Below are 72,089 nucleotides of genomic sequence, written 5' to 3'. Positions count from 1 at the left end.
TGTACCTACCATAAATGTAGATGTTCGAGTTTCTTCACTGTTGCAGTCATTACAATTGGGTTATCCTGCTGGCAGGCTACTCGCAGTCGGCCCGAGTTCCAAAATCTAGGTCCAATGCCATTTTCTTCAGGTTTTTTCTTGCCCCAGATGTCAGGTGCCCCTAAAATGGTAGGCTAAATTATGCCAATAAGCATGCATGCACAAAAAACAACTTTTCCTTCATCTACAAGCAAATACACCACATGGGTTGTATAGAATAGAGAAGTACAGATAAGTCCCAGCAAAGGAAAAGGGGGATGGTGGGAGGGTAACCTGGACTGCAACAGTGAATACACTCGAACATCTACATTTATGGTAGGTACACAACTGTATTATGTTCATCGTGTTTCACTGTTGCAGTCATTACAATTGGGTTGAATCCCAAAGCTAAGGTTGGGAGGCTGGTGCTAAATAGGATTAGGAGAGGCTATCAGGCCCTGCAGAACTGCAGTGGCAAAGCCTGCCCTGGATTTAGAGTAGAGCAGTAAGTGATAGTGCTTTGTAAAAGTATGCACTGAACTCCAAGTTGCAGCCTCTAAGATGTCTTTGGTTGGCACTCCTCTGAGGAAGGCTGCTGAAGTGGCTGCTGCTCTGGTTGAATGTGGCCTAATGCCCTTAGGCACTGATTTGCCATGCTGTGAATAGTAGAAACGAATGCAGTGGCCTATCCACTTTGAAATAGTCTGCTTTGAGATAGGCTTTCCTTGTGATCCTGCAGCATATGCCACTAGAAGTTCTTTAGTCTTTCTGAAAGCTTTGGTTCTGTCCAAGTAGAAGCGTAGCTGCCTGTGAATGTTCAAAGAATGCAGAAGTCTCTCACCCTTATTCTGTGGGTTTGGATAAAAGGTAGGCAAATGAATTGTTTGGTTAAGGGCCACACTGGACACTACCTTAGGCATAAATGTAGGGTTTGTACTCAGAGAAACCCTGTCAGGATGGAAAATGATAAAAGATTCCACAGCCATGAGTGCCTGTAACTCTGAGACTCGTCTAGCAGATGTTATTGCTAGGAGCAGAGCTGTTTTCCAGGATAAGAATTTTATATCAGCTGCAGAGGCTGGCTCAAACGGAGGCAGTGTGAGTTTTTCCAAGACATAGTTGAGGTCCCATGCAGGTATTGGTGCTCTCCTTGGAGGTCTTATGTTTTTGGCCCCTCTGAGGTACTGCCTTAGTAATGGATGAGAAAAAAATAGGTGGTTCTGTATTGTAATGAGCTGAAATGGTAGAGGCATGAATTTTAATTGATGAAAAGGAAAGGCCTTTATCCAGCATCTCAATTAAGTATTGCAAAATCTGAGGAATATTTGGAACAATCGTGTCAATGCCTTGTGCCTGGTTCCAAGCACAGAATCTCTTCCATTTTTCTGCATATGATTTTCTGGTGCTAGGCCTCCTGGCCTCCAAAATAACATCCATCACTGCTTTAGAGAGAGGAGTGTCTTGAATGGCTACATTATCCGCCATGCTGCCAGGTTTAAGGTCCTGAGTTGGCTGTGCAGTATCTGACTGTCTTGTTGCATCAATAAGTGAGGAATCTGAGGTAATGTCCAAGCTGGGCATTGAGACAAGCTCTTTAGGATTGGGTACCAGTGCTGGTGGGGCCAGTCTGGGGCAATCAGTATCATTTTTGATTTCTCTTGTCTGACCTTGAGGAGTACCTTGGGGAGGAGAGGCAGAGGAGGTAAGGCATATACTGTTATTTTTTTCCAGCTGAAAGATAGAGCATCCAGTTCCCATGCTTGCTTGTGATAAGTCCTTGTGCAGAATCTCTGTAGTTGGCAGTTGTGAGGGGAGGCAAATAGGTCTATGGCCGGGCATCCCCAATTCCTTGTTATCATGCTGAAGGCTTGTGGATCCAATTTCCAGTCGTGGGGATCCATTAGGTTTCTGCTTAGTTCATCTGTCAGAGTATTTGACCTTCCTGACAGGAACTGTGCTTGCAGATGTACTTGGTAAGACAATGCTGTATCCCACAAGTTCATGGCTAGTCTGCAGAGGGGGTAGGAATGTGTGCCTCCATGCTTGTTTATGTACCACATGACTGTAGTATTGTCCATCTTTATCAGTAGTTGTCCTGGATGAAGTAGATCCTTAAAGGCTGTCAGGGCATTCTGAACAGCTAGCATCTCTTTTTGATTGATATGTAGATGCATTTGACTTGCGGACCATGTGCCCTGAATACATCTTCCTGCCATATGGGCCCCCCCAGGCATAATCTGATGCATCTGTTGTCAATGTCTGCCTGGCTGTGGGTAAGGTAAATGGCTGTCCTGTGTTGTGGTGACAGGCTTTTGCCCACCATCGAAACTCCTGTTGCAGGCAGGGAATGTGGGTAATTATTGTTTCCAGGCTGTGGCAATGTTGAGTCCAAACACTTTTTAGATACCATTGAAGTTTCCTCATATGCAGTCTTGCATATGGAATTAGCAGAATGCAGGATGCCATGAAGCCCAAAGCCTGCAGAATTTTTCTTGCAGATAACTGGGTCTTTGTTGCCAACATTTTGAAATAAGTAGTCAGTTGTCTGTGTTTGTCTGGCATGAGATAAGCCATCTGGGCAGTTGTATTTAAGCTTGCACCCAGGAATATTATCTCTTGAGAGGGTATGAGTTTTGATTTCTTTTCGTTTACTGTGTACCCTAGACCTGTTAGTAATCTTTTTACAAATGCCAGATGCTGTAGTAGAATGTCCTTGTTCTCTTCTTGAATAAGGCAGTCATCCAAGGATATATTTGTATTCCTCTTTGTCTCCAAAATGCAATTACTGGTGCCAGGCATTTTGTGAAAACCCTGGGAGCAGTAGATAAGCCAAAGGGCAGTGCAGAGAATTGGTAGTGCATTGAGCCAGATATAAATCTGAGTTATCTTCTGCATGATTGTCTGATTGGGACATGCAAGTATGCCTCTTTTAGGTCTAAAGTCACAAGCCAAGCCTTCTTGCCCAAAATGGGCAGAAGCTGCTGCAGAGTTAACATTTTGAATTTTGGAATATCCAGGAATGTGTTTAGGATAGACAGGTCCAGTACTGGTCTCCAGGCTTTGTCCTTTCTAAGCACCAAGAATAGCCTTGAGTAAAATCCTAGTCCCTGCTCTTGCTGTGGTACTTGCTGAATGGCTCTCATGTCCATGAGGGATGAAACTTGTTTTTGTGCCTCTGCCCATTGATTGCGTGGCAGGTCTGGCATACCGTTTGGCCTTGGCAGGGTGTGAAAGTGGAACCTGTAGCCTTGTGATACGATATTTAAGACCCATTTGTCCTGGGTGATCATGTGCCAATTTTGTGAAAAAAGTGCTAGTTTTCCCCCCAAAGGAGCTGCCAGGAGATAAGTGCTTGGTGCTGGCAGGGGAAAGTCATTGAGACTGTTTCCTGTATGGCTGTGATTTTTCCTCTCCGCTTTTGGAGGTAGAAGCACCCCATTGCTTAGGCCTGTATGAGCCTTGTGGCTGCGATCTGCCTCTGGGGCATCTGTATCTGCCTCTTTGTGGCTTGTCTGACACTGGATAGGACCAATTCTTTGTAGGTCAGTTCCTGCTAAATCTGGGAGGCTGTACCTGTAAGAAATCCTTGACTGTTTGCATAGATTTAGCTTTGTCCTCCATTTTCTTCAACACCTCTTCTGCTTTAACACCAAATAAGGTATCATGCTGTAATGGATCATCTAATAGTTTTGCTTTAACATGATTGGGCAGATTCTGTTCTTTTAACCAAGCATGCCTCCTAATGACAGAACCTGTAACAGCGGCCCTGCAGGAGGCCTCTAGAGAATCAAAACCACATTGCAAAGTATGCTTTCCCACTTGTTCAGCTGCATGCAATAAATCCTGCAATTCTTTGTTTTCTGCACATTCTGAATTTATCAACATTTTCTGTTTAAGCAGTGACATAAGATATTGCTGATATTTAAGCATATGAAACTGGAAGTTTAAAGCTCTTACAGCCAAGGTAGCAGAAGTATAAATCTTTTTCCCCCATCTGTCAAGGGCCCTTGAATCCCTATCAGAGGGGATAGGGTTTTTTTGCAGTGGAAGCCTTGACCTCTTTGGGACCCTGAGAGATAGTTTCTGGGTCAGCAGCAGTTTTTTTATAAAGAAATGTATGTGAATATGGAACCCTGTAGTATCTGTCTGGCTTAACAGGAGCTGGTGGTAAAGAGTCAGGAGACAGTCCGGACTCTGAAAATACATCTACAATGTCTAAAATAGGAGGAATAGCAAGGGGCCTGTGCTGAGATAATAAAAGGAAGTCTCTGAGCCTTTTCTTGGATTCTGAGTAATCTTGGCTCTCTCAGTGGAAATGCTCCCTCATAGTATGCAGGGTCTCCCCAAAAGAATAATCCTCAGGAGGATAGGCTGAAGGGATAGATTCTTCAGCATCAGAATCCTCATAGGGAGGAAGAGAATATTCCTGTTCAGAAGAAGAATCAGAGGAAATGAAAACCTGATCTGAAGATTCATATTCTATCTCTTGCCTAGGCCTCTTATCAGGAGGGGGATGGGAACCCCTGATCAAAGTAATTAAGTCTTCAGCCATTTTAAGCATCTGTTTTTTAGGCATAGTGGCCTGTGCAGGAGAATGCTGTACTTGTTTCTTTGTCTTTAGAGCTGCTTTAGTCTTTGCCTTTGAAGCTGAAGTTGGTTTCACATATAACTGAGTAGGTCTACAAACACCCTCAGAAGCCGATGTCTGCTCAGCGGCTCCGGACCCATCTGAGGGAATTGTTTTCAAGTGTCCAATACCTTGAGTTTCCAGCAGGCTAGTCAGCTCCACATGGGAGTCAGAAGTGGTCTGTGGCTCTGAGGTAGCGGGCGTCAGCGGCTGTGAAAGCACCTCACTGAGAACTGGCGAACCAGCGACAGGCCTAGCGGAAGCCTCGTCGTCGGTTTTGGACCTCGGATGCTTGCCCTTTTCTTTTTTTTTGCACTTTTTATAAACTCCGGTAGTCAGCTGTTCCAACGGCATTATTTAATTGAATCTTCTGCCAAAGTAATGAAATGCAAAATCGTACCGATGCTTAATAGTGTGTTGGTTAAATCTAGCACAAAACTGACAACTAGCAACATCGTGGTCAGGGCCTAGGCAAGGAATACAGTAAGAATGAAAATCCTTATGAGGTATTTGCTTCCCACAAGAAATGCAATTATTAACTTTTTCTGACATCGGTCTGGAGCAAGAAAAAAGTTTCTCCAATGGGATACTTAGCTTTAATGAAGACTTCGGATCTGAAATTCGAATTTGAAAATCTCAGGAGTCGGCCGACCGGCACTTGCGAACTGCTTTTGCTTCGGGCACTGCACGGCAAGAAAGACTGAAGAAAATGGCGTCGACTGCATCTTTTATACCCCTGGCGCACTGACGTCAGGGAGGAGGCGACAGCAACCGACGCCGGACCTAGACTTTGGAACTCGGGCTGACTGTGGGTAGCCTGCCAGCAGGATAACCCAATTGTAATGACTGCAACAGTGAAACATGATGAACATCCACAATTCAAGTTAAAGCAATCATATGACTTGTTATACACATTTACTTATATGAGAAAATCATTATGCTTCCCCTTGACGTTCAGTATAGTGTGTGTCATCTATGACAAGTTAAAACAGTTGTGTTATTATACACAAGCCCATGTTATTAAATCCTGTCTTTAATATCTAAATTCAGCAGACTGCTTCACCTTATATGACAATTATATATTTTATGTCTAGATTTACTAAAATCATACTTTACATAACTATTGTGTGTGTGTGGTTTTTTTTGGCTGTTGCTTAGTTATTTGAGAGACCACAAGCTGTAATGCTTATTCTTATTATTAGCTCCTTCCAAGCATGTTTATACAGTCCATAGAATTTAAATTATGAGACCCTTCTAGTTTCTTATTTGTTATAAGTATATTTCCATCCTTACATACACACATATCAGTACTTCAAGCACAGTCAACAATGCCCATCCAGTTTTCCCAGAATACCATTCACTAGTTCATGTGGCGTGTTTCCAGGCTGTTCTTAAACTATCCAAACCAATATTTGTCCTGTTCAATTTTACCAACCTATTCCATGCAGTGGCCACTCTGCCAGTGAACCAATCAACACACCTTCATTCCCACAGATATTTCCATGAAGGAAATCTGATGAGACTCTAGCACTTCCCAGCAACCCCAAACACCCCTAGAATCAGCTATCCCCATATGCCCGACACCTCCGAGCAAGGTCACCTCCCAGACCACTGCAAAGGGTACTGCACAAGACCAAGTGCTCTTAGTCTTTCACAGTAACTCAGACTTCCACCCTTATGCAAGTCCTTAATGTGTTTGGACCAAAATACATTTTAAATATAAAATTGCACTTATTATTTTATTTAATCTTTTTTTTTATCAAGAATCAACTTAATGAGCTAAATGAAATGTTTGGAGACTATCAATATGTGTACATGAGGTTTCAAGCACTACTTTTATTATTATTTATTTTTTTAAACCAAAAACTTCATTGCCGAGAATCATCTCGGAGGCTCCTCAGAGCCATTAAGCATTATCGCCACTCTGTCTCCGTTACCATAACAACCTGGGAGCGATTGTTTCTGTTAGTGTGTCTGTGTACTGCATACCAGAGGCTCACGATGCACCTGAAGCAAAGTTTCACTTCACTGCAACTTCAAGCCTAAATTCCTTCCCTTTCAGCGAGGCAGCAGCCAGGAAAAGAATGGACAGCAAACAGTTAAAAAAAAAAACATCCCAACAAGCCACCACAACAAGAGATAACACATTCTTCCAGCCTTCCCACCTCTCCCTCAGCAGATGTATAAACAAACTATTCTCTGCCAAAATATCCCAAATCACAGTTTTATCCACCCCATTCCCCTGGATCCAGGCTAAAACACCAAATGCCTCTTCCTACTACACAAGCATCGGTAAACCTCGATCACAAACCGCAACCCACAGCTTCCCGGAGATGAAAATGGCAACATACAGCAGCTGCCAGAGACACCTGCATCCACACACACCATGTCAGTCTTAATCAAATAGCACTCAAAGCTATGATACCTGCCATAATTGATATTAACTATGTTTAGACAGAATAATAATGACATTTGTACTAGCTGTCAGACATGGCTGCATCCACACACACCATATCAGGATTGATCAAACAGCACTCGAAGCTATGATACTTGCCATAATTGATATTAACTATGTTTAGACAGAATAATTATGGCATTTGTACTAAGAGCATGCTACTATTATTTAGCCAGGATATACATGACATTTCTAAATCATACTTTAACTTAAGAAGGCATTAGTCTCCATGACAGCATTTTTTTTCAAAACACTCTACTGTTATTGCTATTATATATGATGCTAATTTGTTCCATTTGAGTCTGAACTCTGATGAATGGTACCTTGTTGAATGAGTTAATTAATTATTTAAATTATTATAAGTAAAATCAATGAAAAATGAACAAGATAAGTATTCATTGAGTTCAAGTAGGGGAATAGAAACTTCTATATTTGTATTATATGTTGCTTTGCTTGGCTTATATATAATGTAAATAGTAACCCATCTTGACCTACCATTGCTGGTGAATAATTATTGGACTCTGAACATTCTTAATAAATCCTTACTGTTTCTCAGTTGTTTAAGAAACCCTCCTTTTTTCAAATAAAAACAGATGGCAAGTGATGTACCATATCAGGTGATACTTTGACAGATGTTAACTGTAAGAGTTATTTTTTTTGGGGGGGACAGCTATCTTGGAATCAGTTTTTTTTTTTTTTTTTCTAGCATCAGTCCAAGGATTTGTTTCTTTTATTCTTTTAAGATTAGGGGCCATTCATTCAATTTCTTCTGGGATAGACACTATGTTGTTTTTGATGAATATAGTAGCTTCTTTTAAGTCATTAAAGGTTCTCATCTCATTGGCAAAAAGTATTTTTATCTTGGCTGGAAAGGCCAGCTGTGTTTTAATGTTGTTTTGTTTCAACAGTTTTATTATTGGCCAGACTTTTTTCCTTTGTTCTTGTATTCTGGAAGAATAATCATTGTCAACCTCATCAGGCTTTGATTGTATTTTAAGAATGATTTTCTGCATGCGGATTTTAATATTAGTTCCTTGTCCAGAAATGAATGAAATGTTACAACTATGGATCTAGGTGGAGTATTTGTTGAGTTAGAAGCAGGTTTCCTCAGTGCTCTATTCCAAATGAAAGTCCCTCTTTCAAGTCTAAAAATTCAGGAATCCAGGTTAAGAATGAAATCATGTCTTCTCCTTCAGTGTTTTTAGGCAGACCAAAGATTCTTATGTTGTTTCTCCTTTCAGTTTTCTAAGTCATCTATTTTGTTAAGCAGCCACGTATTCTGTTTAAGCAGAAATTCTTTTTGGAATTCTTCCTCTTTGAGTCTCCCTTCAATGTCATTTAGAGAAGTCTCTATATTTGTTATTTTTGTATGGTGTTGCTGTAATAGTTCCTTAAGAGTATCACTCTGTTTTTGAGAATTTAATTTGAGGTTTTCTAAGTCATTTTTTTAAAGCCATCCATCTTCAAAGATGGTTCCTGTAATGTAGATGTCATCAATTGCAGTTATTTTTTTCAAAGCAGCATCTGGATGAGAATTCCTTGAGTTGTTCATATTTAGTGACTCGATATATCTCCAAGTTACTTGACAAGACCATTTTTGTAAATCTCCACCAAAATTGATATTTATGTAGTTTAGGAGTATATCTATAGATTTCTGATGTTTTAAACTTGAAAATAATAAAAAAAATTCCTATATTATTATACTAGTTTATCGAGCTGTCAAAATTCATTGTCCTCAGTTGGCAATCTAGGGTCCACCCCCTGAAGAGCTAGTTTTAACTCATCAGGGTTAGAGAGTTGTTCTCATTTTGTTTTATTTGTTGGTTTATTCAAATCTTGCTGTTTCCAAGTTTTGGGTCTTTTAGATATAGTATCTTTTTCAGGTGAAGATACTGCAGAAAATTTCGTTTTAGGAGTTGGGGTACCCATACTGTCAGTTTTATTTGATATCTTTGGCCTTTATTTTCCTTTGGTTCAAAATATTAGAAGTTATGGCCTCGTGGTTGTAGCTAGGCAAGGATGTTTAGTCAAATCCAAGATAATCTTCCCCCTCTTTACGTATTAAAATCTACTTCTTTTAGATTTATTTCAAGCAGAATATAGGTTTTATTAGTAGATTGGTTAGATTTTGTGAGCTTAAGTGAGCTCGGTACCAAAACTGGTTAAAATAATTTAGAATCCCAGTCAGAGCTAAGTAATAGCAGTGTTCATAGGCAGGCAGCCATCTTGTTCTCCCACACTGACCCTTCTTTTCTGCCTAATGCGGTTAATAAGCTATCACTTAACCAGTCTATTAATATGCCTACTTTTTTCCCCTCTCTGTAAGCTGATAGTGAGAGGGTGCTGCATACTTTGGATGTGCACAGGCAACTCAGAGTTCATTTGAATAACACTAAGGTTAATAGAAAATCTGATCAGTTAATTTTTGATTTTCATCCAAGATCTTTGGAACTTGCTATATCCAAGTAAACTATTTGTTCTTGGATTTCTAAGGCTGTTTCCATTTGTTACACGTTTCATGTCAAGATCCTCTCTTCTTCACATAATGCTCATTCTACTAGAGCTGTGGTTTCTTCTGGTGCTTTTTCCAAGGGCTTAGTTACTAATTCGATTCTTGAGGCAGCTACCTGGACTTGTGTGCATACCTTTACCAAGCACTACAATTTGGATTTTATCTATAGACCTAAGGCTGGTTTTGCTAGTGCCAATTTTCAGGGCTTTTTAGGGAACTCTTCTGCTCCTTCCCCTCCCAAGTTTCCTCGAGCTTTGGCACTCTCCCATATGTTAGAATACTACAGCAGTGAATGTAAGGAAATAGTATAGTTGTGTATAAATCTTACCATAACAGTAGATGTCTTTGCCTTCACTGCTACATTATTTGCTCCCTCCCTCCATCCTTCTAGTCCTTTGCCTTCCTGGATGTACAAATTACCTCCTGAGTTCCTTGGACTGGTGTTCCTACTGGGGCAATCAGTTCTGTTTTTGGTAGGCCTGAACATCACCTTCATGCCCAATGAAATGCAAAGAGCATTTGGGTGATGTTCGCAGTACTTTTAAAGAAACAGGAGTCTTGGGTACACTGGCCAGATGTCGGCCTTTCATGGCATGGAATCCCATAAATTAGAATACAACAGCAGTGAAGGCAAGGACATCTACCATTATGGTAAGATTTAACACAACTGCAGTTTGTTGTTGAGAGACTTGAGTGCATATGTGACTTTGTGGATCCTGGTTCCTGATAGGCAGCAGACCTTTACTTTCACCTTGTATAACTTGTTGAGGGTTAATCTGTGAGTCTCACTATAGATTTGCCTATGATTAAGACATTGGTTTTGAGGTATTTTGCCTTAAGGGCTTAATGGGTGAGGCACTAATATGTTTGTTTTTTATGTGTAGTGGGTTCTGTTGAGACTGTAATGTGTGCAGAAGATTTGCATTTGTCAGGTCTCTGCTCTTTTGTTAAGATTCTAATGTGTACCTCTGCATATGTGGGTTTATGTGTTGTGCATTTTGTTTGTTGAGGAAGTGTAGTGTGCGTGCTGACAACCTGTTTGATATCTAGTTCATTGTTACCTAACAGGCAGACCATTTATTCTAGATTCACTGTATACTTGCATCTCTCACATATTGTTTTGGTAAGGTGTAGGACTACATAGTTATCAAATACTTTAGGCCATAGACACCTAACTGTGTAAAAACACAAGTACCCTTGTTAAGCATATGTAAATGGTTGTTGTTAGCAGAGAAATTCTGTGGGCAGCACTAATTGGGCCTGTCTGTGAGGGACATAGATGCCACCCCAGAGGCTGAAATAGGTTCCCACTGCATTTGAAGAAGTACTCCTCAATGACCCTGTTCAATGGCTACTGTGACTACTGGTTGGGTGATTGTACAGTCGCTTCTGAGCTGGCAGCTTTGTCCCTTATGGACAGGTTCCACCTGTTGCTGTCCACAAACACGCTCTGCTAAAATCAGCCATCAAACTATGCTTAGTAAGAGTACTTGTGTTTTTTATACATTTAGACTTCTACAGACCCTAGTGCTAATAGGATATTAGCCTTATATGAACCTATGAAGCTATGTGCCTATGCAGGCCTCACAACCTGTTGTTTCCCACATGGCCTGCTGATGTCATCTACTATAAGTTCACCTGCAGTCACCTATAAATCAGACTTGTAGTGTGCCATGTGTGTTAATTCCTATGTTCTGTAGTCACTGTACCTGGTTAGGTAGGGGTTCTTTTCTCACTGCAGCTAGCTTGGTGTGTGCGTGTCTCTTGACAGCACAGTGCAATTGTATGCTGATGGCCACTATTTTGATATTTACACATGCATACACATCCATTTCATGTAGGCCTCCCAACTTCTGGTCTCCCACATGGCCTGCTGATGTCCTCTACTATAAGTTCAGCTGCAGTTATACATAAATCAGGCTTGAGTAGTGGCATGTGTATTAAGTCCTGTGGTCTATAGTCTGTGCACTTATAGAGGTAGGGGTTTTACTCTCACTGCAGACAACTTTGGGGGGGCTGTGTGCAACATTACAGAGTATCTTTTTGTTATTACCATAGTCTCCTCCCAGACACTGCTGATGTCATCAGCTATAAAGTGTTGTTTCACACACTCCCAGTCAGACTTGTCTGTGGTGCATGTGTTAAGTCCTGTGGTCAGTAGTCTGTGCATTTAAATAGGTAAAGGTTCTTTTCCAACTGCAGTCAGTGTTGAGGTGGGGGGGGGGGATAAGCTGGTGTCTGATGTTACAGAGTGCCTTTTTGTTATTACAATATTTTTCTCCCCATACACTGCTGATGTCATCAGCTATAAAGTGTTGTTTCACACACTTCAAACTAGGCTTATCCATAGTGCATGTGTTAAGCCCTGTGGTCTGTAGATGACATAATTAGCTAGCTAGGAGCAATTTTCTCACTGCAAGTAACTTGGAGGAGTGTGTGTGTGTGTGTGTGTGTGTGTGTGTGTGTGTGTGTGTGTGTGTGTGTGTGTGTGTGTGTGTGTGTGTGTGTGTCTGTGTGTGTGTGTGTGTGTGTGTGTGAGTGTGAGAGAGCTGTTGCTTGACATTAGATACAGTATTTTACACCAGCATGTGGGACACTGCTATCTTCTCCTCAACAGACTCTGCTGATGTCATCAGCTATATTACATTTTTAGATATGCAGTACTCCTAATAGGGCAGGGTCAGAGACTGGCCTGGGGGCAAGGCAGAAGTCATGTCATCTTATACAATAAACATTACAGTGACATGGCTTTTAATGTATCCACATACATCATGGCATAGTGTGTAGGCCCTGGGTTATCTTGCTGAGAAAGCCTAGTGGTCTCTCCAGCTGCTACATGTGTCTGGTGAGGTACATGTATTAAAGAGCATTATAGTCTATTAGTGCTGTAAGGATAAAACAAAACAAAATTCACAGCAGCTTCCAAATAAAACTTGTAATCCACAAAATGAAGCAGCTTTTCAGGCAAAACAATAAAGCCCCGAGCAGGGCAAGCTTAGAAAATTGTGAAAAAACCCTCAGATGGCTCAGCGCACTTCAGTTCACTTTTTTCCACAGAAACACAGCACATTAACACTCCACCATAAGTTTTCGTTTTAAAAATCACTTCCTTAGATGTGGGCTGTTCAAACTACTAGTGCTTTTATACCATTCTCTTAATTACATTGATTAGGTTAATGAATTAATTGAAAGGTTAATTTAGTTTAAAACCAAAAACGTTTCTTGTTGCATCTCCCTGTTGCCACAATTAAAACACATTTAATGTTACAATGTTTGATGAATAAATATGTAGAAATAAAAATATGTTTTAAATAAAAATCCTTAAAACACTTGACTACAAAGGATACATTATAAAGTTAAAATACTATTAAAAACACATTTAGTAGGACTCAATGGTTAAAATTACCAACTTGAATATTTGCTTTAAATGAACTTGATCCTCCATCTAGTGGATGATTCATGAAATTGCAGGTATTATAAAAATTGCATTGTAAACCAAAGGCAAATTGTATAGCCTCACTCAGTTAAAAGAATGTTAAAAACAGGAAAATATAAGGGAAAAATAAGTTCAATACCTTTGATAAATGAGTATAACACTTGTGTTCATAACATATTACAAACCCATTTTAATAAAACTACAAATACAAAAAAGCTTAAAGACCTACTGTAACTATTGGAACACATGGGTAAAAACGTGATAAAATTCACATAAAGCGCAAATGCATATCACAGTTTTGCTGCTCTCAATTTTAATAACGGGGCTATGGAGATATGTTCATTGAGACCCGGTGGCTTATTGGCCTCCAAACTTACCTGACGCCATAATTCTCTGTACTCCAAACATTCCTCCCATAAACCCCCTCTGCCGCTCTTTTCCACCCTTTCTATCACAAAAAATGTACAGTGTGCATTTTTACAGCTTTGTTTGTGTTTGTAAAATGCATTAGTCGGTTTGTTTGTTTCTAGGTCATACATATGTTCGTATACCTTTCTCCTGAGCTTGCGTTCTGTCTTCCCTATATAGAATGCTTCACAGGTTTGACATTTTGCTAAATATACAAGCCCAGAGGAGTCACAATTATTAAAATCCTTGCCTTCCAGGGTGATTCCCCTGCTTTCCAAATACACACTTCCTGCATTGCTCATGTATGCACACTGTTGCCAATGTCCACATTTAAACGTTCCGTTCCTTTTTCTCCATCTCTGAACTTCTTGGTTTGTGCCATTTTCCAATAAAAGTTTTAAGTTACTTGAATTCTTATAAACTACTCTTAGCTTTTCATTCTTTAGTTTCTCTAAGTCAGTAAATGCTAAAAATTTACTCCATTCCTTATCTATAGTTTGTCGTACCATTTTTGCACAAGCATTATACTCCAAGATGAGTGCACTGACAAAATTGTCATTTGTCTTTTTTACTGGGCCTACCGTATCAAATACTGGTAATCCTAATATTGGCTTAAAGTCATTTGGTCTCCTTTCTGTCAATTCTGTCTCAGTTTTGTCTATCAAATCATCTGGGTATTTCCTCGTCCTAAACATTTTCCTTAGTAACCTTTTTTCTATTTCAAAGTCTTCGTCTCTGGACGTCATCCTGCAGGCCTAATATATTGTCCTTTAGCTATATTTTTCTTGGAGTACAAAGGGTGAGCACTTTCAAAGTGCAAATAAGAGTTAGAATAGATACTCTTTCTATACACCCTAGAATTAAAACGTGAGTTTTCCTTGTATATTTTTATATCCAAGTACTCCAACTTCTCATCATTTATTCTGTAAGAAAATTCAAGAAAATTAGTACTGTTGTTAATATATTCAATAAATTTTTCTATCTCTTCTTTTGGCCCTTCCCATAGGATACATATGTCATCCAGGAATCTTCTATAAAGTGACCAGTTGTTACTGTATATTGATTCAGTTACCATCTTCTCTTCCCATTTGGCTAAGACCAAATTGGCATAGGTGGGTGCACAAGCGGCACCCATCGCTACTCCTTTCTTCTGGTGAAAAAGTTCACCTTAGAAGTAAATGAAGTTGAACTTTAGAACCAAATCTGTAAGTTCCATCACCACAGTACACTCATCGTGGGTTAACGTTTCATCCTCAAAAATTAGTTCTTCCAGGTATCTTAGTCCATCACTGTGGGGAATACTTGATAACAAATCTACAACGTCAATTGTTAGGAAACATAAATTCTCATTGTATTGATCATGATTCAATGTCCTTAGAAGATCCCAAGAATCTCTCAAAATGTTGGTTCTCTTAAGCCACAGTTTCGTAAGCTTAACATCCACGAATTTGGCTAGCGGTAAAGTTTTGGAACCCTCAGCCGAAACTATTGGCCTCTAAGGGGGATCCATTCCATTCTTATGTATTTTGGGGATTCCAAAAATAGTAGGAATTTTAGGTTTGTCCACTTTTAAATATTCATATGCCTTCCTATCTAAAAATCCATCTAAAAATAAACTTTCTAAGTCCATATCTATCCTTCTGTAACTAATATCTATTTCATTTTTTGAAACTGTGGAGTATTTGTTAGGGTCTCCTAAGATTTCATTCATTTTCCCCTCATAGTCAAAGCTGTTCATCAATACTATTCCCCCACCTTTGTCCGGTTTCATAATTCTTAAGCCTGAATCCCCTCTTAATTCATCAAGGACGCTGCTTTCAGCCTGGCTTAAGTTCCTTGTATAGTGTACTTTCCCATACTTCTTTCTTATTTCATTCTCGAGTATATTCTCTAGATTTTTTATCTGGGGGTGCAGTGGAGGATTGTATGTACTTTTTTTTACCAGATCTCCTCGTTCATAATTTTTATTCTGATCAAATATAACCTGGAAGTTAATTTTCCTAGTAAAGGTTTTAATATCCATAATTGTTTTGGTTAAATCTCCCCTTCTACTAGGAATGAACTTGGTTCACTTTGATAAGAGACTAAAATGTTCTTTGGTTAAAGAAATATGACTGAAACTGTATATACTAAAATCTTCTAAAGTATATCTATAGGGGTTCATTTCGTCTTGCAGAATGGAATTGTTTTCCAAGTCAGAGAGGTTGGTACTGAGTTGTCCTAGTACCTCCCCTCCCCCTTCTTGCTCCCCCCTGAAAATTTGTGTACCTATATTGTTGTTCATAACCCTCCCGATTCCTTAGTCTGTCGGACCTACGCAAGGGGGGGTATTCGGAGACATCATCTAAGTCTGTAACCCACTCACTAACTACTGCATTATCCTGGTTATCATCATCTGTTGTTCCTTCCGTACTGTTGTTACCCCATGTCCTTCCCTTCTTCTTTGGGTTCGGGTAACTTACCTTATTTTTATACTCATTAAGGTCCCTTTCTAGCTTTTTTATTTTTCTCTTAACTAAGTTATCGCAATCATTACTTGTGTCAATAAAAATATTGTCATATTTCATTCTTTCTTCAGGAATTGTAAAAATCAATTCATTTTTAATGCATTCATTTAAAATATCAATCTCTTTAAACAGTTCAGCTTTAATCCTAACATTTTCTTCAATCATACATCTTAGTATATCTAGCCCACATCTGTTAAAAACTTCTAAAAGGTCTTTGTGAAACATACTTCCCTCAATCACATTGTTACGGTATTTAAATACCCTTAGCCCCTTTGGGACTATTCCTTCACTTATACAGTCATTTAAATAACTATTTTCAATATCCAAACTTTTGTATTTGTATAACAATTTTTGCAGTCTATAAAGTTTGGTTTTGCAAGAGTCAGTAACCGGTGCAGGTTTAACTACTTTTTCACAAAAATTCATTGAAAAACTGACCTGTAACCATTCCTTTAGGTCTGTCCATTTAGGTGTATTTCCCTGAAAAGCCCCTGAACCTTGTCCTGGGATTATACCAGTTGAATTATTGTTATCGGACTCACAAGCCTGGTTAGAGTTCCGTAACAGCTTCGGTGTGCTTGAAAAACTTGCATCTGGGCTTTTATTTACATTTATATTGCGTGTACTATGTCCGTTCTGTATCACATTGACATTGACATTGTTTTCTTTCTGCCGCCCTCTCGCTCCACTGCATGCAGCAGCTTCCTGGTTCAGCTGCCCTTGCATCTGTGATGCTGCTGACATCATCAATTGATTGAGGGGCACTAACAGATCTATCAGTTGTGTAAGTTGACCAATCATCTTCCTGATCTGCCCCTTTTCCTCCTTTTCATGCCGCCCTTTACTGCTCAAGCTCGTTTCACCTTCCATGAATAACAGAAACCAAGAAAAAACAAAACAAAATTCACAGCAGCTTCCAAATAAAACTTGTAATCCACAAAATGAAGCAGCTTTTCAGGCAAAACAATAAAGCCCTGAGCAGGGCAAGCTTAGAAAATTGTGAAAGAAACCCACAGATGGCTCAGCGCACTTCAGTTCACTTTATTCCACAGAAACACAGCACCTTAACGCTCCACCATACGTTTTTGTTTTAAAAATCACTTCCTCAGATGTGGGCTGTTCAAACTACTAGTGCTTTTATACCATTCACTTAATTACATTGATTAGGTTAATGAATTAATTGAAAGGTTAATTTAGTTTAAAACCAAAAACTTTTCTTGTTGCTTCTCTCTGTTGACACAATTAAAACATATTTAATGTTACAATGTTTGATGAATAAATTAGTAGAAATAAAAATGTTTTAAATAAAAATCCTTAAAATACTTGACTACAAAGAATAAATTATAAAGTTAAAATACTATTAGAAACACATTCAGTAGGACTCAATGGTTAAAATTACCAACTTGAATATTTGCTTTAAATGAACTTGATCCTCCATCTAGTGGATGATTCATGGAATTGCAGGTATTATAAAAATTGCATTGTAAACCAAAGGCAAATTGTATAGCCTCACTCAGTTACAAGAATGTTAAAAACAGGAAAATATAAGGGAAAAATAAGTTCAATACCTTTGATAAATGAGTGTAACACTTGTGTTCATAACATATTACAAACCTGACGTTTTAATAAAGATACAAATACAAAAAAGCTTAAAGACCTACTGTAACTATTGGAACACATGGGTAAAAACGTGATAAAATTCAAATAAAGCGCAAATGCATATCACAGTTTTGCTGCTCTCAATTTTAATAATGGGGCTATGGAGATATGTTCATTGAGACCCGGTGGCTTATTGGCCTCCAAACTTACCTGCTGCCATAATTCTCTGTACTCCAAACATTCCTCCCATAAACCCCCTCTGCCGCTCTTTTCCACCCTTTCTATCACAAAAAATGTACAGTGTGCATTTTTACAGCTTTGTTTGTGTTTGTACAATGCATTAGTCTGTTTGTTTGTTTCTAGGTCATACATATGTTCATACACCCTTCTCCTGACCTTGCGTTCTGTCTTCCCTATATAGAATGCTTCACAGGTTTGACATTTTGCTAAATATACAAGCCCAGAGGAGTCACAATTATTAAAATCCTTGCTTTCCAGGGTGATTCCCCTGCTTTCCAAATACACACTTTCTGCATTGCTCATGTATGCACACTGTTGACAATGTCCACATTTAAACGGTCCCTTCCTTTTTCTCCGTCTCTGAACTTCTTGGTTTGTGCCATTTTCCAATAAAAGTTTTAAGTAACATCATGGACCTTTTCTACATGTATACTAGTAATATTCCAGGTGTATGCAACAGACCTGTGTGAGCTGTTATTGCTTCGTCAGGTCCCTTACATTTGAGAGATGTCCTCAAAGAGGTCATCAAGGGCATGCATGGTGACAACAGTGTCATCTTGTGGAGCTTGAACAGGTAAAGGCATTTGATAGAAAGTCACACTGTTGTATTCATCAACATAAATGGCTATATCAGCAAATGGTTAGAGCAGTGTATAACATATGTGGCATCACACTATGTTGAAATGTGTATGTGACATATATCTCAGGTCCAGTGATCAGGTCAGTACATCAGGGATGTTTGCTAGGCCCTTACATGCCCCTTAGTTAAGCAATGGACATCACAGATGACATACACATGTTGTGTCCAAACAGCTGCCTGAATGACTGCAGCTTTTGGACAATCACTGACTACAAATGTGATATTAGTATAATATACACAGTATCAACACATACCAGAGACTGCTGCCACAGCCATGACAACACCTGCATTGATGAGACACATGGAGGGATGTGTTGTATTAGGAAACAGACACAACACCCAAGTATAATGGGTGCTTGTCAGATGAATGAAGATGCATTATGTCAAATGCGTCTTCGTTGAACTGTAAATGTCGAAAACACAACATGACGAAGTGGCTTTTAAGCAAATTCTTTCCCTGGGAAAGAAGTCGCTTGGCCTCTTCCATCACTTTGCTGTTTCCGGCACTGTAGTGCAATCTTGGAGTTGGTATATTTAAATAGGAGGATGTGGGGGGTGAAGCCCTCCACTTAAAATAGTGTTTAGTGTTTTTTTTTTTTTGGGAACAACAAATTTTTTCCTTGGCTGTTCGCTCTTTTTTGTTTTCATTCTTTTGTGGTCGATATAACAGCGCTCAATCCTTTGATTGTTCACTGTTATAACATAGACCCAGTATAATGTAGACGTCACACCCTATAATCACACCAATAGGTATGTGACCTGTTTCCTGGGGTGGAGGGTAAGTGCTACATCCATCAGCATCATACCTCTCAACTGTCCAGATTTTTTTACAGAATTACCATATTTTTGCTTTATATTTTTGGTCTGTCCCAATTAAAATTTGTGATTTTGTAGTAAATCACTGAGGACTGAAGTGACTAAATAGTGACATAAATTATAGTTTCAGACTTCATAGCCTTTGTCCACATGTCTCACTCTAAGAGGTTGAGAGTGTTACATTAAAACACATTCCCATGTGACATCTCTGTCAAATATGTGCCTGCTACTGGCTATTTGTACTCTCATTAAGTAGGCCTCTGTGCAGATATGTTGCACTGACAGAATGACAGCCCTTTTTATAGCCATACCTCTCCACTCTACAGATGTCTTCAGAATTTCCAGATGATGCCTCATATCTTGCTCTATTTCTCATACAATTGTGTTTTTGTCTGACAAATTATTAAAGCATTGAGTGTTGAAGTCAGAAAATAATGATCAGATGTCATACCCTTCTGGCAAATCATGGAAATGCACAACCTGTCATTCTATCAACTTTCTAGGTTTGTAAGAGTAATATTTAATAAGTGTGTCCTAACATACCTCTCAAATGTCCAGATTTTCACAGAATGTTCAGCTTTTTGCCCCTCTTTTTTGGCCTGTTCTCATAAACTATATGGTTTTCTGACAAATCACTACTATGATTTGAGGATTAAAGTGAGTAAATAATGACATGCCTTTGAGTTTCAGACCTCATGTCGTTCAGACAATGCATGCTAACACAAATTCTTTTATCAGCTTTATACGTTTATAACAGCAATATTTAACATGTGCCCCTATATTTGACCCTTTGTCCCCACATTACGTCATGCTTTGTACAGATGTCTTGGCCTAAGATGTTGATGACAGTTCTGCCTGACTTATGATCTGAACTTTGCCTTGGGGGTGTGGCATCTGAGCTTCTCTCTGCAAAGCCCTTGGTGCATCCACTGTGCAAGTTAGTAAGAGCAATATTTAAAAAGTATCCCTATGCTTGTCCCTTTCCCCAACCCCTGATTGATGCCTTTGTCCAGATGTCTTGCCCTGACAGGTTGAGAGGACTGCCTGACTTATGGTCTGTACTGTGCCTTGTGGGGCATGGCATCTGAACTGCTTTCTGCAAAGCCGGTGTGCTTTGCAATTTTAAAGTTTGTAATAGCTATATTTAAATAGTGTCTCTATTTCTGCCTTTTCTCCATCCAGTTTTTTATGGCTTTGTCCACGTGTTTTCTCTAAGATGTTGAGATGAATGGTGTGCATAACATGATGTGTACTGTTCATTTGGGGGTGGGGCAGACTGTCTGCTCTCTCCTTTACATGGACTGGATATCCATGTTGGGCTTCAAGATTTTGTGGCTGGCAACAGTGGCATGAGCCACAAAACCTTATTTAGGTGTGCTGCGCTTCATTAATATGTATTGTACACTGCTGAGCACTAATTGTCGTTATCAATACAGATACACTCCATGTAGGCTCTACACAGAGCCTATATGGAGTTAAATGAATCCAGCAGATTATGTTTTATGTAACTTTATGGCAACTACATGTCTATTGACGGAAACAAAATTATAGAAGCAATCAGTATGAAATTTTCAAGACTCAGTAATCAATAAACAAAGCCAGCAATTTATGCCTTGTTAAGGGAAAGCAGAATTGTTGTATATGTCCTTTGGACATTAAGAATAGTAAAAAATGACTGCAACCCATTGAAAGGCATGCCATAGTGGTTCTGCAACAAACACTGTTGTATAGTAGCATAGCCGTGGTGGGACAAGTGCAGCAGCAGCGGTATTCATTTAAACAGCTGTGGTTGATGTCGAGGCTGGTATTGCTCCTGCCCCAAAGGAATGTGCTTAAATGTAAATAACAGCAAGAAGGAACTAGTAGAACCTCCCTTATACAATTCTGTAGTTCTCTTTCTTTTCCCCCTTTTTGGCCCTCTCAGCTAGTGGGAGGACCTTTTTCCTCCTTTTTTCTCCAGTCTGAGAAATGCTCAAAGTGCCAATTGACCAAGTCTTAGCTATGATTTTGTAATGTATCCCACAACCTTTGTATGTAGTCTTACATGTCCTTCATGTCTGTAAAACACATTGTAAACAGGAATAGTAAACTTCTAAGGCCCCCATCAACATATTTACAGTGACAAAGAGTTGGTCTACTGTTCCATGGCCAGGATAAATCCACAATGTTCCTGCTGTGTCAGATTGTCATCTGTCATGTTGTTTTATTATAGATGCATTATTCCTAAATATGTATAAATAATACTTGAGGGTCTGAGCTTCTGCAGTTACTACCCTACTGAATTAAGCATAAAATAATGAAATGATGTTTGTACTGCATATATGATATCTGCAATGTCTAGTTATAAACAGAGCAAATATAGTGCACTCCAATTAAAAAAAATAAGAGTAACAGCTTTTCATGATCCCTTATCAGTAACATAATAAGCGTTTTGTGGCAAAAACATACATGTAACAGATTTAGATAAATTTGTTTCAAAGTACACAAAATACTTCAGTGATTTAATTGTTTTCAAAATGGAAAGCCATGTCTAATTTTTAGCACTGGCACTTCACTTATTACTGGACCATCTAGAAAGTAAAAACAGTTATGTGAGGTTACTATTCATTGACATCTTTACACAGCTGGTGAGGAAGCTGCTTCAACTAGGCATCAGCACACCACTTTGTAACTGGATTATCGACATTTTCATGGACAGACCTCAGAGAGTATGCATAGGAAATAACTCTTTAGATAGCATCACTCCGAATACTGGAGTTTCTCAAGGCTGTGTACCAAGTCCCTTGCTGTTCACACTGCTAACAGATGACTTCACAGTAAGGTACAACACTAACCACATCATCGAGTTTGCTGATGATACAACAGTGGTGGGCCTCATCAGCAACGATGAAGAGGCAGTGTACAGGGCTGAGGTAGAACAACTGTTTACTAGGTGTGACAGCAAAAAATAGCACTAAATATAAACAAAACAAAGAAATGATTGTGGGCTACAGGAAAAACCACAAGGAACATTCTCCTCTAACCATCAATGGAGAAACAGTAGAGCAAGTGTGTAGCACAAAGTTTCTGGGTGTGCATATTGATGAGGGCTTGTCCTGGTCTACCAATACAAAGGCCATGGTCAGGAAGGCACATCAGAAGCTACACTTTTTGAGAAGATTGAAGAGAGCAAACATAACATCAACAGTTCTCACAACCTTCTATAGGGGTACAATAGAAATGCATAAGGACAAACAACCTCACAATGAGGTACAGAAGCTGCTGTATCTCTGAGTGCAAGGCAGTCAAGGGCGTGGTGAAGACAGCTGAGAGGATCATCAAGAACACCCCAAAAACCATTCATGAGCTGCACATCTTCAAATGTCCATGCAAGGTCAAAGAAATAATTAAGGACTGCACCCACCCTGCTCACAGACTCTTCATGTACTTATCATCTGGCAAGCATGTCGTAGCATAAGATGTAGAACTACGAGATTCAGAAACATCTTCTTCCCACAGGCCATCAGACTGTTGAACTCTGGCAACAGTCACACTCCATGCAGACTATCTGGGCCATCAGTTCAATGGAAGACCGTCTCAAATTGTGCAATAACTTGACTGCCTGTCTCAATCTAATATTAGTGCAATACTCAGTAAGTCGAGCCAATTCACTGCTCATCAGGGGTAGTAGCAAGGCCAGAGAAATATCTTATTATAGTACAATATCTAATGCTAGTTTGTAACTCAGTCACAGTGCAATACTCAGGAATATCTCATTCTGGGCAATAATCAGTGTACGTCTTAATGTATGTACAATATTAGGATTATCTATTTAGAACACTGTGGTATATAATTAGTTATGTATGTATTAATGTCCTGTTCCATTAAGTGTATGTGATATCTGCAGATTTGAGTCTGGAGATACCGAATTTCATTCAGTTTTTGCACTTGTGTGATTCTGAATGACAATAAAGTTTACTTTGACTTTGACTTTTAGTCAGTAGAAGTTTTACAGAACTGGTAAAAGAACAGAAAGTAAGCATATACAAAGTTGTAGTACCAGACAGCTATCAAAAGGTGACACTGTTAGAATACTCTATCCAGGACAATTGGTTGCTAATAATTTCTTTCTCTGTATTTATTCTTACAGAGTAGCCACTTACAGAAGCTTTCAATCTCTATAACATTATTAAAGAGCACAGTTTGTGGGTTGGCACTACAGTCTGTGAACAGAAAAGTATGCAGTTATTTTCTGTAGCTTAAAACATAATGTGTAGGACATATCGCAGGGACTCAGGGAGTAAAGTATGTTACAGTAGAGAAACTATGTATGTACCTGTGTGTTACCACATGTAATGTGCTATAAAAGAGTGAATATGGTATAGAACTTGTCACAGTCTGGGGAGGAAAATCAGGAGCTACGATTAAAAAAAATATATTGTGAGGAGTGATAGATGCCATCCATCAGGTGATGGTGAAGGAAGAATTTAATAGTGTATTCGGAAAGACAAAAGTTATGGGTAACACACTTCAAAATAAGGAGTTAGAAATAACTAGGTATCTTTTATGTGAGATTAGATTATGCCATCATTGAGTATGGTATAGCAAAAATGTCAAGGCATCAGTAGTGAATCTGTCCAGTAGTATTCACAATAGTGCACTTGGATTGTGTGTTGCTTGCACAGAGAGAGAAAATGAGAGGTTAGTGCACATGACCAGAAATTTGATGTACAAAGGATGGTGTAGGATCACCTAAATGTACAGCAAGATTATGATAGCAACCAGAAAACAGCATTAGACTAAAAGTTTGGTGCATTTTCAGAAATGTGTCATTTGCATAACAGCCATGGACATAAACTGTATTCAGATTATGAATTATTAAATTAGCTGTCAAAGATGCCATTCGATGGCTTAGTAAGCCAAGGCAGGGCATGAATGTACTAATACAATATCATAGGAAAGCAACATGAATGACTACAATATATAAGCATTTGTTAAAATTACTTGTAGAAAATAAGATGTTAGAACAAAAGTGTTTTGCAAGTCATAAAGCATTAAAGCATAATAACACTGGAGGGGCTGCATGAGAAACACCTACAAATAAGAAATAATACACTGCATTTAGGGAGGATTCGGAAAAATACCAGGCAAATAGCAAGTTGGTGCCCTGCCACCACCCCAGCCACTCAGCCATTTTGTATACAATCAATTCAGTTGACTTATGGCTAGCCCCTGCTGTGCGGAAGAGAGAAAGCAATAGGGAGGATGTTTGAAGTAGAAAGCTCTCTGCAGAGGACTGCAAGGGGTAAATAGGCTCATATAGAGTGCCTAAACATTGATTAACCAGGTTACAGCAAAGGGTAAGATTATGGTGAAACAAGTGCTATGAAGCAGAGCACATCAACAGGAGATAATGGTGTTAAACAGCTGGAAAAGATTTTAAAGCAAATGTGATAACAGATGAAATGTTATGAATAGGATATATTACAGCACAAGAGATGGGACAAGTATAGTGAAGCTAGAACAAAAGTTATGCATAACGGCACACCAGGTACTCACTCTTGAAATACTGGCTTCAGCATGCAATAGATGTTGCAGCCCAGTATCTTTCCCAATTACAGTGATTTCACCCATCAGTAATGCAACTAATCCGGAGAAGTCCAGCAGCTCAAACTTAATTAGGTTTACTAAGTAGCATTATATAAGCTACTCTCTACCAAGCGACCTGTAGCTACAGTTTTATTGCAGTTTTCAGAAAACAGTTTTTGATCTGGGGTCATTTTATTCCAGTTTGCACGACAAATTATATCAGCAATTCCTTAACCTATATCTAAGTTACTCATTTTTATAATACACACAGGAAAGCATAACAAATAGTGCAAAATTAGCTACCCATGACTTAAACAAATACTAAGGCCTACTGAACTATGCAAAAACATATTTATTGTTCATGCTTTGTGTCCTGAGACTTCCATTTTTAGAGATGTATGCTCCTGACAGTCAGCCTTGACATACTCGCCTAAAGATGAACAACCTTGCAAAAGCAATCCAAAAAATTCAGGCTTCATGATAGTTTAGTTAAAGAATCTGGTAATATCACACATAATAGAGCACTGAGACATAAACTTGTAGCTAAGCATGGAAACACTACCCACTTGGTGAAAGCCTGATAGGTAGATGGATGACTAACATAGCCTAACACCAGGCTCAAATCCTCGAAAGTTGATTAGAACTACTGTGTGGACTCTTTAACCACAATCTGGATTAGGCAATAGGTCGAAAGAATAAGATGAGACCATAATCTTAGGTTAAGTGTAAGGATAAACTCACTTGCAAGATGTTGGTATCTTGGGGAATCCATAATAGCTCCCAATTTATAGTCATCTATGTTCTTGGTGAGCCCGAGGCATTGAACATTAGTCTTGACATTAAAAAAGTAATTACGGACAGGAGCTGGCCCAAAACTTGAGCACTCTGCTGGAGACCAGTTTTTTAGGTTCATAGGTTAGTACTAGGCTAACTGCCCTTGTGAGCCATTTTAAGCCTAGCCAGTTATCCCTTGTGAGACTCAAACCCTGTACCTTGTGTTTGTAAGGCAATCACCTTAACCATTAGGCCACCCTCCCTTGGTGGAGGTTGTATCACTTATTCTGACTTCTTGGGTCCTGTCTGTGAGCCAACCAGCAATCCAATGAGTTATGTAAAGCTTTATACCTAGCTCAGACAGTGTGTCAACAATGCCTGAGTATGGTATTGTATCGAATGCCTTCTCAAAGTAAGGATACACAATATGCACTGTTTTACCCTCATCCATTGACTTTGTGACCCTCTCAAAGAAGTCCACCAGATTAAGTAGGCATGACCTTCCCTTATAAAAGCTAAATTGGGATTGGTCAGCTATCTGTAGGTTATCACTGTCCTTGTTTATCATTTCTATGATAATTCATTCTATGACTTTGCATTTTAGGCTTGTAAGACTTATGGGTCTGTAGTTCCCTGGGTCAATTGATGGTCTTCCTTGTGGATGGAGGGTTTCAGTCCTGTATTCCCTTGAAACATAGCTTGATTCAAGGCTGTAGTTGGAGTGCGTCAAGTGGCCCTGCTAGATCATGTTTTAGACTGTTCGGGAGGCAACTGGAGATGTTGTTGGGGACCCATGAAGGAAATGGCCTTGGCTTTAGAGAGTGTTGCCAGCACCTAGTCCCTTTTCATAGCTGGGGGTAGTATGTTGAAGGGGATTTCTCCTAATGCAGTGGAGCTGGGGGAGTGAGGGGTGAAGTTTCAACTGAATTTATCAGCCAGTAGATTTGCTATGTCACCCTGATCGGTGAAAGGTGGTAGCATTCTCCATCTGTTCAGCACACTGCTGTGTATTACTGTTAAGGTTCCAGGCATAGCTGGAGAAGGCCATGTGATTATCCTTAGCCTGCAAGGATACCCTGACCTTGTAGGTGGTTTTGCTGGACTTAATAAGACCTTCTAGTTTCTTGTATAAGAGAGAAATTGTCTTTAAGTGAGTTGCTCAATGTGATTTTTTTGCCATGAGTTTTCTTCTTTTATTATATACCTTTTTTTAGGTGAGGAATCCACCAGTGGAGTTTGTTTTTAGTTTTTTGTTTTGGTTTTATTTCTGGTAAGTGCCACGGCCTCTATGCAGCTATTCACATTTATATAGGGATTCCATGAATAATTCTGCGTAGGTAGTTGTGGTCTTGGGGTTAGAGGGGCCTTGAATGTTGACAAACTGCCACTTAATACATTGTACTTTGCCTTTGAATAGTCACTAAATGTTACTGGTTTAGCTAGTGAGGATGTCATGGGGCGGTGCAATGCTCTCCCATATCAGTGAGTACCCGATCCGGTATGTCTGATACTCTGGTTGAAGCATGCACTATCTGTTCCAGGGTATTTATGTTAATAAAGTCTAGGAAGCACTGTGCCTGTGACTTTCAGACAGTCTATATGTTGGATATTCAAAACATAAAATGAAATATAAACTGTATAGCTCTGGAGCTCAGATTTCCATTATAGAACTAATCATTAGAGTTAAGTGACTGAGTGGGATGTAGAAGTAAACCCTACTGCAGATTGCTCTTAAGAGTATGATTTGTCCTTGTCAGTTTGGGTCCAAAGGAAAATACATGTTATAGATCTGCTTTAGTAGCTTATACAGTTTGACAATATAGTCAGAAATGTGTGGTTTTAGAGGTGAATAAAGGTCACTGTACGATAATAGAAAGATAAATCTAAGGAAAACAGGCATTTAACAGAAAGCAATACAGATGTGAAAAAATCCAACTAGAAAGTGATGGAATGTTGCAGGCATTCAAAACACAAATAACATTTTGATTTATCAAGTAGAAATCTCCAGAGACAGATATGAGAACACTGCTTCCGTTTTGCTAATCTGTAGCAAATGTTCTTAGCTGAGGAAGTTAGTGGAATGCACTTAAAACTTCAGCATAAGCATCACTTCAGACAGTACCCAAGTGAAAGCCATAACCTTAGTCCTAGAGAGATATCATATCCCTTGCTGTTTTTTTTTTTTTTTTTTTTTTTTGTAATGCAATCAGACTATTTATTATAGAGTGAATGAATGCACCAAGAAAAAAGAAATCTCTGGAAGCAATTAATATCTCTACAATTAACATTAAAATGGGGAGGAAAGTTTGCTGCTTGTTTATTTAAATAAGAGGATAAATGTGGCAGCTGCAGGCAGTGCAGATTTGCCCCATGTATATTCAATAAATTCACGGAATTCACACTGTTTTGTGAATAATTCTACAAATTCAAACATACCTTTAAGATTTTCATTGAATATGTGACATATATTAGACAGTCCAGAAAGAGTGATCGTATGGCATATGTGAACAGTGTGATGGATAACAGCATGGGATATATATGATGTGTTGATTTATCAAACATTATTAAAATGCTGCACACATGAACATATTCTTTTCATAGTAAAATGTATATTCAGATGAAACTGACTTAAAGGAAGCTTAAAGGGGAGCTATCTGTTCCTGTTTAATCTACAACTGACTTCATGATACCAGTGACATAACTGATTCAGAAATGTTAGCATAAGAGAGAAGTTTGTTTTAATGCTTGCAATAACTACTTTCACTTCAGAAACAGCTGTACAACAGTGCTGAAACACAAAGACGTGCAGCATCATGGTGGGGCACCTATATGGCCTACCACAAATGTTAATGAGGCTTTCCAGGGGATTGGCCTATGCTAATTATTCATGTGCTCTCCCTGCACATACCTGCTGTAAGGCATTTGCACAATCAAGCAATTACAGAATTGTTCAGCTCTGTAAGGTTTCTTGGCCAAAAACTCATGTTAACCAATATTTTCAATAACTGATATCATCTTCGAGGTTAAGTGCTTGGGAGCTTAGCAAACAGGTAGAGGTGTGTGTGTGTGTGTGTGTGTGTGTGTGTGTGTGTGTGTGTGTGTGTGTGTGTGTGTGTGTGTGTGCGCGCACTCGCACGTGCTCGCGCATGAACGTCAGAATGTATGTGTGCAAGTGCGGGTGGGAGGTTGTCATACGTCTGACCTCCTTTATACTAATGAGTATTTCATACAATATTTTGTGGATATTAGGAAGACGTATTTAAATTGTTAGTAGAACAATGTTTGTGGCTAAATACAAGACACCAGAGAATTAAAATATTAGCTGAAGCTGCTTGAAAAGAGGAATACAAACACTATACCTATAGGACACAAAGAATTAGTTATGTGCACTATAATAAGACACCAGATCTCTTCTGTAAATATTATGTTAGTCACTCAACACCCCACTAGAATATCAGGGAAAAAGCTTGGACTCTCAGACCCTCAGCACAACAGCTTTTTGACAGTGTTTTAGTCCTGTGTGCTACCACCAAACAGCAGGTACACAATACGATAAACATTATGTAATGTCACTTAAAATACTTAACATTAAAACCACAACATCTTGCATTAGTGACTTTCTGTCGTAGTCTGTTAGTCTGTGAGTTACCAAGACTAGAGCAGTGGCAAAATCAGGGACAGTTGTGAAGTATGGGAGTGTCCCCTTTTTGGGGTGGGACACCATATTTGTCAACGGCCATGTAGAAGACTCCCAGACAAAGTCTGGAGGAATCCTAAGTGACACCAAGGAGAATGTTTTGCATATTACTTTGAATCACTTACAAAGTTAACAGAGGAGCAAGTGTCGCACTGTGATGCTCTAATGCTCGGCATTCCTGACTGTTATCAGCCATGATTTGCGAGGGACAGGGAAAACTAAGAGGGCACATTAGACACATTCCCTTTAGGCTGCTGCTCTTACCACCCATGATGGGGTTTCTTCTGAATCCCATGTTTTGTTTAGTAGGACCCAGTAGTATTCAAAAGTAAGTCATGTGCAAAAGGCACAAAATATGGAAATGGAAATGTTAGAAGGCAAATGAGGAAAGACAGCAGTTAGTATATAATGACAAAGTGACTTTTGCTCGCCTTCAAGATGAAATAAAACAAGCTTGAAGCAAAATGTATTTATAAAGGAGGAGGGGTTTGCCTATGTCTAGCATTTTCTATGATAGACTTAATCTGGAAAATTAATTCAAAGGATAAGGTATGCCCAGACTGAATATATAAATTTTATCAAAATCTTTATCAGTCTTAACCGTCGAATGTTAAATGATATGGTTCAAAATTTGATAGCAATCTCATTAAATTAATTAGAATTGCCTTGAATTAGCTAAAGTAGCTGTACCTGCCCATGTCTCTGCTCTAGTAGCTTATTGCTCTGGTCTAATAGCTTAGTTATCTGATTCCTTTCTTTCTTTCCCAACTCTAGTTACAGTCATTTATTCTGTTGTCTTTTGCTGCTCTTCCTATATTTAACTTGTTCACTACAATTGAATCTTTTCTGCACTATTTGTATCACTTTATCATACTTTTCCTTATACTATCACTCTAATCTCCTACATATTTCTGTCTACAAAAGTCCTCTGAGAAGTCTGTCTTTAGTAACCTGCTTTTCTCTGCATAGCGTAATGAATGAATGTATTTTTACTTTCTATTTTGTTGTATCTGGAGCTATTTATGGGATTTGTACTTGTATCTTATTTTATTACTGTCATGTAATTTTTGTATTGTTATGTTTTTTTGTACTTTTATACTTATTCTTGTACTTATACGTTTGTACTTGTGATTTTTTTTCGTGGAGCTTTTCTCTCCGGGCCTCCACTGAAAATGGCTTCCCATCTCAGTGGACTTTCCCAGTCAACAAATGTCAATAAATAAACAAATAAATATAAACTAGGTTGAATGTGATATGTCAGAGCAGACAAATAGAAAATGGGAAAAAGGGTCCCCCACCATTATTTATTGTCTTTATCAGAAGTCTTCCACTGGGAGGTTGAGTGGTTTGCTATACTCCCATACTCCCACACCATTGAGAACTGCTTATTGGGTACATTGATAATAAAAAACTTACAGTCTTATTTAAATATACTACTGATATATGTAACTCAGTATGAATTGCAGAAGGAGTCACTTCTGGGCACATTGCGGGTGCTGAGAAGAGCACTTTTGGCTAACATTAAAGACTGAAATAATACTAATTTCACAGGCTTAATCATACTTTAACTTTAAAGTGGTGTCAATTCACATCATGGTATTAGAAACCCAAAAGACTTAGGGAAATTAAGCTGGCACATTAGTAATGTTACAGGAAGGGTGATAACGTACAGGAAAGGCATAGACCGATAGACTGACCCAGGGGAAGGACAGGGCATCCACTTTACAAGCCATGCAGTGATGCTCCCTGGTACAGAACTTGCTGAGGTGATGGTTGGTGTGGGAGGCAAAGAGGTCGACCTTCGGGGTGCCCCATTTCTGAGTTATTAGGGGGTGCCCCATTTCTGAGTTATTAGGGCGATGGTTCTTCTGTTGAGCTGCCACTCGTGTGGGTCCAGAAGATTTCTGCTTAAGTGGTCTACCAGAGAGTTGAGAGAACCTGGTAGGAATTGTCTGGTTTTCTGGGTGGAGGAGGGAGGGTGTCAGGAATCAAGCTGGAATCCAGGAAAACATCCTCCACAACATCCAGGACTGGGGAGATGGTCATGGGTCTGTGCTATGTGCTGTGGAATATCTAAGAATTCCCTGAGTCTCTTTTTAGACTGAGGGTAGTCCTGACTTTCCCATTGGAAATGCTCCCTTAAGGTATGAAGGGTTTCCCCAAAGGAAAAATCATCTAGGGGAGAGGCTGAAGGAATGGAATCCTCTGCATCAGAATCCTTATAAGCAGAGTGGGGTTGCATGTCTTCATATTCAGATGCATCAGAGTCATCTGACGCCTTTTCAGACAAAACTACAGGGGACAGATCTCTCTTTCTTTTGGAAGGGATAGCTTGACTTCCCCTGATCAGCATGATAAGATCTTCCACCATTTTATGCATTTGAGACTGAGGCAAGGAAGCAGGTGCCTGAGATTGGGTCATTGGTTTCTTGGGTGTGGTTCATACCCTGGGCCTAAAAAACTTGGTCATTTTCGAAAGAATTGTAGTCGCGAAAAAACACGTCAGTTTGTGTCGAGAATCGATAGTGTGAAGAACATCCTCAGAAGCCGGTACCTGCTCACTGACTACAGATCCATCCAAGGTAGAGATAACCACAGGATCCTTAGTCGAAGAAGACTTTTGTGGCATACTGGACTCTGAAAGTGTCTCGGTAGTGGCCTGCAAATCCACAGAAGTGGGCATCAGGGGCTGCGAAAGTGCCTCACTGAGGACTTGAGAACTGACGACTAGCTTAACGGGAGCATCATCGGTAGGTTTGGATCTGTGCGGTCTGTCTCTGTCTTTGTCTTTACATTTTTTCAGAAGATCTGCTGTTGGATGGCTTACTGAAGCCATATTGGAGTTTGAGGTCTGTAAGCAGAAATATCTACAATAAGGGCCCGACGATGGATAGTTCTGGTGTTGAGCAAAGCACAGAAGTGACAGCAAGGGACGTCATGGTCTGGGCCTAAGCAAGTGACGCAGTAAGAATGAAGGTCTCAGTGTGGTATTTGCTTTCCACAGGCGAGACAATTGTTAACTTTTTCTGACATCGGTTAGTGCAAGAAAAAATAATCTCCAATGGCGGACTTAGCTTTAGAAGACATCAGCTTCAATTTGGTAGACGAAACTCAGGTACCGGCTGACCGGCACTCATGCGAACTGCTTCTGGTTCGGGTTTCATGGCAAGAAAGTCTGATGTAATGGCATCAGCTGCCTTACTTTATACTACTGATGACCTGACGTCAGTCCTGAAGCGGCAGCAACTGATGCAGAAATACTAAGCCTCTGGTATTCGCGCCAGCTGAGGGCTACCCTGGCAGGGATAACCCAAATGTGATGACTGCAACAGTGAAACACGAAGAACATCTGGAGGTTTCTAAAAGGCAAGTTTTATGGAACAGTTTAACAAATAAAGTGGTGTTAACAGTACCATCAGTGTTTTTTGGTTCCATCATATCTAAAAAAGGGATATTTTTTTAGATCAAATTGGAGAGCAAACTCAATACCCCATTTATTTTCATTAGGCAATTGCATGGACACTAACAGATCTGAAGTCCAAGTTAACCTTGTGTCATCTAAAAATGCCTCCACCTACCCACTGCAGATAAAAAAGATCGTATGGTTGACAAAATAAATAAGTTGTTCATCTATACCTCCATTAAATATCAGAATATATTCAGAAAAAAAGATGACCCATAGCTGTTCTGTGTACCTCTCACAAGAAAATACATTTTTTGTGATGTACATACTTAGTAATACATATTAAAATGTGTTGATGTCTCATTTTGTTCTTGTGTGTTTGATATTGGCTCTGTAGCTTGTTATGGATATAACAGTTTATTAACTGAGACCCAGAACAGTTTTGTACTATTAGTGTGACTGTTTTCATTAGTTGAGTAGTAGGTTTTCTTATCTTTGGTGATACATTGTTTTATTAGGTTTCTTAGTTGTCTGTGTGCTAGTAAAGTAGGGGCTGTTTTATTTTTTATCCAGGCCATTCATGCTTTGTCTCTTTGTTGTATGAGTTGTTTTGTGGCTAAGGACAGCCATGGGACAGAGTCGGCCTTGTCTCTTTTTACTCTGAGGGGAGCTTGTGAGTTTAGAACACCTAGGAAGATTTTGTTGAACTCAGAGATGTCATCATCTCTGGGGAGAGTATTTAGTGACTCCCAGTTATGGAGATGTAGTGTATTAATACAAGTGTCCATGTAAAGTTGTAAGTTTTCTTATCAGACTGTAATGATGTGTTTTGGGGCTGTGGCTTTGGTGCCTTATTGTGTAGATTGTTAAAGGAACACTACCTGATAAAGTTCCATGGGATAATATTTTATTTGGAGGGGCTGTTAAGACCTAACCAAGGATTGATTGCATAGAAGTGGCTTTGTTATATTTATTTGGTGTAGTTATAAGTAGGGTAAACATGTTCAGATGTACATTATATGTTGAATCTTCAGATTTTATGCTTTGCCAGCCTAAATTGATTTCACCCAGTATTGTGGTTTCATATGAAATTTTTGAGAAGACCAGAAGAAAATATCTTGAGTGTTTTAGTATTATTGCCTGGGGTATGCATATACCCATGATTGCAATTCTGTTGTGAGTGATTCATTTTAACATGGTTAGTAGGATTCAAATGTTAGAGTAATTTGACAAGGTGTTGGAGAAAAGAGAAGTATCTGTTGCTATTTTGTAAAAATTGTGACACCACCAGCTTTTTTGTTGTCTCTCTCTAATCTGAAAACATTATAGCCATTGGGCAAGTTCTTTGTTTTTTATTTCCTCTGAGCCAGGTTTCTGTGCCAACTAAGATGTCTGAAGTGCATAGTGCTATATCCATGCATGCACTTTGGGGAGTTTGTTACACATGCTTCATAAGCTGGCATGGCATATATGAAAGCCAGGGGGGACTGGGGTGAGCTATTAGCAATAAAGAAGATGATGTGGACATGCTGACTGGTGCCTGTATTTGCTAAGCTGGGCCTGGGTGTGGGTGGATGTCAGCACTAATTTTTATAGTTATGGAGGTATGATGGTACCGATAGAGGCACTTTTGCTTGATTTTTGTATAATACCCAACTTGTGAATAAATGCCTGTGGCTTTAGATAACTGTAATTGAATAGCAGGATATATGAATGATGATATAGATAGGCTGTGATTGGGAAATGAAGTATTTTCCTTGATGGACACAGTATAAGAGTTTTGTTTTGAATTGTGAGGGTAATTGATATTGGTAGGATGTTAAGGGTGCACATAGGAGAAAAGGTACTAGTATGAGGAATTGAAGGACAAACATGTCCCTGAAATGTAAGAAACAGAATGGGTCTATTTATTCTCTGGGTCAGTTGATCTAAAACAAAAATAAAGCTCCCAAAGGATAGCAGGCATCCTTGCTCTGTTACTGTGCCTAAACTAACCTTATCTAGCACACCTTTGTTTTCTCTGATTCAAACTTGTGGCTTTTTTATATAGTACTCTAATACTCCTTATAAGTAGTGCTTATGATTTGTGATCATAATGTAGTGGCTTGGTGAGCTGAAACCATCCAGAATAGCCACAGGTACTATCCCAGCCTCTTTTATCTTTATTGCTCACACTAACTCATAGAATTTAGCAGTAGTCCCCAGTGATCTGCAGATGACCAGTCTTACACAGATACCCACTTATGATGTCCCAATAATTTTCATAAGAGTTTTATAACCTAACTGCATATATTCAACCAATGATTTTGTGTCACTATTGCATAAAGAAGTTAATCTATACTTTTACATAGGTTCATAGGTTGGTACTAGGCTATCGACCCTAAGGCCTATACAAGCCTAGCCATAACAATTCCCTGGCTATTACTTCCCTGGTCCCCTGTCTAACAGGGCAATTGATAAGATCCCTGGGGTGAATTTCCTATCTCCCATCCAATCGTCAAGTTTCTTTTTGAAGAGGGACAAAGAGTCACTCAGCTTGACATGTATGGGCAGTCTGTTCCATAGTATGGGGAGTCACTGGGTCAGGAACCTATCCCTCTAGCATGTTATGTTCATTGTGAAGACCAGGTTTAGATCCCTGGAGTGTATGGCTCTGAGGGATTTGGATTTCTTTAAGTGTAGCATGTCTAACAGCTCTGGGATTGACATGGCCTTGTATGTTAAGCAGAGATTGCCTCTGAGCAGGCGATATGCGACAGAGTATAGCTGGAGTTTTTTTAGATGGTCAGCATAGGGCATCTGCTTTAGGCTTGTGATTCTTTTAATGAGGTATTTCTGTGGCCTTTCCAGTTGTTGCAGATGTCTTGTGAGGTACCTACCAAACGGGGTATTGTATTCTATAATGGGTCTAATGAGGGATGAGTACAGTGGGAAATTGACCTCCTTTTTTCTGGATGAAAAGCCCATAATGATGAGGTGTGCCACATAGAATGATTTCCTGACTGTTGTGGCAATGTGGTTATTGAAAGTGAGACCACTGTCCACTTGTGTCCCTAAGTCCCTTATCACACTTTCAGTGTTTAGTCTACTGCCACTTATGTGGTAATTGATGGGTACATGGTTTTTCCCAAAGGGAGATAACTATACATTTCTTGGCATTGAGCTTGAGCCTATGGCTCTGGCACCAAGCATCTGTTTCTGTAAGGCACTTTTGTAGAATATTCACATCATTTGGGGATTCAGTAATGGCTCCCAGTTTGCAGTCATCTGTGAACTTTGCTAGCCAGAGTCCCTTAGTGCTGGCCTGTACTCTACTTGTCACTTGTCTGGAGCCGGATTTTGAGTCGACTACTTTTACAGTGTGGGTTCTGTCAGTAAGCCAGTTGGCAACCCATTGAGTGACATAGGGATTAATGTCCAGCTTAGTAAGTTTATCTATGATTCCAGAGTGGGGGATAGTGTTGAAGGCCTTGGCAAGGTCCAGATAGGCTGTGTGAACCACCTTGCCCTCATCCACGTCTCTGGATACTGATTTGAAGAATCCAGTCAGGTTGAGGAGACAAGATCAGCCCTTTACAAAACCAAACTGGGTGGGTCTAGTGTTTGAAGGTTGCCAATGTCTTTGTTTATAAGTTCCATGATAATGCGTTCCATGGCTTTGCAGATCAGGCTCATCAAACTGATGGGACAATAGTTCCCGGGATCCAAGGTGGATCCCCCCTTGTAGAGTGGGATAACTGTAGCTGTGTGCCACTCATTGGGCACAAAGCCTGAGGTGAGGCTATAATTAAACATGACACTTAGGTGAGGTGTCAGTTCATTTTGTAGTTCATGTAGTACACAGCCCGGGATGTCATCTGGTCCCATGGATGCTGTATTCTTAGCTTTGGAGAGTGCGTTTTTTTACCTGTGTGGCCCTGATTACCAGAATTTGGCAATCTTTTGGTATTGAGCTGTGCCCTTTAGGGGGTGAGAGGGGGGTGAAGTTGGCACTGAATTGATCTGCCAGGATATTGGCAATATCCTTGGAATCAGTATATTTAATGCCATTCTGTTATAGCTCAGAAGAGATCTGAGCATTGCCATTTAGATTCTTGACATAACTATAGAATGCCTTGTGGTTGTCCTTGGAATCTTTGGCAATTTTATTTTCGTAACTAGCTGTGTAGAATTTTATGAGGGATCTCAGCTTCTTATTGAGGCTGGTAACAGAGTATTTTGCATCCTGGGATTTTCCTCTTTTCCGCAACAGTTTCTTCCTTCTGTTGTATAGTTTGTTTATGGTAGGGGACCACCAGATTGGCTTCTTTTTTTGAAGGAGAGCAACTTGTTTCTATTTGGAATGGCACGATTCATGCATGAGTGGATGTGCTCGTGCAGTGCCTTAGTGTAGGCCTTCTCAGGTCCTCTTCTTCCCTTCTACTTGTATAACAGATTCATATCTGAATGCATATTAATTCTAGTATTACCTCTTCTCCCTTATTTTATTAAAAAGTGTCAAGGCATCTCCTATCTGCATTCTGTTTAACTTACAATAATAACTTGAGAAACCATCTGGAGCTTTACTTTTTTTTGTCTAGTCACTGCCACGATCTCTCACATGCTCATCTTTTTGTGCATCTCTTCACTGTGTTCTGTCCAAGTTCTGGCCCTTCCCATTCTTCACACTTTGCCCCACCTGATTCTCTCCATGTATATATTCTCTTTAGATCCTCAATATTTAAATAAATGAATCAAAAAGAAATATATATTTAAAGCAATTAAAGAGGTTGTTGCAGGTCTGCCTAATGTTTTGCTTTTCTTTCTGCTTGATTCTAATCAAGGATGTTGGCTAAGCAGTCTAAATGAAGCTAGTCTGAAGCTTTGCCTTTTTAGAACCCGTTTAGTTAATGAAACTATCTTAAAGCTTCTCATGCATATCCTCTGTGTAATTGCAAAATTCTGTGATTCCCTTTTGGAATTTCACAAGCAGAAGAAGTTCTTCCAAGACCGGTGGATGAAATACTTGAAGGACTAGAATGGGCTGTCAATATAACTGATGATCTTCTAATTTGGGGTGTTTTTAAATGAGACCATGACATATGACTTATCAAGTTACTGTACCTATTAAGAAAAATGCAGCTTGAAACCAAAAATGAGTAATTACATTCAGTATCTACTATTAATGAAATGCTTAGACAAAACAATAGTGAATATGCATGCCATTTTCTATGAGATTATTTAGTGTAGCAAAATATATTTTCAAGTTTATTCCAAATTTGTCAGGTGAAACATGGCCTCTTAAGAGGCTATCAGAGCATAATGAAGTTTGATTTTGGTCACCAAAGTAAGAGAAGAGCGTGATTTCTGTCTCTGAGGCATCTACTTTGAAAGTTCATGATGAATCACAGCTAGGTACACATCAGGTTATTAGTAACAGACAACCACATGGAACAGTAATATATTAAATAGCAGTATATAAGTTAAATGTTTTGACTGATGTTCAGGAATGCTGTGCTCAAATACAGAAAGAGATGTTATCCAAAGTTTTTGATTGTCAAAAGTTTCACAACTTATCTATGGTAAACTGGTCACTGTAGAGTGAGTTGAATACTGACAAGGAATGATTATATTAAACACATGACAACTAGTATTAATAAGTGAACCTTCCACATTGGCACAAAATGAGATTGAAGGTAGTGGCATGGTAGTGTATGTTACTTCTTTATTAGTAATGTTTTATGATTTCAAAATTTTTACAATGTCAAATGATGATATATTTATACAATATTTATAAAGTAGTCTTAGGAAAGTGTCACAAGTGTGTCAGTAAATCTACATGACAGGACAGTGCACCAACTAGTCCAGCACGTGATGCCTTTATACTCATACTTGTACAGGAAGAGAACCTCTCTGCCTGTACGCCAATAACTCCAAAGACATATGAACAGTGACAGTGTCCACTCTACAGTGACACCTTTACAAAGGTAAGCCAGATGCAGGAATTTGTTACAGCTATGCCAGGAAACACAAAGTATTGGCTGCCCAGCAGCAAATGTGCTGTCACATTGTTACGGCTTAGATCACTGCCACAGAGAGTCAACTAGAAATGGTTTGGGTCCTCCAGGGTATGTGTAAGGATTTCCAGCATTGGAAATGGCACAGAGTAGGGATAATAACATGATCACACTGATGTATTTTATGGTGGTACACCAAGCACCCATGGTTGCATTTATTTGTATACTAGTTAGAACTTACTAGATGGAAGCAGAAGTCAGTACTGATAGAGAATAGAATAGGAGATGGCCCAGAAACATATGGGCAGATCACATGAGACTGTAAGTGCTTCTCAAGAAAGTACTGTAATTAGTAAAGGGAGCAAACACAACAGATTCAGGTCATGTCAGTGTTCATCTAGACCTAGCAGAACCTCTCATTCAAGGTCCCAATCACATTCCTGCAGCACTCAAACTGCACAAACAGCAAACACTCTAAAGCAAAAAGTACGAAAGTTTATTAAGTTCAGTGCTTTCATCCAAACCTAAACAATGGGCTTCATCATTTGGATCACCTGCATCAAGTAGGTTATGACATTGGACCAACTCACCATCAAGCTCTTGTGAAAGCCCCTCTTTGAAATCACTTCTGCTATCACCTAGCCTATCTTTAGGACATGTATATGACACATTGACCTTGACCTAGTGTTATTCAAGTGTGACATTTATGTTATTTGCAATACGACTTGCATGGACACAGGTCAATGTTTAACTTGGCATGGAATAAGTTATTAACAAAAAAAAGAGAGGAGTGTTTCGGACACTTTTTAACTGTATGCATTTCATTGCTGTAATGATTGGGGGTTGGGAGGGTGGCCTAATGGTTAAGGTGTTTGCCTTACAAACACAAGGTACAGGGTTTGAGTCTCACAAGGGATAATTGGCTAGGCTTACAATGGCCTGCAAGGGCAGTTAGCTTAGTACTAATCTATGAACCTCAAGGAACTGTGGAAAGCATATGATTGCAATCATTAACACCAATGGTCTGTGCCTTACTATTCTTTTAGATAGCAGTTACCTACAACTTAAAAGTAGTAGTACAGAATATTTTATGGAAACACAATAGTGAGAGAATTACATGTCAAAATGAGTATACTGCTTTGTAAACAAACACTGCTGTCACTTCACCCTCACCACTGCACAAATTGTGATGTTTTTGTCTCTGAAGTCACAAATTATTGTGTCTAACAAAATAAAATAATCTCATGTGCAGTACATCAACAGACAACATACTTTAAAATGAGAAAACATTGCATAATATAAAATGATGCATTTTCATTCAAATATTAGGTATGTACTCATGTTAAATAATGAATTAACAGTTTTTACTAACTGAACCAGTTGAGAACATTCAGTATGTGCATATTTAAGTAACAACCTCACTACAATATATTGTGTAAAACAGTTAAAATGTGATTATTACTGATATGATGTATTATAATATCACTGAGCATGAGTCAGTAAGCACTCGTGCATGATTTTTACAAACAATAATATGAGGAACTGTTCTGAAATAAAAAAGTAATTGTTTAAAGATGAGAAGGAATGTCAGATGAAGAGTGACATCAGAATGTATACTGCACAGTATAACCCACTGATGCCACTGCATGCATCAATTATCCTTTATGTGATTTTACAAGAATGGAAACACCAAACTAAATGCAATGGTCAAAAGTTCTGAACTACACACTGCCTCTTTACATGCACAGCTGCATGCTGCATGAGCCTGCTGCATAGGGTCCTTTACTACTGCTGCCAGTTGACCATCATTAGTCATAGCGGGACAGGAACTGGGAGATGCTTTGACAGCATAGGTCACTTCACCACCAGACTGATGCATGACCATGTTTGCACAGAATGTAACATGCAATAAACATCCTGCATGCACTAGCTAGGTCATGGTGACAGTTAACCTCAGACTAATGCAGGCACCTAAAATGACTCATCAGAAGGCTGAGGACCCTCTTGATGTCAACGCAGGTCTGGGACAGGGTTGAGTTGTAGGTGCCTTCTGCAACTTCACTTGGACTTCTCACCGTTGTCTTGAGCTATGGGTCTAGTGGATACCCTGCATTACCAGAGAGGGAAAAAAAAGAGAGAGAGAGAAGGGAGAGTGGGAAAACAAAGGAAAATGGTTTAGTATTCAACTATACATTTTACCATGAAGAACTACTGAATTGCAATAGAAAAAAGAAAAAAATATATTTATTTTTCCATATACCAAAAAGATGACCACCAGACATCCTAACATGCAGGAAGAGGTGGTGGAGTAAGCTAGTGTGTCTGATATGGAAGTCATATGCACTGCCAGGATACTGGGCAAAAAATATTGTTGATGCACCTCCCCCATGCACTGTACTAACTAGCAATTGATGGGACTGGTAGCCCTTTCTATTGTGGTACAAATGACCCCATAGATTTGAAGTGGCCCTAATTGCAATAAGGGTATAATCTATTGCACTGAGTACCTCAGAGGAGATGTGACATCCCCAAAAAGGCACATATAGTCCAGGCAGGGTCCTACAGTGACACCAAGAAATAGATGTACTGATCCACATGTGCCAAGAGTACATCCAGGAACAGCTGCAGTATCCCTGAAGCAGAAGACTGTGAGATCTCCAGCATGTCAACAGTCTGTCTCTGGTAGGTTTCTGTGGCAAATATAGAGAGGGATAAACATACCTGAGGACCCACAGAGATAGGAAGTCCATGCTTTCCTCCAATACCCCTATGGGGTCCATGCATACTCACTAACAGCCTTAAAATATCCCTACCCACTCTAAACCTATCAAGTATCTCTTGATTATCAGAATCACAGTGAGTTATCCTCTACCAGCATTACTGCCTAATTAGGCTGTGAGCACTGCTGAGTGCAAACAAGTCTGGCTCAGCCAAAACAACCTGTCCAAACCTGCAATTATCAAGGATAGCAAACGACTGAAAAGTAGATAGGACTGGTGAGACCCCTCTTTATATAACATATCTGTGGACAGTGCAGGGAAGTGACAAAAATTCACTATGAATCTCATACAGGCAAGAGAACCTTCCATTAGTATACACTGAGTTACATCATTCCTCATTTACATCTCATTATGAGTTAATTGCTTAGGCTTTCTCATGATTCTCATGCATTAGTAAGTGACCTATATGAATCTTGGCTTAGCTGTGCTTAATTTGTCTAGAGCACAGATAGCCTTAACGTGTTTGAGTAATGACTATGAATACCACCCCACGTATGGAGGAAGGGACTGCAGGTGAGCTTTTCCCAATCCAATGAACATAAGAATTGATATATCTATATCTATATATATTTATGATTTTGATGAAACTGCATTTTACTTTAAAATGCAGTTTTACTTGTGTGGCATTAATGAACTGACTTGTGGAGAGAAGCCCATTAAGAAACTGGTGCGTCTGTTTCCCATTTACCCTCTTTAATATGAGACAATATCATTATATTGTAATAGCAGCACTTCTTGTATTAATATTGGATTCTAGTCATAATATGAAACATCCACTTTTGTGATTTACTTGAGTACACTAAATTATTTATATTTTATTATCCTATAAGCAGCAGCTGCTAACAATGGAATGTATTTTGAAATGCTTTTCTTTTTCTGCACTTGCTGGGGTTGTGTGATATATTCTATCTTTATGGCATTGCTTCTTTCTTTCTTTCTTTCTTTCTGTGCACTATTATGTGAGGATATTGCATTGAAACAGTTCAATATATGTTTAGTACTGAAATACAACAAAGCCTAATGTGTGTAAATGGTAAAAAATATTATTTAAGAAATTACAGGCTTTTATGTTGACAGATTTGTATCTGAAATGCTCCTCATGTGCCTAAACAGAATAATAATTATTTCCTATTATTTCATTGGTTGTTTAAGCAGTTGATTAGCCTGTAGTTCTTAACGTTGTCACATTTCATCTGCAGCACTAATGTGAATAGAGTGTGTCCATGTGAGTGTGCATGTGCAAGTGTGTGTGCACAAATGTGTGCATGTGTGTGCTCATGTGTGCCCATGTGTGCACTCGCGCGCGCGCGTGTGTGTGTGTGTGTGTGTGTGTGTGTGTGTGTGTGTGTGTGTGTGCGTGTGTGTGTGTGTGTGATGAAATGTGTCTTTTTTGTTGTGTTTTACCCATTCCTGCTATCTCACTGCCACACATTCATATGACAGAATTTTGAGTAAAAATTCTCACTGCTCACTGATGCCATGATAAAGCCTGTAAACTCTCACGTCATGTTAGTTTTAACAGTGTTTCTTTATTTATTTATTTAGTTAGTTAGTTATTGGGGGAGGGGCAAAGGGAATGTTTACCACTTTACATTGCTTCATATTAATATATTGGCTGCATAATGTTTCTCAAAGAATTACACACCTACATTTAGCTACCAGTGAATGTTGCAACACCACAGCTCAATTTATAGTGAGAATAAACAATGAAACATAAGCAATAGAACTTGTTATGCAATACTTGTTTCTCTTGAATCATTCTTCCTGTGTGTTTGTCTACAACATGACTGTGTCTCCTTGCTCAATAAAAATAAGATTTCAAAATTACAAAAGGACAATTCTAGACATTACCAAGGCATAAAACAACATAAGTTAATTTAGGCTGGCTGCCTGCAATGTTTCCTTTAGTAGTTAATTAGAACAATATGTTACTCTACAGTTTTTGAAAGCTATTTTGCCTAGCAGGGAACTGAATACCTAATAATAAAATTTGTTATAGCTGGTTGTTTATTATTGCTTGCTTGGATAACATAATGTAGCATAGTCCAGACAATGTAGTATGACATATTTTTCTAATTTATTTTAATTGTTGCTGTTATTATGCAAAACAGCTAATCCACAATACAATATAGTATACAACATTAAGTTACATTACTTTTAATATAAACTTCCATTGCAACTTTATTTTTCCATAGTTACAATACAGCCCTCCTCCACGGTTAAATGCAACATTCCTTCATTAAAAAAATCAACTTGAAAGACATCCATGCATCATTTTAGTTTCAGCTCTACATTTTCCATTATTTGTACAGGTAGCACATCATATAGTAATATCTCAAATCACTGTTATCCCAATAAACAGATAAATAAATAAATAAACATCATATCTCCTATACACCAAACCAGTCTATAGTGGAACTGGAACAATCTATTGCCCTACACCTCCTACCGCAGAATCAGAATTACATACTTATGCTGTTCTATAACAATCCCTAGCCCTTCTTCTCCAGCTTCATTGTCTCACTCCCTGTATATCTGTATCTAAACCCCCATTTCTTTCCCCATCTCCTTAAAAATCTTCTACCACCATCCTAAGTACACTCTTCTCAACCACTCATTGACTTTTACCATTCTTAGGATCAATGTCTCCACAAATATCCACATCTCAGCAATCATCATATTGTCCACACTGCTACTACAATGTGTTTAATCCCACATCTTCCAGCACACATCAACTTCAGCTGTAAAAAGTCAGCACTATCACTATCATTCATGTTCCCTGGGTTCTTTCCCCAAATGTATTTGCATATCTTTCCACAATTCCTGCACTTTTTTATATTCAAACCTCATATGTTTATATTTTAACCCCTATCTCCCCAACATTTATCCAAAGTATCCCACTGCTCTTCAAAAATTCATCCTTAGATTTCTGCATTATCTGTGTATCATCTTTTTATGCTCTCATGTACCAGGCAAATCCCTCTTATTTTTCAAAGTAAAAAATGTAAGAATCTTACCAGACCTCATCCATTCCCATATATTATCTTCCCTAATTCATATACACATCAGTGTTTCAAAGCACTGTTAAATTATTTTTTCTACCAAACTTCTATATATCCTACCTCTCCACCCCTTTCCCATTTTAACAACTCATTAACAAACTTCAGATTTAGATCCCCTTGCAGACCCTCTATCGCCATACCTACTATTTACTTTTTTCACCCCATTTTTACAGAATTGATAAACAGGGCCATTATTCTCTGTTTAGATTTTAACTTACTAGAACCTGACCCTCACCATTCCTCCTCCTTGGTGGTAGGAACTAAATCCTCTGTACAAACCAAGCTGTTCTCCTTCCAACATCTCAGCCTCTCACTGAAAATCTTCCTAGTCTCATTGCTAAGAACTTCCCTTAATTTCCTGCTCTTTCTTACTTCCAGCTCTAATTTGCACCCAGATAATTATTTTACCACCTTATCAGTGTTTTGTTAATACTCTGTAGACAATTTGCCTAGCAACTTCTTCCAAACCGGATGCCCATTTAACATACAGTAGCACCCTTTTTCTTACTTTCTCTACATTTCATATTCATAATCATTGTTGCCACATACTGCCTGAACTTTGGAATACCCAACTCACCTCTTGCTTTCTCTAGTCTAAATAACCCACTGCCTGGCTTCTTGGTTCCTTGCAGTCATAATACTTTCCCTATCTTTTATTCCTATCTTATTTTGCTTGCTTTAAAACTTCTTGCAATCCAAACACCTATACACTGCATGAATGTCAGTTTCTCCAGTCTTCATCTCTCTCCTGGTTTCCACCTCCAGATTTTTTTATGTACAATCACCAATTTCCACTCTATAATGCCATTGCATGATGAAATATAGCTTCCTGTAAAGTATCCACCAATCTTCCTCTACGATATATCCATCGGGGTTCTATGCAGTCTACAAACGTATTTCTTATCATCACCCTTTAAAGTGCAAGCTGCAAGCTGCATCCTTTTTACTTCTGTACATCAACAGGACCCTACTTCTCTATCCCTCTAAGCATACTCTTTTGAAATTTATGAAAATAATACACCATTCCAAATTATCTATTTAACTCTGCAGCCATAACAAAACTCAAGTTTTGCCTACCATTTTTACTCTGTCTTCCTGTTAGAAAAATATGTATTAATGTATATGTTTAGTGCTTATTAGAAGCTAAAAGGGTTAACACATTTCATTCTATTTTATGTAAAGCTTAGTTTTGTATAAAACTACAAGATGCTTTTCAAACTGCAATATGCTTTCTGAAACTGCAAGATGCTCTCTGACCTAGTATTTGCTAACACAGCAAAATTCATGTTTATGCCTTTTGGAAATTTACTGAGAAGCAGGTGATTATCTGCTAGGTCAGGAAAATGATGAATAAAACAACACTGTTTTCTATAATGTTACTGAACTTAAACAATCAGCTCTGTTCATGTTATGAGAACATGCACAGCTGCAGAAAAGATAGATACAGTTGAACAAAGACTGCTTGAAGAAATGAACTACAATCTGTACTTGCTTTCTGCTCAAATTAGCCATAGTACCTTGAATGGTAACATTGCATAGTGAGAAGTTGTATCTGACCGGTGGTCATCAAGGCCATTTTGTTTTTCTTAGGAAGTTTTTTTTTTTTTTTTAAACTTGATATGCCAGCAGAAAATCATGGACAAGCAGCTGCTATGAAATAATATTGAAAGAACTTGTGATTTATTACGTCAGCTTAGTAGGCAAAGTCTTGTAAGAAATGTATAAGAATGGCTTCACTTCCTGATTCTAGTTAGACAAACTCTGTATTAGCACATTTTTGTCTCCTTGCTGCAAGATTAAAGTGCCTTAACCTGAACCTGCCATGTGTTGATCTTTTTGAAGTTGTTTTTCCTTTGACAGATTGGTCCTTCGGACCGGAAACTCTCACTTCGCCTCAGGTCAGATGGGCCAGGTGGCATGAAACCGTACGGGGAAGAGACCACATTGGTTCTTCTGCTCTGAAAGAACTCCGACTGAATTGTCATTCAAAAGAGGCCAGCCACTGTTCTGATCTGCGACTGGAGGACGAGTTAACGGTTTTCCCTCGAACCAGGCGATCAATCACGGAGGCTCAGGTAAGGTGAGATTTACCTTTTTTCTGTTTTAGATCAGGGACTTGATTTGTATCATCTGTCAGGAGATTTGTCTTGTACAAGTCATGGAAAGGAAGTCTGCAGTCTTGTCATAGATCAGGGAAGCAGAATAGGTAAGGCAGTTATTCTAGATAAACTGTGAAAAAGAAAAATCGTGGTACCACGTGAAAATAAGAAGGGTTACGTAACATTTTAACAGTCAGAACAATATGGGAAATAAGTGCACAAAAAGTTCCCAAGATCCACCGTTGACCGAAGATGCAAAATATATGCAACTACAGCGTGCTGACAATGATAAGTACTATACAAAAGGGGTTAATAAATATGAATTTGATGGCAAATTAGAAAAATTCTCACTTATTAAACATGTCAAACAGCTTAAAACCGAAGCAAAAGGTCGGGTAAAAAAGCAACGTCAATTAGGCATTCCTCAGGCACACAGGTGGATTCAGGAAGCAAACTGTAGGGAACAAAAAAGTAATAATTTAAAAGCTATGTTTCTAGATAAAGAAGACCATAATTTGGTAATAGCATCAGCCCCTCCACCCCCTCCGCTCCCCTAACCAGAATATGAAGCGAGTGGACAAGCTGGTCCACCTCCGCTATACCCAGATGTCTCCACGAAGCCAAGACCGTTTGTCAGAGATCCCGTCGAGACTAGGTCTCGAACACGTAACTTAAGAGGGGATACTGAGTTATATCAAATGAACAAAAATTCACGAGCTATGAGTGAAGAAGAGATATGTCTGCTCATAGAAGTACCAAATCCTCAGGCAGGACAGGAAGGGCAGGACCCAAATCTCCTAGTATATTGACCGTGGACACCGGAAGACATCTGGAAAGCCACATAGGGAATTCCCCATCCAAAAGTTAATTTTAGAAAATTCTTAGAAGACTTACAGGGTATGAGATTAATTTATCATTTAAATGGAGAAGAAGTAGAAAACGTAGTCAGACAGATCATAGGTCCAGATTGGCACATGATCAGTGGCAACTGGAATCCCCGTGATGCAGAACACAAGCCACTCCCACATAGCAATGCAGAACTGGATAACAGAGTGAAAGGTCTAACAGACCGAATCTCTGACAAGTGGAAACCTAGGGCAGACTGGACTTGGATTAATCAATGCATCCAACAAGAAGGTGAAACTGTTGACAGATATTATGCTAGATTATTAGAGTGTTTTAATAACCATTGTGGAATGCAGGTACCTGAAGACCAAACACATGATTCCCCGTATGAGCAGTAGCTAAAGAATGCATTTTTGAAAGGCAGCATTTTGCCTATAAGCAGCTTTATTATAAAGCACATGGTAGACCATCGTACAAGTAGATTACAGTCACTAATTGAATATGCTAGACATGCCGAAAGGCATTTTAACAGTAAAAAGAAAAAGAAAGCCCAAGTATTTTCTGTAGAAGATGGAGCAGAAGTTTATGAAGTATAGTCCGGGAAAAAGGGCAAGAAAAATGCCCAGGGAAACAAACAATCTGATAAACGATCAGAGGAGTTTGAAGAGAGAAAGAAAAGGGGGGAATGTTTTAAGTGCGGAAAAAAGGGACATTTAGCAAGGGATTGCAAGCAAAACAAGAAAGTAGCCATGGAAGATAAGGAGGGTGAGGACTGACTATATGATAGTCAAGAATCACTAGAAGGGAGTAACCGAGAAAAGACAAATGCAAATGTGATAGAGGAAATAGAGAATGTGATAGAAGAAATAGAGGAAGTGCAAGAAATCGCAGATAGTGAAGAAAGTGAAATTTTAGACTTAGCATTATTGAGCCTAGAGCTCTATTTAGCAGACACGAAACCAGAAGTTACACTTCTGGTAGAGGGGAGGGAAGTAAAATTCCTGTGTGAGGGGCATCACAGACCCTGATACACCCTTCCAAACTATCAGAAAATTCAGAATCATTTGATTACATATTAGTGAAAGCAGCTAATGGACAGCTGTATTAGGAGCCACTCTCCCATAACATAGCAATAACTGACCCTGTTTCAGGGATGACCCAGAAAAGCAAAATTGTTGTTTCTGCAAAATGCCCAGTAAATCTTTTGGGCAAAGATCCTATGCAGATATTTGGCATAGCAGTAGTTCCAACCATGCAGGGCATGGAAGCACAGCGACAAATGGATACTTTTGTGGTGCGACCGGAGGGCGAAAAATTTTATTGGTACAGCCAGGACTTGGTCACGACTGGTCCAGGAGCAGTAACTAAAGAACTGATGAACATAGCCATCAGTAAGTCCCCCTCCCTTGACACTGATAAACAGCATTTGTTGCACTGTACTCTGTATTATTGTAGCACACCAGGACCTGATAAGGAATATGAGCAAGAACTGGTTAAAAACCATGCAAACAGATTAGTATTTCGTAATCTGTACTGGGACACAGAAGGTAACAGTGTAGTTAGCTATTCATTGCCCCAGGAATTCTTTGCATTCTATAAATCTAATCGATTACCGCATGTTAATTTGACTAAGGACAAGAATGTGAAATGGGCAGACCTAGGAGAAAAAGTCACAAAGTGGGAAAAACAGACGGCGTTAGAATTGTCAGAACAGGGAGTACAGAAGCAGAGGTTAAATTGGATAACACAGACACACCCAGCTGTACACTTGCAGTCTAGCGAGGAAAGCTGATTAGCACTCTTACTAGAAGAGGAAGAAAATACCTTACAGAGCATACCAGAAACTCTCTGGTCAACAGGGAAATCAGATGTAGGACTAATTCGTACAGTGGGACCAGTTACTATCATGCCAAAATCAGCATTTAGACCACAAACAAGACAGTATCCCTTAAGGAAAGATGCAGAAGTAGGAATCAAACCTATAATAGCAGCTTTACTTAAGGAAGGAGTACTGGTAGAATCTCCCGATTCACCATATAACACACCCTTATTTCCTGTCAGGAAAGCAAACGGAGAACGGCGTATGGTCCAAGATGTACAAGCTGTAAATGATGCAGTAATATCTACAGAACCTACGGTGCCAGATCCACACACCCTATTGAATGATTTGAAGCCTCAACAGAAGTATTTTTCTGTGGAAGATATTAGCAATGTGTTCTTTTCGATACCGATACACCCTGACAGCCAACATTGGTATGCATTCACATTTCAGGGGAAGATGTATACATACACGCGACTACCACAGGGATATTGTGAAAGTCCAACAATATTCTCACAAGAGATGGCAAACAACTTGGCGGGATTTAGCCCACCAAGAGGCAGTCAGATTTTACTTTATGTAGACGACATCCTGCTGGCATCCCCCACCCAGCAAGAATGCAGGGAAGATACCATAGTATTACTACAATTTCTAGCCACTCAAGGACATAAAGTGAACAAAAACAAGTTGCAGCTTTGGAGAAAGCAGGTTAAATACCTGGGATATGTAATATCCAAAGAAGGCAGAACATTAGATGAAGATAGGAAAATAGCAATTTTACAAGCACCCAAACTGACTACCAAGAAGGAAATGATGTCCTTCCTGGGTACGACTAATTTCTGTCGGAGTTGGATTCCAAACTATGCCTTGGAGTCTGCTCCACTGACAAACTTGATATACAAGAAGCCTATGGCAGCACAAGATTTATTACAATGGAAACCAGAAGCAGAATTGGCTTTCTGCAAACTAAAACAATTGATAACATCCTCATTAGTTTTAGGATTACCAAACTATCATAAAGGCTTTTTCCAAACTGTAGATGGTAAGCAAAGTTATATGACATCAGTATTAACGGAGCAACATGGGGACAAGCAACGCCCCATAGCTTACTATTCATCATAGCTGGACCCAGTGGCATGATCCCTGCCCCACTGTGTACAAGCAGTAGTCGCAGCTGCAATGGCAGTACAGACTTCGGCCTCAGTAGTGTTATTCCACCCTCTCACATTGAGAGTGCCTCATGCAGTCACGATTATTTTACTGCAAGAAAAAGTAGCATATCTTTCTCCTGCTAGACATCTTTCCTGTATGACTATACTGTTGAGCCAACCTCATATGACAATTGAATGATGCACAACTTTGAATCTGTCTACCTTGTTCCCGACCCCTGCGGATGACACACCACACAGCTGCCTGCAGGAGATTGAGTAAAAGACACTGCCTAGAAAAGATATAATGGATGTTCCCTTGGATGATGCCGAGATGACATATTACGTGGACAGCACATGCAGAAGGGGTCTTACAGGGCAGAACCTAGTGGGGTATGCAGTAGTTTCTGATACTGGGATTTTAGAAGCAAAGTATTTACCACACAACTTATCTGCGCAAGTAGCAGAATTGATTGCCTTGACAAGGGCATGTATCTTGGCAAAGGGTAAATGTGTGAACATTTTTACTGACAGCCATTATGCTTTTTCTACTGTACATGTTTTTGCGCAACAGTGGATGAATAGAGGAATAATAACATCTACTGGTAAACCGATTAATCATGCACAGTTTATTTTAGATTTGTTAGAATCTATACAGTTACCTCAGAAAGTAGCTATGTGTAAATGTGTAGCTCATACCAAGCAACAGGATAGGATTTCAAAAGGTAATGTGAGAGCTGATACGGCTGCAAAGCAGGCAGCTTCAGCTTCAGAAATATTTCTTTTGAGTGAGGAATTACAACCTTCTGAGATTTTAGATTTAGAAATGTTGAAAACAATGCAGACACTTACTATGAAAGTAGAAAAACAGAAATGGATAAAACGTGCAGCAATTCTTGAGAAAGGGCTGCACATCTCCAAAGAAGGGAAACCGATATTGCCGTCTACCTTGTTTAGATATGCAGCTTTGTTGAGCCATGGGCAGTGCCATGTCTCAACAGGGGGGATGGTACAGTTAGTGAATTGAGTGTTCACAACATATGGATTTACAAACTACATCAAAAATTTTTGTGCGGCATGCCATGTTTGTAATAAGCATCATGCACAAGGGGCGTTGAAGCCTAAGCAAGGGAGTTTCCCTGTACCACAGTACCCGTTCCATACTATCTGTATGGATTTCATAGAACTGAACAAATGCGAAAATAAAAAGTATTGTCTTGTCATTATAGATATATTTCCAAATGGGTGGAAGCTTTTCCGACCAAAAATTCAGATGCAGCTACTGTTGCAAAAATCCTTGTTAAAGAAATTATTCCTAGATTTGGTATACTGGAAAAGATCTACAGTGACAATGGCACACACTTTGTAAATCAAACTATACAACAGTTGAGCCGATATTTCGGAATTTCCTTAAAGAACCATTGTGCATGCCATCCACAATCCTCAGGACTAGTAGAAAGGCATAATGGGGTTTTGAAAAATAAACTTAGGAAGTTAATTAGTGAGACACAAAAGAATTGGGTGTACTGCCTGCCTCTGGCATTGTTGAGCAGGAGAACTGTTCCGAATGCAAAGGGGTTAACTCCTTTTGAAAAATTATTTGGGAGGGCATACTATATACCTCAGTGGAAACCTCTCTTGCCTGCAGACCAGGAGACTGACAATTCACTCGCAGAATATATGAGACGACTTTTAAGTAATAAACAACTTTTGCAGTTAAATTCTGTTTCAGATAAAGAACAAACCAGACCATCGGAAACAGCAGTAGTCCCAGGCACATTGGTCTGGATGAAAGTCATCAAGATAAAAAATTGGACGTCACCAAAGTGGGAAGGGCCATACCAAGTGCTACTGTCAACACCCACTGCAGTCAAGATCGCAGAGCGAGCATCCTGGATTCATCTGACACACTGTAAATTGGTTAAAAACTTTGAACTGGACAAAACTTGTTACTGTTACACAAGAACAAAATGACCAGATATGGAGCAAATAGAAATACAGAACAACCTCAGAAGTATTGCATGATCATTCTGTTAACTATACTGATGACATTATTTTTTTTGCTGTGGCCTTTCCTTTTTCCACTCACATGATCTGAACTGAATAAACGAGATGCGTTACTCATAGACTGGCATCCGAACTTTAACACTTACCAAGCAATTAAATATGTGTATGCTGAAACTTTTAATGTTTCGAATTGCTGGATTTGCACAGCTATACCAACAGCATATGGGGGATTGTTAATGACTGCTGTTCCCCTAGGGGTCAATGAGACGTGGGAAAATTTGATTTTTGATACTACGACTGTGAAATCACAAGACAAAATAGCATTGTACCTGCCTGTTACACAAAAGGGAATTGTATGTTTTTACAAAATTGATACTGTTCAGGTGGGTTGGAGCAATTGTAGTGTGACTGTTCCTTACAAATGTTATACCAAAGCTAATAATGCAGGTTATATTTGTGATACAAACTATGACTCATATTTTGAATCACTGCACAAAACGGTTGACGAAGCACAATATAATCCTATTCTTTTAAAACAACTATCTATCATTGATAATAAAATGTTTCATGCAGGGCAAGTATATATTAATACTAAAGTAGAGAATTGTTATTTTGTGTGGTGGAAAAAGGCATACAAATAGTTACCTGAGAATTGGTCCGGCAGTTGTTTTTTTGGGTTACCTGGTTCCGGCCATACGACACACTGCAGTTTTGCCTCAGGGAAGAATTCAAAATGTCAGAGAGGTCACCAAGAAACCTGGAAATTCAATCAAGAGACCTGAGAATCCAATGGGACGAATTGAAGCAGGCTGGAAAAACCATACCTCTGTGAAAAACAAAGATAAACTGACACACATGGACTTGAGTGACACTATTATATCGTGGGCAGGTATAGCCCCTGCATATGGTGCAGTAAAATCGATTTGGGAGCTGAGAAAACTGTCCAAACTTCTTGAAGTAATGAGCAATGCAACTTTTTCTGCTCTCGAATTAGTAACTGATGAACTGAACACTATGAGAACTGTGGTGCTTCAAAACCGCATGGCTCTCGACTTCACACTAGCGGCGAAAGGTGGTACGTGCACTTTAATAAAAGAGAAGTGCTGTTCGTATATTCCTGACAACCAGCATGAGATAAATGACCATCTTGAGGTGATTCAGCAAGTGTCGGCCATGACCAAACCAGGCCCAAACCCACTGACGGATTTTTTCCAGAATTTGTTTGGGAGGTGGGCTAGCATCCTAATGAACATCCTGATTGCCATTTGTGTGGGATTACTCCTATTAGGAGTGTGTGTTTGTTGTGGTATTCCTGCATGAAAAGATTAATTAAAGATTTTATAGACATTTCAGTTTCTGAGACTTTGTATTAAAGTACTGAAATTGAAGAACTGTTGAAAAATGAAACACTTTCACAAGTTTAAACTGAATGACTCTCTTAACTGCAAATTCTGAACAGAAAGAGGTTAGGAGAAGAAGCAAACTGTTTATGCTTTCTAAAATAGAATAAAAAAGTATTAACAGGGGGGAAATGTTAGAAAAATATGTTTTAATGTATATGTTTAGTGCTTATTAGAAGCTAAAAGGGTTAACACATTTAATTCTATTTTATGTACAGCTTAGTTTTGTATAAAACTACAAGTAGCTTTTCAAACTGCAATATGCTTTCTGAAACTGCAAGATGCTCTCTCACCTAGTATTTGCTTAGCACAGCAAAATTCATGTTTATGCCTTTTGGAAATTTACTGAGAAGCAGGTGATTATCTGCTAGGTCAGGAAAATAATGAATAGAACAATACTGTTTTCTATAATGTTACTGAACTTAAACAATCAGCTCTGTTCATGCTATGAGAACATGCACAGCTGCAGAAAAGATAGATACAGTTGAACAAAGACTGCTTGAAGAAATGAACTACAATCTGTACTTGCTTTGTGCTCAAATTAGCCATAGTACCTTGAATGGTAACATTGCATAGTGAGAAATTGTATCTGACCGGTGGTCATCAAGTCCACGTTGTTTTTCTTAGGAAGTTTTTTTTTTTGTAAACTTGATATGCCAGCAGAAAATCATGGACAAGCAGCTGCTATGAAATAATATTGAAAGAACTTGTGATTTATTACGTCAGCTTAGTAGGCAATGTCTTGTAAGAAATGTATAAGAATGGCTTCACTTCCTGATTCTAGTTAGAGAAACTCTGTATTAGCACATTTTTGTCTCCTTGCTGCAAGATTAAAGTGCCTTAACCTGAACCTGCCGTGTGTTGATCTTTTTGAAGTTGTTTTTCCTTTGACAGATTGGTCCTTTGGACCGGAAACTCTCACTTCGCCTCAGGTCAGATGGGCCAGGTGGAATGAAACCGTACGGGGAAGAGACCACATCGGTTCTTCTGCTCTGAAAGACCTCCGACTGAATTGTCATTCAAAAGAGGCCAGCCACTGTTCTGATCTGCGACTGGAGGATGAGTTAACGGTTTTCCCTCGAACCAGGCGATCAATCACGGAGGCTCAGGTAAGGTGAGATTTACCTTTTTTCTGTTTTAGATCAGGGACTTTATTTGTATCATCTGTCAGGAGATTTGTCTTGTACAAGTCAGGGACAGGAAGATTGCAGTCTTGTCATAGATCAGGGAAACAGAATAGGTAAGGCAGTTATTCTTGATAAACTGTGAAAAAGAAAAATCGTGGTACCACGTGAAAATAAGAAGGGTTACTTAACATTTTAACAGTCAGAACAATATGGGAAATAAGTGCACAAAAAGTTCCCAAGATCCACCGTTGACCGAAGATGCAAAATATATGCAATTACAGCATGCTGACAATGTTAGGTACTATACAAAAGGGGTTAATAAATATGAATTTGATGGCAAATTAGAAAAATCCTCACTTATTAAACTTGTCAAACAGCTTAAAACTGACGCAAAAGGTCGGGTAAAAAAGCAACGTCAATTAGGCATTCCTCAGGCACACAGGTGGATTGAGGAAGCAAACCGTAGGGAACAAAAAAGTAATAATTCAAAAGCTATGTTTCTAGATAAAGAAGACAATAATTTGGTAATAGCATCAGCCCCTTCACCCCCTCCGCTTCCCTTACCAGAATATGAAGCGAGTGGACAAGCTGGTCCACCTCCGCTATACCCAGCTGTCTCCGCGAAGCCAAGACCATTTGTCAGAGATCCCGTCGAGACTAGGTCTCGAACACATAACTTAAGAGGGGATACTGAGTTATATCAAATGAACAAAAATTCATGAGCTATGAGTGAAGAAGAGATATGTCCGCTCATAGAAGTATCAAATCCTTAGGCAGGACAGGAAGTGCAGGACCCGACTCTCCTAGTATGTTGACCGTGGACACCAGAAGACATCCGGAAAGCCACAGAGGGAATTCCCCATCCAAAAGTTAATTTTAGAAAATTCTTAGAAGACTTACAGGGTATGAGGTTAAGTTATCATTTAAATGGAGAAGAAGTAGAAAAAGTAGTCAGACAGATCGTAGGTCCAGATTTGCACATGATGAGTGGCAACTGGAATACCTGTGATGCAGAACACAAGCCACTCCCACATAGCAATGCAGAACTGGATAACAGAGTGAAAGGTCTAACAGACCGAATCCCTGACAAGTGGAAACCTAGGGCAGACTGGACTTGGATTAATCAATGCATCCAACAAGAAGGTGAAACTGTTGACAGATATTATGCTAGATTATTAGAGTGTTTTAATAACCATTGTGGAATGCAGGTACCTGAAGACCAAACACATGATTCCCCGTATGAGCAGCAGCTAAAGAATGCATTTTTGAAAGGCAGTATTTTGCCTATAAGCAGCTTTATTACAAAGCACATGGTAGACCATCGTACAAGTAGATTACAGTCACTACTTGAATATGCTAGACATGCCGAAAGGCATTTTAACAGTAAAAAGAAAAAGAAAGCCCAAGTATTTTCTGTAGAAGATGGAGCAGAAGATTATATAGTACAGTCCGGGAAAAAGGGCAAGAAAAATGCCCAGGGAAACAAACAATCTGATAAACGATCAGAGGAGTTTGAAGAGAGAAAGAAAAGGGGGGAATGTTTTAAGTGTGGAAAAAAAAGGGACATTAGCAAGGGATTGCAAGCAAAACAAGAAGGTAGCCATGGAAGATAAGGAGGGTGAGGACTGACTATATGATAGTCAAGAATCACTAGAAGGGAGTAACCGAGAAAAGACAAATGCAAATGTGATAGAGGGAATAGAGAATGTGATAGAAGAAATAGAGGAAGTGCAAGAAATCGCAGATAGTGAAGAAAGTGAAATTTTAGACTTAGCATTATTGAGCCTAGAGCTCTATTTAGCAGACAGGAAACCAGAAGTTACACTTCTGGTAGAGGGGAGGGAAGTAAAATTCCTGTGTGACTCAGAGGCATCACGGACCCTGATACATCCTTCCAAACTACCAGAAAATTCAGAATCATTTGATTACATATTAGTGAAAGCAGCTAATGGACAGCTGTATCGGGAGCCACTCTCCCATAACATAGCAATAACTGACCCTGTTTCAGGGATGACCCAGAAAAGCAAAATTGTTGTTTCTGCAAAATGCCCAGTAAATCTTTTGGGCAGAGATCTTATGCAGATATTTGGCATAGCAGTAGTTCCAACCATGCAGGTTATGGAAGCACAGCGACAAATGGATACTTTTGTGGTGCGACCAGAGGGCGAAACATTTTATCAGTACAGCCAGGACTTGGTCACGACTGGTCCAGGGGGCAGTAACCGAAGAACTGATGAATGTAGCCATCAGTAAGTCCCCCTCCCTTGACACTGATAAACAGCATTTGTTGCACTGTACTCTGTATTATTATAGCACACCAGGACCTGATAAGGAATATGAGCAATAACTGTTTAAAAACCATGCAAACAGGTTAGTATTACGTTATCTGTACTGGGACACAAAAGGGAACAGTGTAGTTAGCTATTCATTGCCCCAGGAATTATTTGCACTCTATAAATCTAATCGATTACCACATGTTAGTTTGACTAAGGACAATAATGTGAAATGGGCAGACCTAGGAGAAAAAGTCACAAAGTGGGAAAAACAGACGGAGTTAGAATTGTCAGAACAGGGAGTACAGAAGCAGAGGTTAAATTGGATAACACAGACACACCCAGCTGTACACTTGCAGTCTAGCGAGGACAGCTGATTAGCACTCTTACTAGAAGAGGAAGAAAATGCCTTACAGAGCATACCAGAAACTCTCTGGTCAAAAGGGAAATCAGATATAGGACTAATTCGTACAGTGGGACTAGTTACTATCATGCCAAAATCAGCATTTAGACCACAAATGAGACAGTATCCCTTAAGGAAAGATGCAGAAGTAGGAATCAAACCTATAATAGCAGCTTTACTTAAGGAAGGAGTACTGGTAGAATCTCCCTATTCACCATGTAACACACCCTTATTTCCTGTCAGATAAGCAAATGGAGAATGGCGTATGGTCCAAGATTTACAAGCTGTAAATGACACAGTAATACCTAGAGCACCTATGGTGCCAGATCCACACAACCTATTGAATGATTTGAAGCCTCAACAGAAGTATTTTTCTGTGGTAGATATTAGCAATGCGTTCTTTTCAATACCGATACACCCTAACAGCCAACATTAGTTTGCATTCACATTTCAGGGGAAAAGGTATACATACACGCAACTACCACAGGGATATTGTGAAAGTCCAACAATATTCTCACAAGAGATGGCAAGCAACTTGGCAGGATTTAGCCCACCAAGAGGCAGTCAGATTTTACTTGATGTAGACGACATCCTGCTGGCAGCCCCCGCCCAGCAAGAATGCAGAGAAGATACCATAGCATTACTACAATTTCTAGCCACTCAAGGACATAAAGTAAACAAAAACAAGTTGCAGCTTTGGAGAAAGCAGGTTAAATACCTGGGATATGTAATATCCAAAGAAGGCAGAACATTAGATGAAGATAGGAAAATAGCAATTTTACAAGCACCCAAACCGACTATCAAGAAGGAAATGATGTCCTTCCTGGGTACGACTAATTTCTGTCGAAGTTGGATTCCAAACTATGCCTTGGAGTCTGCTCCACTGACTAACTTGATATACAAGAAGCCTATGGCAGCACAAGATTTATTACAATGGAAACCAGAAGCAGAATCGGCTTTCTGCAAACTAAAACAATTGATAGCATCCTCATTAGTTTTAGGATTACCAAACTATCATAAAGGTTTTTTCCAAACTTTAGATTGTAAGCAAAGTTATATGACATCAGTATTAACGCAGCAACATGGGGACAAGCAACGCCCCATAGCTTACTATTCATCACAGCTGGACCCAGTGGCGTGATCCCTGCCCCACTGTGTACAAGCAGTAGTCGCAGCTGCAATGGCAGTACAGGCTTCGGCCTCAGTAGTGTTATTCCACCCTCTCACATTGAGAGTGCCTCATGCAGTCGCGATTATTTTACTGCAACAAAAATTGTATATCTTTCTCCTGCTAGACATCTTTCCTGTATGACTATACTGTTGATCCAACCTCATATGACAATTGAACGATGTACAACTTTGAATCTGCCTACCTTGCTCCCGACCCCTGCGGATGACACACCACACAGCTGCCTGCAGGAGATTGAGCAAAAGACACTGCCTAGAAAAGATATAATGGATGTTCCCTTGGATGATGCCGAGGTGACATATTACATGGACGGCACATGCAGAAGGGGTCTTACAGGGCAGAACCTAGTGGGGTATGAAGTAGTTTCTGATACTGAGATTTTAGAAGCAAAGTCTTTACCACACATCTTATCTGCGCAAGCAGCAGAATTGATTGCCTTGACAAGGGCATGTACCTTGGCAAAGGGTAAATGTGTGAACATTTTTACTGACAGCCATTATGCTTTTTCTACTGTACATGTTTTTGCGCAACAGTGGAAGAATAGAGGAATGATAACATCTACTGGTAAACCGATTAATCATGCGCAGTTTATTTTAGACTTGTTAGAATCTATTCAGTTACCTCAGAAAGTAGCTATTTGTAAATGTGTAGCTCATACCAAGCAACAGGATAGGATTTCAAAAGATAATGCGAGAGCTGATACGGCTGCAAAGCAGGCAGCTTCAGCTTCAGAAATATTTCTTTTGAGTGAGGAATTACAACCTTCTGAGATTTTAGATTTAGAAATGTTGGAAACAATGCAGACACTTACTATGAAAGTAGAAAAACAGAAATGGATAAAACGTGGAGCAATTCATGAGAAAGGGCTGTACATCTCCAAAGAAGGGAAACCGATATTGCCGTCTAACTTGTTTAGATATGCAGCTTTGTTGAGCCATGAGCAGTGCCATGTCTCAACAGGGGGGATGGTACAGTTAGTGAATTGAGTGTTCACAACATATGGATTTACAAACTACACAATTTTTGTGCGGTATGCCATGTTTGTAATAAGCATCATGCACAAGGGGCATTGAACCCTAAGCAAGGGAGTTTCCCTGCACCACCGTACCCATTCCATACTATCTGCATGGATTTCATAGAACTGAACAAATGCGAAAATAAAAAGTATTGTCTTGTCATTATAGATATGTTTTCCAAATGGGTGGAAGCTTTTCTGACCAAAAATTCAGATGCAGCTACTGTTGCAAAAATCCTTGTTAAAGAAATTATTCCTAGATTTCGTATACCGGAAAAGATCTACAGTGACAATGGCACACACTTTGTAAATCAAACTATACAACAATTGAGCCGATATTCGGAATTTCCTTAAAGAACCATTGTGCATACCATCCACAATCCGCAGGACTAGTAGAAAGGCATAATGGGGTTTTGAAATATAAACTTAGGAAGTTAATTAGTGAGACACAAAAGAATTGGGAGTACTGCCTGCCTCTGGCATTGCTGAGCATGAGAACGGTTCTGAATGCAAAGGGGTTAACTCCTTTTGAAAAATTATTTGGGAGGGCATACTATATACCTCAGTGGAAACCTCTCATGCCTGCAGACCAGGAGACTGACAATTCACTCGCAGAATATATGAGATGACTTTTAAGTAATAAACAACTTTTGCAGTTAAATTCTGTTTCAGATAAAGAACAAACCAGACCATCGGAAGCAGCAGTAGTCCCAGGCACGTGGGTCTGGGTGAAAGTCATCAAGGGGAAAAATTGGACATGACCGAAGTGGGAAGGGCCATAACAAGTGCTACTGTCAACACCCACTGCAGTCAAGATCGCAGAGTGAGCATCCTGGATTCATCTGACACACTGTAAATTGGTTAAAAACTTTGAACTGGACAAAAAAACTTGTTACTGTTACACAAGAACAAAATGACCAGATATAGAGCAAATAGAAATACAGAATAACCTCAGAAGTATTGCATGATCATTCTGTTAACTATACTGATAACATTAATCTTTTTGCTGTGGCCTTTCCTTTTTCCACTCACATGATCTGAACTGAATAAACGAGATGCGTTACTCATAGACTGGCATCCGAACTTTAACACTTACCAAGCAATAAAATATGTGTATGCTGAAACTTTTAATGTTTCGAATTGCTGGATTTGCACACCTATACCAACAGCATATGGGGGATTGTTAATGACTGCTGTTCCCCTAGGGGTCAATGAGACCTGGGAAAATTTGATTTTTGATACTACGACTGTGAAATCACAAGACAAAATAGCATTGTACCTGCTTGTTACACAAAAGGGAATTGTATGTTTTTACAAAAATGATACTGTTCAGGTGGGTTGGAGCAATTGTAGTGTGACTGTTCCTTACAAATGTTATACCAAAGCTAATAATGCAGGTTATATTTGTGATACAAACTATGACTCATATTTTGAATCAATGCACAAAACGGTTGACGAAGCACAACATAATCCTGTTCTTTTTAAACAACTATCTATCATTGATGAGAAAATTTTTCATGCAGGGCAAGTATATATTAATAGTAAAGTAGAGAATTGTTATTTTGTGTGTGGGAAAAAAGGCATACAAATGGTAACCTGAGAATTGGTCCGGCAGTTGTTTTTTGGGTTACCTGGTTCCGGCCATACGACACACTGCAGTTTTGCCTCAGGGAAGAATTCAAAATGTCAGAGAGGTCACCAAGAAACCTGGAAATCCAATCAAGAGACCTGAGAATCCAATGGGATGAATTGAAGCAGGCTGGAGAAACCATAACTCCGTGAAAAACAAAGATAAATGGACACACATGGACTTGAGTGACACTATTTTATCATGGGCAGGTATAGCCCCTGCATATGGTGCAGTAAAATCGATTTGGGAGCTGAGAAAACTGTCCAAACTTCTTGAAGTAATGAGCAATGCAACTTTTTCTGCTCTCGAATTATTAACTGATGAACTGAACACTATGAGAACTGTGGTGCTTCAAAACCGCATGGCTCTCGACTTCAACCTAGCGGTGAAAGGTGGTACGTGCACTTTAATAAAAGTGGAGTGCTGTTCGTATATTCCTGACAAACAGCATGAGATAAACAACCATCTTGAGGTGATTCAGCAAGTGTCGGCCATGACCAAACCAGGCCCAAACCCATTGACGGATTTTTTCCAGAATTTGTTTGGGGGGTGGGCTAGCATCCTAATGAACATCCTGATTGCCATTTGTGTGGGATTACTCCTATTAGGAGTGTGTGTTTGTTGTGGTATTCCTGCATGAAAAGATTAATTAAAGATTTTATAGACATGTCAGTTTCTGAGACTTTGTATTAAAGTACTGAAATTGAAGAACTGTTGAAAAATGAAACACTTTCATAAGTTTAAACTGAATGACTATCTTAACAGCAAATTCTGAACAGAAAGAGGTTAGGAGAAGAAGCAAACTGTTTATGCTTTTGAAAATAGAATAAAAAGTATTAACAGGGGGGAAATGTTAGAAAAATATGTATTAATGTATATGTTTAGTGCTTATTAGAAGCTAAAAGGGTTAACACATTTCATTCTATTTTATGTACAGCTTAGTTTTGTATAAAACTACAAGATGCTTTTCAAACTGCAATATGCTTTCTGAAACTGCAAGATGCTCTCTCACCTAGTATTTGCTAGCACAGCAAAATTCATGTTTCTGCCTTTTGGAAATTTACTGAGAAGCAGGTGATTATCTGCTAGGTCAGGAAAATAATGAATAGAACAATACTGTTTTCTATAATGTTACTGAACTTAAACAATCAGCTCTGTTCGTGTTATGAGAACATGCACAGCTGCAGAAAAGATAGATACAGTTGAACAAAGACTGCTTGAAGAAATGAACTACAATCTGTACTTACTTTGTGCTCAAATTAGCCATAGTACCTTGAATGGTAACATTGCATAGTGAGAAATTGTATCTGACCGGTGGTCATCAAGTCCACATTGTTTTTCTTAGGAAGTTTTTTTTTTTTTAAACTTGATATGCCAGCAGAAAATCAAGGACAAGCAGCTGCTATGAAATAATATTGAAAGAACTTGTGATTTATTATGTCAGCTTAGTAGGCAATGTCTTGTAAGAAATGTATAAGAATGGCTTCACTTCCTGATTCTAGTTAGACAAACTCTGTATTAGCACGTTTTTGTCTCCTTGCTGCAAGATTAAAGTGCCTTAAAATGAACCTGCCGTGTGTTGATCTTTTTGAAGTTGTTTTTCCTTTGACAGATTGGTCCTTCGGACCGGAAACTCTCACTTCGCCTCAGGTCAGATGGGCCACGTGGCAGGAAACCATACAGGGAAGAGACCACATCGGTTCTTCTGCTCTGAAAGACGTCCGACTGAATTGTCATTCAAAAGAGGCCAGCCACTGTTCTGATCTGCGACTGGAGGAAGAGTTAACAGTTTTCCCTCGAACCTGACGATCAATCATGGAGGCTGAGGTATGGTGAGATTTACCTTTTTTCTGTTTTAGATCAGGGACTTGATTTGTATCATCTGTCAGGAGATTTGCATTGTACAAGTCAGGGACAGGAAGATTGCAGTCTTGTCATAGATCAGGGAAACAGAATAGGTAAGGCAGTTATTCTTGATAAACTGTGAAAAAGAAAAATCATGGTACCATGTGAAAATAAGAAGGGTTACTTAACAGTTTAACAGTCAGAACAATATGGGAAATAAGTGCACAAAAAGTTCCCAAGATCCACCGTTGACCGAAGATGCAAAATATATGCAATTACAGCATGCTGACAATGTTAAGTACTATACAAAAGGGGTTAATAAATATGAATTTGATGGCAAATTAGAAAAATCCTCACTTATTAAACTTGTCAAGCAGCTTAAAACCGATGCAAAGGTCGGGTAAAAAAGCAACGTCAATTAGGCATTCCTCAGGCACACAGGTGGATTGAGGAAGCAAACCGTAGGGAACAAAAAAGTAATAATTCAAAAGCTATGTTTCTAGATAAAGAAGACAATAATTTGGTAATAGCATCAGCCCCTCCACCCCCTCCACTTCCCTTACCAGAATATGAAGCGAGTGGACAAGCTGGTCTACCTCTGCTATACCCAGCTGTCTCCGCGAAGCCAAGACCGTTTGTCAGAGATCCCGTCGAGACTAGGTCTCGAACACATAACTTAAGAAGGGATACTGAGTTATATCAAATGAACAAAAATTCACGAGCTATGAGTGAAGAAGAGATATGTCCTCTCATAGAAGTACCAAATCCTCAGGCAGGACAGGAAGGGCAGGACCCGACTCTCCTAGTATATTGACTGTGGACACCGGAAGACATCCGGAAAGCCACAGAGGGAATTCCCCATCCAAAAGTTAATTTTAGAAAATTCTTAGAAGACTTACAGGGTATGAGGTTAAGTTATCATTTAAATGGAGAAGAAGTAGAAAAAGTAGTCAGACAGATCATAGGTCCAGATTGGCACATGATCAGTGGCAACTGGAATCCCCGTGATGCAGAACACAAGCCACTCCCACATAGCAATGCAGAACTGGATAACAGAGTGAAAGGTCTAACAGACTGAATCTCTGACAAGTGGAAACCTAGGGCAGACTGGACTTGGATTAATCAATGCATCCAACAAACAGGTGAAACTGTTGACAGATATTATGATAGATTATTAGAGTGTTTTAATAACCATTGTGGAATGCAGATAACTGAAGACCAAACACATGATTCCCCGTATGAGCAGCAGCTAAAGGCAGCTTTATTACAAAGCACATGGTAGACCATCGTACAAGTAGATTACAATCACTACTTGAATATGCTAGACATGCCGAAAGGCATTTTAACAGTAAAAAGAAAAAGAAAGCCCAAGTATTTTCTGTAGAAAATGGAGCAGAAGTTTATGTAGTACAGTCCGGGAAAAAGGGCAAGAAAAATGCCCAGGGAAACAAACAATCTGATAAACAATCAGAGGAGTTTGAAGAGAGAAAGAAAAGGGGGGAATGTTTTAAGTGCGGAAAAAAGGGACATTTAGCAAGGGATTGCAAGCAAAACAAGAAAGTAGCCATGGAAGATAAGGAGGGTGAGGACTGACTATATGATAGTCAAGAATCACTAGAAGGGAGTAACCGAGAAAAGACAAATGCAAATGTGATAGAGGGAATAGAGAATGTGATAGAAGAAATAGAGGAAGTGCAAGAAATCGCAGATAGTGAAGAAAGTGAAATTTTAGACTTAGCATTATTGAGCCTAGAGCTCTATTTAGCAGACACGAAACCGGAAGTTACACTTCTGGTAGAGGGGAGGGAAGTAAAATTCCTGTGTGACTCAGGGGCATCACGGACCCTGATACATACTTCCAAACTACCAGAAAATTCAGAATCATTTGATTACATATTAGTGAAAGCAGCTAATGGACAGCTGTATCGGGAGCCACTCTCCCATAACATAGCAATAACTGACCCTGTTTCAGGGATGACCCAGAAAAGCAAAATTGTTGTTTCTGCAAAATGCCCAGTAAATCTTTTGGGCAGAGATCCTATGCAGATATTTGGCATAGCAGTAGTTCCAACCATGCAGGGCATGGAAGCACAGCGACAAATGGATACTTTTGTGGTGCGACCGGAGGGCGAAAAATTTTATTGGTACAGCCAGGACTTGGTCATGACTGGTCCAGGGGGCAGTAACCGAAGAACTGATGAATGTAGCCATCAGTAAGTCCCCCTCCCTTGACACTGATAAACAGCATTTGTTGCACTGTACTCTGTATTATTGTAGCACACCAGGACCTGATAAGGAATATGAGCAATAACTGTTTAAAAAACATGCAAACAGGTTAGTATTACGTTATCTGTACTGGGACACAGAAGGGAACAGTGTAGTTAGCTATTCATTGCCCCAGGAATTCTTTGCACTCTATAAATCAAATCGATTACCGCATGTTAGTTTGACTAAGGGCAAGAATGTGAAATGGGCAGACCAAGGAGAAAAAGTCACAAAGCGGGAAAAACAGACGAAGTTAGAATTGTCAGAACAGGGAGTACAGAAGCAGAGGTTAAATTGGATAACACAGACACACCCAGCTGTACACTTGCAGTCTAGCGAGGACAGCTGATTAGCACTCTTACTAGAAGAGGAAGAAAATGCCTTACAGAGCATACCAGAAACTCTCTGGTCAACAGGGAAATCAGATATAGGACTAATTCGTACAGTGGGACCAGTTACTATCATGACAAAATCAGCATTTAGACCACAAACAAGACAGTATCCCTTAAGGAAAGATGTAGAAGTAGGAATCAAACCTATAATAACAGCTTTACTTAAGGAAGGAGTACTGGTAGAATCTCCCGATTCACCATGTAACACACCCTTATTTCCTGTCAGGAAAGCAAATGGAGAATGGCGTATGGTCCAAGATTTACAAGCTGTAAATGACACAGTAATACCTAGAGCACCTACGGTGCCAGATCCACACACCCTATTGAATGATTTGAAGCCTCAACAGAAGTATTTTTCTGTGGTAGATATTAGCAATGCGTTCTTTTCGATACCGATACACCCCGACAGCCAACATTGGTTTGCATTCACATTTCAGGGGAAAAGGTATACATACACGCGACTACCAGAGGGATATTTTGAAAGTCCAATAATATTCTCACAAGAGATGGCAAGTAACTTGGCGAGATTTAGCCCACCAAGAGGCAGTCAGATTTTACTTTATGTAGACGACATCCTGCTGGCAGCCCCCACCCAGCAAGAATGCAGAGAAGATATCATAGCATTACTACAATTTCTAGCCACTCAAGGACATAAAGTAAACAAAAACAAGTTGCAACTTTGGAGAAAGCAGGTTAAATACCTGGGATATGTAATATCCAAAGAAGGCAGAACATTAGATGAAGACAGGAAAATAGCAATTTTACAAGCACCCAAACCGACTACCAAGAAGGAAATGATGTCCTTCCTGGGTACGACTAATTTCTGTCAGAGTTGGATTCCAAACTATGCCTTGGAGTCTGCTCCACTGACCAACTTGATATACAAGAAGCCTATGGCAGCACACGATTTATTACAATGGAAACCAGAAGCAGAATCGGCTTTCTGCAAACTAAAACAATTGATAGCATCCTCATTAGTTTTAGCATTACCAGACTATCATAAAGGTTTTTTCCAAACTGTAGATTGTAAGCAAAGTTATATGACATCAGTATTAACGCAGCAACATGCGGACAAGCAATGCCCCATAGCTTACTATTCATCACAGCTGGACCCAGTGGTGTGATCCCTGCCCCACTGTTTACAAGCAGTAGTCGCAGCTGCAATGGCAGTACAGGCTTCTGCCTCAGTAATATTATTCCACCCTCTAACATTGAGAGTGCCTCATGCAGTCGTGATTATTTTACTGCAAGAAAAAGTAGCATATCTTTCTCCTGCTAGACATCTTTCCTGTATTACTATACTGTTGAGCCAACCTCATATGACAATTGAATGATGTACAACTTTGAATCCGTTTACCTTGCTCCCGACCCCTGCGGATGACACACCACACAGCTGCCTGCAGGAGATTGAGCAAAAGACACTGCCTAGAAAAGATATAATGGATGTTCTCTTGGATGATGCCGAGGTGACATATTACATGGACGGCACATGCAGAAGGGGTACTACAGGGCAGAACCTAGTGGGGTATGCAGTAGTTTCTGATACTGAGATTTTAGAAGCAAAGTCTTTACCACACAACTTATCTGTGCAAGCAGCAGAATTGATTGCCTTGACAAGGGCATGTACCTTGGCAAAGGGTAAATGTGTGAACATTTTTACTGACAGCTATTATGCTTTTTTTACTGTACATGTTTTTGCGCAACAGTGGAAGAATAGAGGAATGATAACATCTACTGGTAAACCGATTAATCATGCGCAGTTTATTTTAGACTTGTTAGAATCTATTCAGTTACCTCAGAAAGTAGCTATTTGTAAATGTGTAGCTCATACCAAGCAACAGGATAGGATTTCAAAAGATAATGAGAGAGCTGATACGGCTGCAAAACAGGCAGCTTCAGCTTCAGAAATATTTCTTTTGAGTGAGGAATTACAACCTTCTGAGATTTTAGATTTAGAAATGTTGAAAACAATGCAGACACTTACTATGAAAGTAGAAAAACAGAAATGGATAAAACGTGGAGCAATTCATGAGAAAGGGCTGTACATCTCCAAAGAAGGGAAACCGATATTGCCGTCTAACTTGTTTAGATATGCAGCTTTGTTGAGCCGTGAGCAGTGCCATGTCTCAACAGGGGGGATGGTACAGTTAGTGAATTGAGTGTTCACAACATATGGAATTACAAACTACACAAAAAATTTTTGTGCGGTATGTCATGTTTGTAATAAGCATCATGCACTAGGGGCATTGAAGCCTAAGCAAGGGAGTTTCCCTGCAACACCGTACCCATTCCATACTATCTGTATGGATTTCATAGAACTGAACAAATGCGAAAATAAAAAGTATTGGCTTGTCATTATAGATATGTTTTCCAAATGGGTGGAAGCTTTTCCGACCAAAAATTCAGATGCAGCTATTGTTGCAAAAATCCTTGTTAAAGAAATTATTCCTAGATTTGGTATACCAGAAAAGATCTACAGTGACAATGGCACACACTTTGTAAATCAAACTATACAACAATTGAGCCGATATTTCGGAATTTCCTTAAAGAACCATTGTGCATACCATCCACAATCCGCAGGACTAGTAGAAAGGCATAATGGGGTTTTGAAAAATAAACCTAGGAAGTTAATTAGTGAGACACAAAAGAATTGGGTGTACTGCCTGCCTCTGGCATTGCTGAGCATGAGAACTGTTCCGAATGCAAAGGGGTTAACTCCTTTTGAAAAATTATTTGGGAGGGCATACTATATGCCTCAGTGGAAACCTCTCATGCCTGCAGACCAGGAGACTGACAATTCACTCGCAGAATATATGAGACGACTTTTAAGTAATAAACAACTTTTGCAGTTAAATTCTGTTTCAGATAAAGAACAAACCAGACCATCGGAAGGTGCAGTAGTCCCAGGCACGTGGGTCTGGGTGAAAGTCATCAAGAGAAAAAAATTGGACGTCACCGAAGTGGGAAGGGCCATACCAAGTGCTACTGTCAACACCCACTGCAGTCAAGATCGCAGAGCGAGTGTCCTGGATTCATCTGACGCACTGTAAATTGGTTAAAATCTTTGAACTGGACAAAAAACTTGTTACTGTTACACAAGAACAAAATGACCAGATATGGAGCAAATAGAAATACAGAACTACTTCAGAAGTATTGCATGATCATTCTGTTAACTATACTGATAACATTAATCTTTTTGCTGTGGCCTTTCCTTTTTCCACTCACATGATCTGAACTGAATAAACGAGATGCATTACTCATAGACTGGCATCCGAACTTTAACACTTAGCAAGCAATTAAATATGTGTATGCTGAATCTTTTAAAGTTTCAAATTGCTGGATTTGCACAGCTATACCAACAGCATATGGGGGATTGTTAATAACTGCTGTTCCCCTAGGAGTCAATGAGACCTGGGAAAATTTGATTTTTGATACTACGACTGTGAAATCACAAGACAAAATAGCATTGTACCTGCTTGTTACACAAAAGGGAATGGTATGTTTTTACAAAAATGATACTGTTCAGGTGGGTTGGAGCAATTGTAGTATGACTGTTCCTTACAAATGTTATACCAAAGCTAATAATGCATGTTATATTTGTGATACAAACTATGACTCATATTTTGAATCAATGCACAAAACGGTTGATGAAGCACAACATAATCCTGTTCTTTTTAAACAACTATCTATCATTGATAAGAAAATGTTTCATGCAGGGCAAGTATATATTAATACTAAAGTAGAGAATTGTTATTTTGTGTGTGGGAAAAAAGCATACAAATAGTTACCTGAGAATTGGTCCGGCAGTTGTTTTTTGGGTTACCTGGTTCCGGCCATACGACACACTGCAGTTTTGCCTCAGAGAAGAATTCAAAATGTCAGAGAGGTCACCAAGAAACCTGGAAATCCAATCAAGAGACCTGAGAATCCAGTGGGATGAATTGAAGCAGGCTGGAGAAACCATAACTCCGTGAAAAACAAAGATAAATGGACACACATGGACTTGAGTGACACTATTATATCGTGGGCAGGTATAGCCCCTGCATATGGTGCAGTAAAATCGATTTGGGAGCTGAGAAAACTGTCCAAACTTCTCGAAGTAATGAGCAATGCAACTTTTTCTGCTCTCGAATTAGTAACTGATGAACTGAACACTATGAGAACTGTGGTGCTTCAAAACCGCATGGCTCTCGACTTCAACCTAGTGGCGAAAGGTGGTACGTGCACTTTAATAAAAGTGGAGTGCTGTTCGTATATTCCTGACAACCAGCATGAGATAAACAACCATCTTGAGGTGATTCAGCAAGTGTCGGCCATGACCAAACCAGGCCCAAACCCACTGACGGATTTTTTTCCAGAATTTGTTTGGGGGGTGGGCTAGCATCCTAATGAACATCCTGATTGCCATTTGTGTGAGATTACTCCTATTAGGAGTGTGTGTTTGTTGTGGTATTCCTGCATGAAAAGATTAATTAAAGATTTTATAGACATGTCAGTTTCTGAGACTTTGTATTAAAGTACTGAAATTGAAGAACTGTTAAAAAATGAAACACTTTCATAAGTTTAAACTGAATGACTCTCTTAACTGGAAATTCTGAACAGAAAGAGGTTAGGAGAAGAAGCAAACTGTTTATGCTTTTGAAAATAGAATAAAAAGTGTTAACAGGGGGGAAATGTTAGAAAAATATGTATTAATGTATATGTTAAGTGCTTATTAGAAGCTAAAAGGGTTAACACATTTCATTCTATTTTATGTACAGCTTAGTTTTGTATAAAACTACAAGATGCTTTTCAAACTGCAATATGCTTTCTGAAACTGCAAGATGCTCTCTCACGTAGTATTTGCTAGCACAGCAAAATTCATGTTTATGCCTTTTGGAAATTTACTGAGAAGCAGGTGATTATCTGCTAGGTCAAAAAAATAATGAATAGAACAATACTGTTTTCTATAATGTTACTGAACTTAAACAATCAGCTCTGTTCATGTTATGAGAACATGCACAGCTGCAGAAAAGTTAGATACAGTTGAACAAAGACTGCTTGAATAAATGAACTACAATCTGTACTTGCTTTGTGCTTGAATTAGTCATAGTACCTTAAATGGTAACATTGCACAGTGAGAAGTTGTATCTGACCAGTGGTCAGCAAGGCCACGTTGTTTTTCTTAGGAAGTTTTTTTTTTGTAAACTTGATATGCCAGCAGAAAATCATGGACAAACAGCTGCTATGGAATAATTTTGAACGAACTTGTGATTTATTACATCAGCTTAGTAGGCAATGTCTTGTAAGAAATGTATAAGAATGGCTTCACTTCCTGATTCTAGTTAGACAAACTCTGTATTAGCACATTTTTGTCTCCTTGCTGCAAGATTAAAGTGCCTTAATCTGAACCTGCCGTGTGCTGATCTTTTTGAAGTTGTTTTTCCTTTGACACTTCCTCTTTTCTAATCCCCCATATTGCCTTAAAAAGCTGTCTAGTCTCACTGCTTCATCATCATTTGATCAATGGTATACGATAATACCATTATTTTTCTTATGGCTTTCATTTCTTAACAATGAATTTTTTCCCCCCGTCTCAGCCTCCTTCAATTTCAGCAACCTATCTGTAGCAAAATCCCTATGTCTCTCTTCCCTCCATTAACAAAATCAAATTTGACTCATCTACAGTCTCTCTTTTGCAATTCAATAACTTCACTCTTCCTCAGTTTTAATTATTAGTAGAAAGATGCATCTACTCTCTCCTTACTTGGCTCAGCTATAACCAGTGCTCTAAGTAATGATAAGCATAGTTCTAATGTGCCCTATCCCTCCTCCCTGTTTATTTAAGGTCACTGCCACCAAATCTAAATTGGTGGGATTCACAAGCCCTTGAGTGAGATCCACTGAGACACCTATGCATACTCTACCACGGAGCGATGGGGATAGTGTGATTGTAGTAGCCACCCCTACTCAATGGCCTTAAGTGATGCCTCTTTCAAGACTGCTTTCCTACTCCCAATCTTATCTTTATTCACATAACATTTTCCTTCCAAATACCATCGCCTCCATGTGTCCCTCACACACTCAGACTGCCAAACACTAGATTTAACAAAT

This window comes from Protopterus annectens, chromosome 9.part0, assembly GCF_019279795.1.
Source record: "Protopterus annectens isolate FY-2018-M chromosome 9.part0, PAN1.0, whole genome shotgun sequence".
NCBI classification, from domain to species: Eukaryota; Metazoa; Chordata; order Ceratodontiformes; family Protopteridae; genus Protopterus; species Protopterus annectens.
Note: the sequence above shows the minus strand (reverse complement) of the source record.